A 72,089-nucleotide genomic window follows, 5' to 3' on the forward strand; every position below is an offset into this window, starting at 1 on the left:
ACATGTAAAATAAGTATACATTGCGGACAAAAGTAATATACATGGTAAGTATGCTTCGGTACAGATTTACAAAATAGATATTTCGTGATATGTACGAGGAAGATGGCAATCAATGGTTTGGATGAAAGATTGTAATGCTGCGTCAGTGAAATGATGACGTAGGGCTACGCTCATTATTATAAGAACACTTTCTTCTTTCGTTAAATGGCAGTCCTCATATAAAACTTGTCGGCACTGTAATATTTTTTTAACATTATTAAAAATATTATATGCATAATAGTAATTTTAATTTATTTGTTTATCTGTACGTCATGATTGAGACAACGCTCTCCAACATTAATATTTACATTAACATCTTCAAAATTTTCTTCATCCTGGTCTGATTCGAAATTCTCAGACCCTTCATTGAAATCGTTAACACTTGATTTGTGCTCTTCAACACTATCACAGTCATTATTATCTTGTTGATGTATCATCGCTTAATTCATTACTACTGTCGCTTGTATCGCTTTTCTGGTCACTGTCATCAATCTCTTCAAATGATGAATTACTATCATTGAGATCAGGATCATGATTTGCAGTACATGAATGGTCTACTAATAATTCCTGTTGATTTACACGATCTTCATTTTCATGTAGATCATCAAACTGCAGTCCATTCTGCACATAATATTCATGTGTGTCAGTACAGATATACAAATCGCAAATACTTAACATAAAAAGAAAAATATATGTCAATAAAGTTATAACTTCAAAATTCATGTACATAATTCATGTGAGTAAAGCCAGCTGCACACGGTACGAGTTTTCGAGCGAGCGTCCTTCGCTCTCTCTCGCTCTCGTGCTTACGGGCTAACTCGTATGCGATCTAGTACGAAAAATAGTACCGTGTGCAGCAGGCTTAAATCAGATATCACAATTATATCTTAGAATGCAAATTTATAATTATTTATTATGTATTTACACGTGCATCAGGAAACATAACCTCTTCCTCTTCATCGTATGTCAGTCTGTTGCCCGTACTACATTCACCAACATCAACTCGTCTTTTCTTTCGCGAATAGTCTGTCGATAGAGGAATATCGCCAGTCCTTTTCAAATGTTCCTTATAAGGGCCTCGCTTCATTATACTCAATATTTCGTTTCAAAACCACCGATGTAATGTATACAAAAATACAAAACTCACGTGATGACAAGATGATTGCACAGAATTGTTGCGCCGATTGCGCGTTAAGCATGCGTTGGCTGCGTTCGGGGAGACGCTATTAGCGCTATTTAGCGCTACTAAAATATAATGTACGTCACATACATTATATTATAATAGCGCTATAGCGAGCTCCCCGAACGCAGCCGCTGTCTGTGGAACGCATGTACAACGCGCATAAAGGATAAGGCTAATCAGAAAGAATCATATTAGCGATACTCGTTACGACCGTGCTAACGAAGAATTTGAAAAGTAAATAATTATAAAATTTATCGGATAATGGAAGTGAGTGAAACACAACAGTTCAACGATGAAAAATGTATTCTCGTAGAGTTTCCCAACGAGAACGGTAATATAGCCATTGGATATTTCGCATGGCTAACAACAGTGAAAGAAGAGAGTGTAAATGCTCTTATAAAAAGCGGTGAACATGTAGTTATTCGTTGGCCGGCGAATTGCACCGTTGGTGCACTCAATTCAATTAAAATGAAGAAAAAATTTCTCAATTGCAAGTGGACTCAGCGCATCGTGTCTATTTTAGGATTTGGAGGTTATTATTAATATGAGTATATTTTTTAAATAGAAAACTTTATTAGTATTATTTACTTTACATATGGCAGTGACAAATATTATTTAATTAGGATACTTGTACATTTGTAAAATTATTAATACCTATATTTCTTTATTCAGATTGGACAAGCATGAACATGCAACTTAAAAATTATTTAAAATTTGACGAGCCAAATCCAACGAAGGAGGATAGAAAGAAGTACGCTGCTAAGAGGAAAGGCAGCAGTAGTAGCGAAGAGGATGATAAGAAGAAAGAATTGAAGGTATGGAGAAAAATAAAAATTTCAAGCCATAATTAAGATATAAAAGTAAGACATTAATAAAATCAATTCTTAACGTGATCAAAAGACATCAGAAATTAGATAATTCACAGCGCATACATCTTAATAAGTCTACAGTATTTATGTAATACTGTAGACTTAAAATGTATGCGCTATAAATTCTTTAATTTCTGATGTTTTTTGATCACGTTAAGAATTGATTTTATTAATGTTTTACTTTTATGTCTTATTTACAATTTTACCTATTAATTTTACATATTATACCTTCAATTCCTTCCATTACCCTTATCTTATTACATATATATAACAATTAGTATAAAGACCTGTTTATGTGTTTAAGGACAAATTTAACGAACTTGTTCTTAAACACATAAACACTTTATACTAATTGTTATATATAATAGATAATTCGGTAATACATTTTTAAAAATAATATGTCACTAATGTTTTGTATTTTTATTTGCTAGAATACAAATAAACGTCGAGTCAGTGCTGCAAAAAAAGTGGCTGGAAATATACTGGAAAAAATTAAAAAAAAGAATCAGTCACAATCAGAGGCACAAAGTGTAACAATATATATATATATATATATATATATATATATATATATAATATATTGAAAAAGTTCATTACTTTTATTACTGAGAAATAAAAAATGTTCTCTCTTACTGTAATTCCAACAACGTACTTATAGGTGACTGATGCAGATTGGGATTCGACTTCGTCATTAGATGACGATTGTGCAATATCACCGAGAACTCTATCAACATCACATAAAAATGAAATAAAATTCACAAAAGAAACTGTAGCTTTAAAAAATAAAAATAGAGCGTTGGAAGCCGAAAATCTAAAATTAAAAGAAGAAAATCAAGAAATGAAAATAGCTAGCGCAAAAGGTTTAGATTTATTATTTTTCTTTCAAAAATGTAAAAAGAATAATACAAAATTTTTATTAAAAATTATATAGCAGTATGTATATATTTTTGTGTTTTCAGATTTAAAAGACATAAAAGAGATGACAGCAACAATTTTAAGAGTCTTAAAAGTTAATGAAGAGGCAGCAGTAAAAAAAACAGGTAAATAAGTTTAAAAAAAAGTTTAAAATAAGTTTAATATACATCTGCATTTTCAGCACACTAAACAAAAGAAAATAGAAATAGCTAGATATTTTGTAAAACATTTTTTCTTTTACAGAATGTAAACAATTTAAAGAGAGAGCCGAAGATTCTAATGCCCAGAACATTGTCTTTGACGGCTTTATAGATTCGTCGTTTAATCCGCCAATAAATCAAGACTCATTGAACGACGATTACGCAGTTTTTAGAGTACCTTATAAAAATAAAACGACAGTTGTTCCACAGGATGTCAATAAAATGGTATTCAAATGTTCGATTTACAATATATATATGTAAATAATTAAAAAGAAAGTGTATATTCTGTTTTATAACTAATCAACTTTAAATTCTTTTGTGTATTGAGCTTTTAAAAACAAGATAAATTTAATATTACATGTACAATGTTAAATAATAAACTATCATTAAATGACTCAGTTACAACTCAAAATAACTTATAAATTACATTTTTCACAAAAATCGTGTAGTTAAAACCGTTGAAACAAAACGTGATGAGAAACGACAGCTGGCAATTAGCAATGAGAATAAATTAAAGGTATTAGTATTAGTATAATATAATCTTTTACTCAATAAATTAGACAATAATTTGTAATTTTATAGTATTTTATGGTTATATATTTTTAAAAGAATTCTCTGTTTTATTTACAGGAAAATGGAAAATATTTCGGAGATCGATTTTTAACCAATCAACAATTGGAAAAAATTAATGACAAAGACGGCCTATCAATGATGGCAAACGAATTACTGGGGTTAGTATTCGATCGCGAAGAATTGCGAGAAAGCAGTTTAACAGGAAAGCAGGCTAATGCGAATAAGGGAAAAAACTGCCCGAAAGCATCGACACAACAGCTTGATCCTATGCGTGTAGCAGATGTCGCAGGTAAAATATATAATAATATAAAATAAATGAGAATTATTAAATAATTGTAATCGGTGTTTTCAAGGGGGAGCACCCCGATTGACCACGTTGCAATTGACCACAGCCATTCACAGCTATCGGTGCCTAGAGTTTTTCCACTGGACGGTTGCTGTCAATGGCCTGTGGTCAATTGCAACGTGGTCAATCGGGATGCTCCCTTTTCAAGGTATATATTAAACAGGTATATATGTAATTTTTTTACAGCGTACATATACGAACGGTTCGGAGGAAAGAATCGGGATAATGAGAAATTATTTCGAGCTGTTGTTCGCAGCAAATGTAATAATGCAAAAAAGTATTGCTAACTTTTTTTAAGTTAAAATTTTTTTCTTAAGTTTTGTTCGCAGCAAATGCAAAATGCAAAATGTTGCTGACTGTTTTTTAAGTTTTTTTAAATTTTTTAAATACGTTGTGTTTTTTGTTTGCAGCAAATGCAATAATGCAAGAATATGTTGCTGCTTTTTTAGTTCTTTTTTTCAAATTTCCTGAAATAAGTTGTTTTTTGTTTGCAGCAAATGCAGTAATGCGAAAAATGCTGGTTTTTTAGTTTTTTTTTTCAAATTTTCTAAAATACGTTTTGTTTTCTATTTTCACACTATAATTTCATAATATTATTATATATGTAAATTTATTCTGTATATACAGTTTTCTTATAGTGTATATATTTTTTATAAATATGAGTATAATATATGAAAAATATAACATATATATTTGTAAAATTGTATGCAATAAATAGCTATTATTGTATATATATTCATTTATTATTTGTAACGTGTATATTGAAGTGACATATAAGACATCCTATGGAAGAGAAGCTTTTTGGGATAATTTCAGTAGTTACTAATAAGGCACAATGTTTTTAGTAATATAATTTTCAATTAATTTTAAAACGAAAATTATTGGACACAATCACCATTATATTTACTGTTATTTCAGTGGTGAAAAAATAGCAATAATATATTTTGGTCATTGTGTTTACTAATTTTCTTTTAAAATTAACTGGAAATCATTATTAAAATATTGTTGTCTTATCAGTAACTACTGAAATTATTCCAAAAAGCCTCTTTTATTCAGGCAGTAATATTTTGGCAATAATATATTTTGGCAGTAATATATTTCGGCAGTGGTACGAAATAATTATTGACATTCTATGTAATTGCCAATAATATTTTCTATGATATCCTGTAATATTTCCTGTAATATCCAGTAATATTTTCTGTAGTATCCAATAATATTTCCTGTGATATCCAGTAATATTCCTATGTAATTATTAGTAATATTTATGTGTAATTAGCAATAGTTCTTTTTCGTAAGGGCTACCCTTGGACTATCAGCTCCAGATGGACCGCAGCCTACATACCACGCCATCCGAAGCCTTCGCCAAGGCTAAGGCTATTGCAAAGAGGTAAGAAATGGATAAGCTCCGTTATGGAAGCAACGACCGGCAAGATTCAAGGATCGATAGAATGACTCGCAGACCCGAAGCCTATCCAGTCGCGCGGAGTCCGTCTCGACCGAATATTTACGTCCCACCCCCACGCGCTCGGTACCAAAGCGAGAATCCCTCACAGAATCGAGTTGCGTGGCGAAACGATCGCCCGCTCCCTAACCCCGCGCAGAGACAAGAAGAGCGCACTGGACGTTTTGATAGACGCACACCCCCACCTACGATACGCGCAAGACCCGAACCGAAGGTGTGCCGCTATTGCAAGAACATAGGTCACGACATTAGCAGGAAAAGGGAATATAACAATGCCTTGAGAAATTCGCAAGCGGGAAACGTGACAGGCCCCGAGAATCGGACCGGCGAGCGCCGCCAAGGGGCCCAGAGACCGCTATCTCGCCCAACCAGACCCGTGAATTCGATAGGAGTCGACCTACCGGTGGAAGAGAATACAGAATCGCCTTAAGCCGGCGAGGACGCTCTCGCGCGCCCACAGTCACCCTCTTCACCGATGATCTGATCCAGGAGACAAATTTCATGATTGACACCGGCGCAGCTCCAAACTTGATTAAACAGCGAAGCGTCCGCCTCGGGGTAACTGTGAGAGACGAAAATGTATATCTCAGCGGTATTACGAAGGAGAGAATAAGAACCATCGAAACCTCTTACCATGGGTTACCCAATAGAATTGCAGGTAGTACCGAATAATTTCCCGATAACACAAGAGGGTATACTGGGCTGTGACTTCCTAGAAGACGTCTCTGTGATCGACCTCAAGAATAAGGCAGTCTACTGGCAAAAGATACAGATCCCCTTCTCGCTGCGAGATACCGTGGTCGTACCTGCCCGCTCACGAGCTATATTTTATATCAAGATAAAAAACCCAAGCGTGCAGGTTGGATATATTCCTCGCCTGAAGATATGCAAAGGAATATACTTGGGAGATGCGGTAGTCGAAAACCGAGACGGCATAGCCTATCTACAGGTGATCAATGCTAATGACATAGATCATTAATTGGTAGTACCGACAGTAGAACTACAAGAAATCGAACGAATGTCGATAAATAACTAACAAGACCAAGCCATAACCGTTCATGGAGTTCTAACTATCTCCGCAGAAGATAATAAAGAGACGAAAGATAACGGAGACCGAATCAACGAGATCACAAAGCTGCTCCGTTTGGAACATCTAAACCAAGAAGAATCTGAAAACGTTGCTTCAATCATTGGCGAGCACTGTGATCTATTCCGACTGCCAGGTGACAGGCTGGGCCACACCCCTGTCATAACTCACCAGATCACTACGACTGATGAACAACCAATTCATACCAAACAATACCGCTTTCCCCCTGTCCACAAGGAGGAAATAGATAAACAAGTAAGGGAGCTATTGGATAATGACGTGATACGCCCGTCAGAATCACCATACAACTCCCCGCTATGGATAGTACCCAAGAAGGCAGACTCGAAAGGTAATAAAAGATGGTCATCGACTACCGAGCCTTAAATGAGAAGACTGTCGGAGACGCCTACCCCCTACCTAATATCACAGAAATATTGGATCAGCTGGATAGCGTCAAGTACTTCAGCGTGTTCGATCTCGCATCCGGATTTCACCGGATACCCATGGATGAAGCGCACGCACAAAAAACCGCGTTCTCGACCCCCCACGGGCATTCACCAGCCACGAGTTCACCAGGATGCCCTTCGGATTGAAGAACGCCCCCGCCACGTTCCAAAGACTAATGGATCAAGCATTAACGGGATTACAAGGAACAGAATTGTTCGTGTACTTGGACGATATTGTCCTGTATGCAAGCTCGTTGCGCGAGCATAAAATTAAGTTCGATAAACTAGCCGAGCGACTGCGCACGGCCAATCTTAAGCTACAGCCTGATAAATGCGAGTTCTTGAGGAAGGAGGTTGGCTACCTGGGACATATCATCGGGAGAGACGGTGTGAAACCAGACCCCTCCAAGGTACGTGCGGTAAAAGAATTCCCTCGACCCAGTAATGCAAAGAATATAAAACAGTTCCTGGGACTCGCAGGATACTATCGCAGGTTTATTCCTAATTTTTCAAAAATTGCGCGATCTCTCACCGACCTCCTCAAGGACGAAGAATTCAATTGGAAGGAGGAGCAAGAGCAAGCCTTCGTCCAATTACGGGATGCCCTCTGCACCGAACCGGTCTTACAGTACCCTGATTTTACTAAGCCTTTCATTGTGACAACCGACGCATCAGGCTACGCGATTGGCGGTATACTGAGCCAGGGACCAATCGGTAAAGACGCTCCTATCGCATACACGTCCCGTCTATTAAACGATGCAGAGAAGAACTATTCTTCTATAGAGAAGGAATTGCTGGCAATCGTCTACTGCGCGAATCATTTCCGCCCATACCTCTATGGTAGGAAATTCTCACTCGTCACTGACCATAAACCATTGATATGGTTGCACTCCATCAAATACCCTACGTCTCGGTTAGTACGCTGGCGCCTGAAGCTAGCCGAATATGAATATGAGGTCATGTATAAGGCAGGTAAAACCAACGTCAATGCCGATGCCCTCTCAAAGAACCCTGCGGAAACCAACGCAAAAACAACGCGCGGGGATACGCGAGTTCTGCCGGTAACCCGACGTGCAACACCACCACGTCCCCAACGATCACCATATAATACAAGACAAAGGAAAGCTGAATCAACGTCGAAACGCGCCCCCACTCCTGAGATCACCAACGAAGACACGGAAAATGACGACAGCTCGGATTCAGACAGCTCAGAGGAATCACAGGACGATATCGATGAATCCCCCGAATTCGATCAATCAAAAATCTTCAGGATTATAAATATCCCCGACCGGACAACCTCGTCGTCTTCACTACCCAACAAGAAAAACCGATAAGATCAGGGGCCCAAGCCCTCGCGGAAAAGGAACTACTATCAATTAGAGACGCCCCTCTCGGGAGAGCGCGAGTAACCCCCGAAGGAAATCGCCAAATCATAACCCTGGTAGTGAAAGATAGAGTATCCGCGCTTATTGAGAAGGAAATAATCAAAGAGGCCATCTGATCTCTCCTAGACGTTATCACCGAACTTGGGTTGCGATCCGTCTCGCTCGCCAAGAGTGCTTGTGACAACATCCCCTGGGAAACTATACGTTCCCTTCTCTTGCGAATACTCGAAGACACTCAGGTTCAGGTATTCGCGTGTGCAAACGAAATAGTTATTCCCCCCGAAGGTGACCGACCGCGACTTATTACAGAGACCCACGGTTCGGCTGTAGGCGGACACAAGGGCGTCACCAAGACATATAACCGTTTAAAGAAACGCTATCACTGGGCTAGAATGAAGTCGGACGTTCAGAAATTCGTGCAAAACTGTCGACCTTGCCAATTGAAAACTCGTACGCATAAAAATTAAACAGCCGATGACACTAACTGATACCCCCGACTCTGCCTTCGACAAAATATCCATGGACATTATGGGCCCCCTGCCCACCACGCGATCTGACAACAAATACGTTCTAACTATACAAGACCTCCTGACAAAATATTCACTAGCTATTCCGCTACAGAACGCTGGTGCTATACAAGTAGCACACGCTTTCACCGAGGAATTCGTGTGTGTGTTCGGCGCACCCAAAGCCATCCTCACGGATCAAGGTACACATTTTCTACATAGTCTCATGCGGAGTATAGCCCGCAAATTCAGAATACAACATTACAAAACCACAGCATATAGACCACAAGCAAACGGGTCCATCGAGCGATCACACCAAGTCCTCTGGGAATATTTAAAGCAATACGTGGATAAGAACCATGAATGGGATGAATGCTTAAAATTAGCATCCTTTTCATATAACACCAGCGTTCATGAAGGAACCCGATACACCCCATTCGAATTGGTATTCGGTAAAACCGCTAGAGTACCGAAAATGATAATGTAAATGAACGGAACGAGAGCTACGCGGAATATTTGACTACTCTATTTAATCGAATTAAAGACGCTCAACAAAACGCACGAGAGCACTTAATCGCCGCGAAAATCAGGTCAAAAATGTATTACGATCGAAAGCTCTGTACGCGCAAATTTAAAATAAACGACGAAGTATACCTCCTCAAGGAACCTAAGAAAGGGAAACTCGGCGACCAATACGTAGGCCCGTATAAGATATTGGAAATATTAGGGAACCATAACGTCAAAATAGCCATTAGCGCGCATAAAACTAGGACAGTCCACCAGGACAAACTAAAACGCCTTCGCCACGCCCCAACCATCCCCCTCCACAACTAACCCAGACGAATATAACGACTACCCGGATGGAGGACCGGCCAGTTCAATCCCAACACCGCCATGATGAAGATCGTCGTAGCAACCCTGCTCTTTATAGCAACGCCCACCTTATGTATGGTAGGATACGATTGCGGAGGGCGAGGCCTGAACATAACTTCCCTCTCACTTCTGGACATAGGGGAGTGCCAAATCGACGACATAGAACCACAAAAGGAAGAGGCCTACATACAATTACTTCAACTAAGTGAATTTGATCACACGCACGCCATCAAATGCAAAATCGAAATTGATAGTCATATACTACTGCGGGATGCATTCACACGTATCCGTAGTACACAACAGGAAACGAGACTATATACGCGAAATATCCGCAGAAAGCTGCAAGAAGTTACATGATACCGGAACCATATTCCTGGGGAATAATGCACTTATCACCGGAGTCAAGATCAACTCAACCTCCTCACACGGTCTAACCTACGCAGGAACCATAGGAGTAGACGGCAGCTGTAAGGGTACGCAGTTCAACGACCCCTACAGTACATGGGACGACGTAGTAGTACAAGCCTCCGTAAGGATAACTACACGAGAACTGACTCTCCCTATTAAATACGCCAACAATGAAATCATTCTACCTCTTAGAGCACGATGCCGCGCAACGACCGGGGAATGCAACGACGCGGATGAAACCACGACCTATTGGAATGTGCTACCGCGAGACAACTGCCAGTTCAGTCGGTATGACGTACTCTACGAAGGTCCGGCTTACCGACTAATACCTGCAATCGTAAGAGGCGACTCACCCATAGTATACACGGTAATCACGCAGGACACGACCTTTGCGCTGGCGCGCACACCGCGAGAAGAAAGTATATGCGGATATAAAATCATTCAAACCGAACACCCAAAACTCTACATTCACGACACACAACCAGGACGAGTATTCCGGACCCGTGCCAAAACATCTATCGATAACCTAGATATCTTCTCCTACGTAAATTCTAAGTTCATTTACGTAGAAAAACACCTTGAAACTCAGCTAACTCAGCTATACCGAGACATCATGGAGCAAAAATGCGTGCTGGAGAGGCAGGTACTACAAAACGCACTCACCCTCGCGAGCGTAGCCCCAGACGAAATGGCACATGGGATAATGAAATCACCAGGCTACACCGCCATTATCTCAGGGGAAGTGATTCACCTCATCAAATGCGTTCCCGTGGAATGCCGAATCAGACATACCGAAGCCTGTTACAACGAACTCTCCGTCACATACCAAAACAAGTCCCTGTTCCTACAGCCAAGATCAAAAATACTCACCAAAACAGGAACTCCGAGGGACTGCAACGAACTGCTGCCAGTGATGTATAAAATACTAAACACCTGGTATAAACTCTCGCCAAAGCCATCGGAAACAACTATCCAAACAAATTAGCACATTCCTAGCAAATTTCTTTTCTTTCGACTGCGACAAGTGTACGTCGGCCTATATTAATTTTTATAATAGATTTAAGACGGCAAGGTGTAAATTATTATTCCCTACCCGATCCCATTAAGGTCTTCGTGGACGGCACGATCCCCACCAGCTTTACCGTGCGAGATTTCCCATAATCAGCAAACAATCGGTAAGACTCTCGAATCAACAACCACCATCAGTCGGTAAATAGTTCATCTGTAACATCGCGACTAACCGGTAACTAGCCGACAGGGAAATTTTTACGCGTACGTGCCCATCGGTCCGTCCCGCAGGTAGAAGTCCATGGTCCAGATACCCTAGCCGATGAGTAATCCCTAGGAGCCGAGCTCCTAAAATAACGGCACTGTCCAGCGCATAGTCCGAGCACTCGAAAGAGCCGCGACCCCGCCGGGACGTAACAATATATATATGTAACACAAAGTAATAATTCAAATAAACTTTTGTATGTTAGATTGCTAATAAATACGTCAGATTTTTAATTCGTGGGAAATTAGGGCGTACCGTGCCTGTCATATTAGATATGGAATTAGTTCAATATATTGAACTAATTTTGAAGCATCGAAAGGATGCAAATGTTCCTGAAAAAAATCCATATGTGTTCGGCATACCTAGTAATACTAAACGTTATTTTAAATATTTAAGAGCATGTGTCCTTATGCGATATTTTTCTGAAAAATGTGATGCACAAATACCACATTCATTAAGAGGCACTGAATTACGCAAACATATTGCTACAACATGCATTACGTTGAATTTATCTGAAAATGAAGTGGATGATTTGGCTAACTTTATGGGACATCATGAAAAAATTCATAAACGTCACTACCGGCAGTCAATACCAGCACTAGAGATTATCCGTATGACAAAATTTCTTGAAGCAGCGTTAGGTGAAAATGTGCAACAGCAATCCAATAATAGCGATTCAGGTATTATGTACTATACTACTTTTGTTATTTTATATGATATTTCAAAGTTATATATATATATATTTACATAAGTTTTTTATAACAGATATTAACTATTCTTTTTTAATTTCTAAAATTATCTTTTAATTTCTGTATTTTACTTTTTTATTATATATAGTTAATCAGAAAACAAAATCAAATGCATTTATAAATTAGTTTACAAAAGCTCAATATGCTATAACTATGGATATATATGAAATGGAACAAAATAACAATGAATACAACAATAAAATATTTCAGTCTTAATTTGGATCTTCTTCATTCATCAAAGTATGAATATGTTAAGTATGATATACTGAAGAAAATCTAAATAGAGACTGAGACGTTTCATATTGTTGCATTTATTGCTGCTTCGCTTAATTTTTACGTATCTACATCTATGTAGCACATATTAGTCTTATAATGAATTCGGCATACATGCACTAACTGATCTGATCTAGTGCTGTTTCGACATGGTGCGAGCAGAACTGTGTCCGTGCAGTATCAAACTGCACTGTCAGAAAAGTCAGTGCAACATTTTTTGCTCTCGTACAGTTTTTTTTTCATTTCCGAATATAAATTCGTCATTAAAGCATTTTTCATTTGCTGAATACAACAATATGAATGCATTAGAACTGTGAGCACAAACCGAATATGTGATATTGAAAATATTCATTCGCACTCAGTGAGCACTAGTACACTGTCCGTCATTAATTCAGATATGTTACATATCCTATATAAATTCACTCGGGGAATGGAACGAATTAATGATGAGCAGTGTACAAGCGGTCGAATTCGCTATTAGTTTCATGAATCGATTTATATATATTTATATAACAATTATCGCAGTATTATATTATTATTAATAGAAGAGGAAGGTACAAGAACAGATACATCGAATGAAGCATCGGACAGCGAAACATGTATGATAAATTCACGTGAGCCTCTTTCAGTACAATCTGGAAAAAACAAATTTTCTAAAATTTGCATAACAAATAAACAACAAAAATCTATAAAAAGAAAAATTAAGCATCAAAATCATGCAATTACATATAACGACAATGATGAAAATTATTCTCCAAACATAAAAAAACGTCGCAGTAGTAAGTTTATTTTCTTTTCTATTTTACACAGCTTTCATAATCTATAAAAGATTGTATACTCTTAAATTGTATACTCTTAAATATTATTTAGTTTTACTCTTACATAAACAATGTCAAAGCATATATTATTATAAGTTCTAATGTGTAATGTAGATTGATACAATTTTAATACATTTTAATAAACATATTTTGATATATATATTTTGATATATATAATAAATATATTTTTATAATAAATAAATTTTTTATTTAAAAAATGATAATGAACAATAGTCTATATTAGCTAAATTTAAATTATTTAAATTATTCATATTTTTTATTAATGTATTTGTAACGGGCTTATTTCCGCGGATAACGGCAGTCGTGGTGATCGGGTTCGATTAGGCAGGCGTCGAAATAAGTGTAACGCGGGGTTCGGTTAATAAAATAACAAAAGAAAATATATTTAAAAAAAATAGAGTTTGTACAGGTACAGTTGCGTGCGTGTGCGAGTAATTATCGCAAAAGAAACTCGGCGCGTATATATAATTGCGTTCGTGTTGATATCGCAAGAACTCGACGCGTTCGAGATATGCCGCGGGCGTTCGTTCGTGGGCTCGCGGCTCGTGTTGGAAATGCGCTAATAATTGCAACGTGTTTTAGCGTGGTTGCAATCGGTGCTTATGCTTGATGTTGCACGGTCGGATGCACCACGAGTTCGCGCAGCGGGTTGTGAAGACCGGGTGCTGATGCAATGCAGCGTTCGCGAGTAATAAAGAGTTTAAATCGATCTCAGCTGTTTAATCGTCGGTCGATGGATGCGTGACGTCACGGCGCGTGCCGGCGTTTTTCGACCGCTTTTTTGTACGATGCGATATTGCTCGTAAAACCACGTATTTTCGTGGAAATGAAACGATGGGATTTCCCTTCGGGAAGACCGTGCCAGCGAGAACGTCCCGCCGGGGGTAGCTCTCCTCTCTACCTCCGGATGCACTGGTCGGACAGGTGACGGAAGCTGAATTCGTGCGTCTGCCGGGAACTCCCGGAGAGATCGGGGAACGCCCCAATTTCTGGATGCACTTTTAGAAAGGATTGCGCCTATCTTCGCGAATCCTGAGAATTCCCAGGTGTGGCGGGGTACTCCCCACCGCTGATTTCGCTGCTTTTGGCGTCTTATTTGAGTTTGCTCTGGCGACTTGTGCGCTGGAGAAACTCGGAAAAGAGTCACTTTTCTTCGCTCGTCAGGCCCTTTTTATACGGGACTAATTAGCCCGTGCCGGCGTAAAACAACGTTACCCCCGTCGAGCGGCCGCAAAACGTGACGGCTCCGTTCGTGGCGCGCGGTGAAGCCGGGCGCGAGGGGACTTAACCCGATCGTTTGGGTTTCGTCGGCCGTCTTCGGCGCGCTTCGTTATTTCGAAGCTCAAACGTACGGTTTGTTCGTTAATGTTTAAAAAATGTGGCGCTCAGCGCCCTGCCCTTGCCCGGCGGTTCTTATGCCGGGCGGCAGCTTCCAGCGATCGCCTGCTGGGGATCAGGGGTGCATGGATGCATCGTTATATATTATTTTTTAATTTTTAGGAATATTTTTTAGGAATATTTTAAAGTAAAACATTAGTATATATTATAAATAAATATTTCAAAACATTAGTATATATTATAAATAAATAAAAGTTTATATTATAAATTCGGGTGAACTGTTTCTGTATGTTTAGTAGTATAATCTTATTAATTGTAATATTTAATTTATTTTGTAGCACCCCATATGGTCTAACAAAAAGAAGACGTTAGACAGAAGAAGAACGTACTGCAGTAATTAAAGAATTTTCAGAGGAAATTAATTCTTCACAATTGCCATCTAACAAAAAAATTTCTTATGTAAAGGAAAAAAATAAATACTTAATCAATCGATCTGTTGCGCAAATTAAAACAAAACTTCATAATTATATATCTGGCAAAATTAAACGATATTAAATGCACAAATGTTCACTCAAAAATATTTTAATAATTTATTCAGAAACAATATATGAATTATTTTTGTTTAATGTTTAAGCTGTTAGCAATCACAAAAACATTGTTTTTATTTTCTGCAAAAAAAAGGATTATCTAATTTTAGTTCAACACAATCAACAAAACTTTACGTTTTCTTGCGCGAATCTCATAAAAAAGAAAATGAGAAAATATAGCAAAATACGTAATATAGTACAAAGTCATATATTTTGTTAAATATATATTAAATGCTTATGATTACACGTGCAATGCATATGCCATATATACTATTATATAAGTATTACATACATATATACTTATATGTATACACTGTTATATATAAAAAATATTTTGAATTATTTTAAATGAAAATAAAGAATGATACTGTTTGTGCGACTACACATAAATTGCATATTTTTACAATTCCTATTATACATATATTTATTATTTATCCTTCTGTATTTCTGTTTCTCTATTATTATTATACAAAAAATAATACACCATTACACTTTTCACATATAATATGATCCAATCGACATATAAACGTACATATAAAATAAAATAATTCTTCAATGATGCAGCTTTCCTCAATAAATTTTTAAAGATAAAACTTAGCCAAAATTTTCTTAGACAGATTTCATCAAGCATCTCATGTAAAGCGTAATTGATTGTGTGCGTGCGAGTTGTTCGTCTCGAAAAAGGAACTTAATTCCTCGAAATTGTCGCGGTGTGCGGGTATCGCACGATTCTAAGTAACGAGATCTGAGGTCAGGAAATTCCTGGCAAATATTGCGGCTATCGAAGGAGGCGCGGTGCGGGACTGTCGCCCGGTCTTCCTTATTGCCTTGAGACCGAGAAAATAATTAATCCTTCTCACGCTGTCGAAGGTATCGGGGGTGGCACGACATTGTCGCATCGCCCCGATTGCCAGAAATATTTAAGTTGCGAGCGTCGCAGAACAAGGCGGAAAAAAATCTCCGACCGCCGCCGGCTATCGAACTTCGCCGGTATCGTCCGCCAATCGTATGCGAGATCTCTCCTCGCGGAATTAATATCTTTTCGCTTATTGCGTAACTAATCGGCCGTCTTATTTCTGGGTTGTCGACTTCGAGCACGCTCGGAGGAAATTGCGAGATACGCAGCTAATTAGTAAGATCTCCGCGAGGCTGTCGAAGCTGCGAAGGATAGGCAGGTATTATCGCACTCTCTCTCTCTCGCGTATGATACGACCGTTATCGAGAATTCGAATTATCAAGGTTCTGTATAGAAATTATTGTTCTCAGGAGCTTCGACTTCCGGAAGCTTCCGTAATAGACGCTCTTTGGTAGACCGCCTTAGAATATCGCGCGTTTTCCTAGCGTTCGAGAATTATTGTCAGTTCATGTCCAATACATTATTTCGGTTTCCATTTTGTATCGAACTCTAATTTTTTGTTAATCACTTCTCTTATTATTTTCTCTCTTAATAAATCTGTTATTTATTTTTATTAAATCTCGCGTTCTTTATTTGACTGGCGATCGTCCGTAATTTCTGTGTTCGTCTTTGTCTGTTAATTTAGTAAGCTCGCTCAATCAATTCACTTTTTCTTCCAAACCCCGCCCCTCTACCGTTAGGCGAGCTAGCCAGCCCGTGGCGAAGCGGACTGTCGTATTCTTTCGCGCTTTTCGAAGAATTTGTGAAAACTGGTACGTGAGAGACCGTACCTGGCGCCCAGTTCTGAGGTAACGAGACGGCCTTCGCTCCGCCGCGGCTCGCGCGTGGACACCCTCCATCCCCGTCCCGCCGATCGCGAGTATATAAAACCCTTGTGTTTTTGACGGCGCTTCCGCTCCCCCGCGAGAATAAAAATTTGAATTGAAAAAGCGTCGCAAAAATTTGGTATCAATTATAAAATTAACTACGAAATATTATCAAAAACGAAATATTATTAAAGACTTGCAAATTTGAGCAAATTTTTATGACTATTAAGTGGATTCGAAAAACGGGTTCAAAAATAATTAAAGAATGTATCAATTGCATTTGTGTTATTTATATAAATGTTTAGAGATTTAAGCAATATATTTGCAATATAGTTTTACAATTTATAATTATTTTGATGTAAATATACATCTACGAGGTAGCATATTATAAATATCATTGAAAATTTATTTCTGTACAAATTAAGAATATTGACATTATCAATGATTTTATAAATACTTATAGTGTAATTCATTAAATTATTAAAATAATTAAAAGCATTAATTAATTCCAACAATAATTATGTCACCGTCGGCGCCTCTGTTTAATTCCCGTTGACAAGGACGTCTTTATGCTTGGAGATTTGCATGAATCAACATTTTCAAGTTCCTGAAACAAACAAAGAAGACACAAGCTAAATACCTACATACATTTGAAACATCCGTTATATTGTAAAATTAGACTTGTTAATATTTAGTCATACATTAAAACTAAGCACACAAAATTATTCACGATACATTAAAATCTAACAGAGTCTGTTTAAAATTAACATTAATTAATAATTAATTATTACTAGTTATTAATTGTTCATTAAAAGATTAATAATTGTCATTCTAATTTAATTATTATGATTTCATTATATACCACTGTGCTAATTACAATATATAACATTCCAGTAATGTTAAAATGGGATTATAATATTATAAATTAACATAATTAACTCAAAACAATGAGTAAACGCACATGACAATTTAATTAGAAGCCTTAAGATTAAAAATATTAATTTAGTCTTTAAATGATGATTAAAGAAAATGAAATTTACTATCATATACAAAACACCTTAATATATATTAAACGCAGATATGTATGCAATTAAATTAGAAGTCACATGTATACATTCATTTAAAATTTTCTAATTAGACATAAGTTTGCGTATTTGTACTCATCTGATTATTAGCAATCCCACCAGTAAACATGTATCGAGCCTCAAATCTGACACCTGAAACAAAGCAGCAACTTGTAAATGTAATGACACCAGACAGACAGACATTTAACACACTTCTCAGTAAGAACATCATCTGAAAAACCAGAGAAAGAATTAATAATATATTATAACAATATTGAGTCAATTATAGCAAATTAATATCACATTTATATATATACATATATATTTCTTTTAAACCTGACATATATATACGCATATAGAAGGCTAACTTTATTCCGATTTTATAATTAATCATGACTAATTATTAATAAATAAACATTTCTCTGGATTAAACATAACATTAATACAACATAACATTAATAACAACACATAAAACTGTGCAATTAATAGTAATAATGAATGAACACAGTATACCACATCAATTAAGATTTTAATCTCGCTACATATATTTTCATGCTGTGCAACACTATGTATAAGTGTGACATGATAATATATATATTTTCAAGTGGACTATCAGCCCAGCTAAATAATTAGACACCTGGCTGTCCAATAAAATAAATATTTACAGGTGCTGAAAATTACACCTGAGACAAACATAAAGTCTGGCTTTGCAATTCACATTTTCACATTGTATATCGCAGTATATGGAAATATTACGTTATACCGTACATTTTCAGATATATTATCAGCTCAACTAAGAGATAAAATGCACGATTTTCCAGCAAAACAATTGTTTTCATGAGCTGACAATTGCACCTGAGATTGAAGTGTACATACATGTATATATGAATGTATATATCAATATTATCAAAGAACAATCACTATTCAGAGTTGAAAACAGACTATATTAAACAAGACTATATTAAACAGTAGAATGCACAGGTCAGTCAAAATTACACATTTATGTACATTATTGATATCTGTCACTCACATAATCTCCTAACCTGCCTATACTTTTCCTCGTTTGAAATGCACCGATATGACACAGGATGCGTTCCTTTTGGACGCTTACACGCTTAAAGGTGCCTTTTCATGCTGACGCCCATTTTCAGCGTCAAAAGATATCACGTGACCAAAAATAAAAATACCAATTCATTAATTTTGATCACGTGATCTGTTTTGACGCCTTAAAGCGCTTATAAGTATTGCTTATCATAGACTTATTGTATATAGACCTGATTTGGTAAAAGAGATGTCTCAAAAAATAAAAAGAAATAACATGCTTTGAGACCTCTTCTGTCCTTGTCTCTCAGTACCTCTTCATTCGCTCTATTCCTACTCTTTTTATACTGTATATATTCTACCAATCAACGCGGTTCGTTTTTTTGCTCTTTCTCTTTTAGAAAAGGATAGAACAGTGTTTAAAGCACAGACATCTATACTATACTAGACCGCTAACTCCCACTGTTCTTATACATAAAATTGGTTCCTAAAAACTATGTAATTCGATGGTCGCGCATGCAAAACATTGGTAGAAAATATAATATGGCGGCATGTATATGTGACACACATACTATGACATACACACATTTATGACATACACACACACACACACATAAAAAGTGACAGTGTGTCTACCAACGTACGCATGCGTGAGGGTGCTTTCCCATACAGCGTCCCATGATGCGTACGCGCGTACTGCTGCGTACCTTGCGTATTCTAGTAATATGCCAGAACTTATGCCATTTAAAAAATGCCCTTTCATGAAGCGTATTTCGTTAAATTTTGCGTAAAGTGTAACAAATTTAACCAATAAAGATTAGGACTTTCTGTTATAGAACACAGCAGAAAGACTAAAATCGATTTTCTATTGGTTATTATTATTTAGGCGTATTGCTAAATACGCGCCATGTGAATTAGGTACCTGGTACTTATCGTAAAATATGCGTAATCATACGGTTAGGTTATAGAAATAATGTACGGTGAAGTAAATGGATGAAGTGCAGCATGTATAAATAAAAAGTATGTAAATAATAAATAATAATAAATAAATAAAATAAATAAATAAATAAATAAAAATAATATCTTAACAGGTTTCACACAAATAGTTCCGCGATTAAATACTCAAAAGTGCTAATAATAACAATTATTAATTTTATTGACTAATTAAAAATAAAATATTCTAATTTTTATTACTTTAATCTTTATTAGATAAATATATTTTTAAAGAAAACTCGTTTTTCAGTAGTTCATGGAATGACCCTTGAATATGGATTTCAATCTTGTGTTAGCAATTATTGGTATACAATTGCAAAGATGGAGAAAGTTATATTGTGCAAGCGGTGAATTACACCTAAATTGAATGGATAATTTTTATTTTATATAAAATTTATTACAATTTTTTTTTACACGAATTTGGTTCATTTTAAAATTATGCAAATCGTGTAAATATGTCAATACGCCTATGCGACTTTCGGCAGCTTACGCAAAAAATTAAATTCAGCGTATCGGTATTACTAACTAGGCGGTTAAATAACTAGGCGGATTTGCGTATAATAGCTGAGACGATTTGATTGGTTGACACGGTTTAGCGCAAGTTACGCTTATGCAACTTACGCCGCATGAAAAAGCACCTTGAGAATTTAGTACATAAATTTTAGAGACATGTATTTGACACGAGTTAGCGGTCTAGTAATATACAGGGTGAGGCAAAAGTATGGAAACTCCTGAATAAGTTTTGAGGAAGGCATTTTATGAAAAAATGTTAAATACAAAAGTTTTAGGAAATTTCTCTGGCTTTTCAATGGTGACCTTGGATTTGACCTTGACCATAACCTTGAAGGTCATATGAAGATCAAGTCCATTTTTTTAAATAGGAACCCCCATTTTTCATCGTAGATTCAGAAAGAGCGGAAAATTTTACATCGGAATATGACCTTGACCATGACCTTGAAGGTCATATCGAGGTCACGGCCATTTTTTCAAAAAACGAAGACGTCTATTTATACATTTGGAAAGTTTTAAGGTAAATGTCACGTTAAGCTCCCCCCCCCACAAACGAGAGGGAGATATGTTTTCCTATGTATTTTGACATGCTGATTTCAAATCCGGAGCAATTTTTTGGCACTGTTCAGTAGGGTCCGAGAAAAACGTAAAAAATACCAAAAAAATTGTATGTAAGTGAGTTCGTTAGCCAGGAATGCCTGTTATCACCGGACACCGCGTGAAGGTGAACTCTTGTCCAGCGTGTGTGTGTGTGTGTGTGTGTGTGTGTGTGTGTGTGTGTGTGTGTGTGTGTGTGTGTGTGAAAATGCGATCGTTTCCGGTCTGAAGCTTTCAAACCCACCACGTGGCGTGATCGATGCCTTTAAGGACACTCTTAAGGCAAGTGTTCAAAGTGTCCTCCATCGACTATTTGGCAGCGCCCTAGTCGAATATAAAAATTCTCAATAGCACTGAACACCATTTCAGGCGGTATTTGTGTGCAAACATCTACGATTCGCTGTCTCAATTCTGCTAAATCACGAGGTTGTGAAAACTTTACTTTTTATGTAACCCCAAAGAAAAAAGTCAGGTGGAGCCAGGTCAGGGGACCTTGCTGGCCATTCGATTGTTCCTCTCCGACCTATCCACCGATTCGGGAATGTAACATTCAAGTAATCTCTTACAATATTTCGATAATGCGGTGGTGCACCGTCTTGTTGGAACCAAACCTCATTAAAATCATCGCCAGTTATTTCTTGATTAGCTGGAACGATATCGTTTATGAGCAAATGGAGATATTTTTCCATCCAAATTGCCTTGTATGAAAAAAGGCCCAATTATTCGATCTCTAATTAAGCCTGTCCATACATTCAACTTTTGTGGTGTTTGTGTATGAACTTCAAGTAGCCAATGAGGATTTTCATCGCTCCAATACCTGAAATTATGACGATTAATTTCCCCATTAAGTTGAAATGTGGATTCATCTGTAAAAGCGATAAGGTACAGAAAATTAGGATCCTGATGAATTCTATCCATCATAATTTCACAAAATTGCACCCGACGGTCAAAATTATCTTCATTTAACTCTTGGTGAAGATGAATTTTGTAAGGATGAAAATTTACGTGTTTTAAATTCCTAAGAACTGAACGTTGGCTCAGGTTCCTTGGCATACTAAATTGACATGTAATACAAGGGCCTTCTAGGAATTGAGACAAGTGGTTATCTATTGGTACTTTGGTCATTGGCGAAGTGCGAAGGAGTTCTAAAATTTATTTTCATGATAATTGCATAGTCCTCCGAAAAGCAGAGTAACAGTTCTTGTCAGGGTACCATAGTTAGTGAAGAATACGACACAGTAATTTTTGTAAGGTCCCTTTTGGGTTAATAAAAGATCACTTCAGTGTGACATTTTCTGTTTCCTTACTACTGTCTCTGGTAGTTTACTTTCAAATGGCTTCTCTAACAGAGCAAGAAAGAATTTCTCTTTTAATGATGAGAGGTTGGGGGGACAGGCAGAGATCGTACAACGAAGTTGTGGATTTATTTAATGCGACGTTCCGCGTTGGCGAAGCAGGTATTTCTAAGGGAACTGTTTCTAAAACTATTCGGCGATTTAAAGAAACTGGAAGTAATAAAAGTCGCCCAAAACCTGGACGGCCGAAATCCGAAACAAACGAAGAACATCAATTTGAAGTAGCCCTATCATTCGTTGAAAATCGTAGATTATCTACTAGAAATGGAGCTCAACAGCTTGGAATGAGCCAACGTTCAGTTCTTAGGAATTTAAAACCCGTAAAATTTCATCCTTACAAAATTCATCTTCACCAAGAGTTAAATGAAGATAATTTTGACCGTCGGGTGCAATTTTGTGAAATTATGATGGATAGAATTCATCAGGATCCTAATTTTCTGTACCTTATCGCTTTTACAGATGAATCCACATTTCAACTTAATGGGGAAATTAATCGTCATAATTTCAGGTATTGGAGCGATGAAAATCCTCATTGGCTACTTGAAGTTCATACACAAACACCACAAAAGTTGAATGTATGGACAGGCTTAATTAGAGATCGAATAATTGGGCCTTTTTTCATACAAGGCAATTTGGATGGAAAAATATCTGGATTTGCTCATAAACGACATCATTCCAGCTATACAAGAAATAACTGGCGATGATTTTAATGAGGTTTGGTTCCAACAAGACGGTGCACCACCGCATTATCGAAATATTGTAAGAGATTACTTGAATGTTACATTCCCGAATCGGTGGATAAGTTGTGACCGGACGACGGAGAGATTTGACCTGAATACAGGGTTCGGATCCTACCTTGACCGGTACAATCCTCACGGTCGCCAGTTCGTTTAGCCTCCAACGAACAAGGGTGAGCGGACACGGCAGCCTGTTCCTAGTCCGATGTCCTGGTGTGGAGATGCACTGGTATGCCGGAGCCCTGGGATGAGCGCCACTGCGGGTCACGGCCACCTTAACTACGCACTCGCACTGTTTACGGTAGCGTGAAAAAACCCAGCTACCTCACACCACTGCGCGCTCGCCGCGTACGGCCTTTGACAATAGCCGCGGCGTAACACTACGCGGTGTCGGGTTTCGCGCCGGCGCTCGCGCTCGACGCGTGATCCGTCGAATTCCGTTACCTACGCGCTTCGCTCGCGAATCTGCCTCGCTTTGCTGCGCGCGCTCAATTCACCTTTCGCCTCTTTTGTTTCAGGATATCTCCAGGTACCGGCCGGAACAACCCGCGAAGCCGTCGAGAGACCCACGGGTGAAACTGGACGCCCTGCTCTAGAGAAATCGCGAAGAGGCCTTCGTCGGCGAATCGTCTTCTCCCGGATCTGGAATCTCTGGATCGCCTCGTCCGTTCTCCAACGCTGTAGCGGGATCGGGATCGAGGAAGAGAGTCACACTCGCGAAAAATCGAGACTTTCGATATAAAAAATTATTTATTAAAATAAATAATATATATTAATATATTTATCGTCGATATTCGCTCGGACGCGTGACGCGTTGAATCGACGTACGCACAAGTCACGTCGTTCGACGGTTGTTTAACGTCGCGAGATTTATTCGCGCGCACTACCGCTTGATTAGCGATCGCGAATTACGATACTAATTATCGCGGATCTTCATTAACGCACTCTCTAAAGACACGACGGACTTAGCTTTCCTTTTAGTTCGGTATTCGCTAGCTCGGAGCTATCCCGGGGAAAGAGCCCTGAGCTCTCTCTGCAACGGCTAATATAGCCTTCCCACTCTCGCGCGGCGTTTCGCCCCACCGGGCGCTGGCCCCGCCCATCGCACCGCGCGCTGGAAATTCTAAGTCCCGCCGGGTGCGAAATTTTTCGAAGTCAGTATTTCGAAAAACGCTCTCGGATCTGCGCGTTTCGCGAGGTCCGCCATCGATTACGACGATAAAAATTTTTCGAAAATTTTCGATTTCGAGAAAAATATTTTGCGCGCCGACCTTTCACGTCTGGACACGCCGAAAAACGAAATAAAAATTTTTCGAAAATTTTTGATCAAAATTTTCGATTTCGAAAAAAATATTTTGCGCGCCGACATTTCACGCCTGAACGCGCCGAAAAACGAAATAAAAAATTTTTGGTGAAATTTGACACCACTCGCGAAAGAATCCGATTTCGGAAAAATTACTTCGCGCGCCGACATTTCGCATCTGGACACGCCGAAAAACAAAATAAAAAATTTTGGTGAAATTTGACACCACTCCCGAAAAATTCCGATTTCGGAAAAAATATCTCGCGCGCCGACGTTTCGCGTCTGGACACGCCGAAAAACAAAATAAAATTTTTCGGTGTAATTCGACACCGCTCGCTGCACTCGGTGCACCGTGTGCCCTCGCGCTCGCTACTAACTATACTCTCGCCGGAAAACGTATACATAACGCGTCTCGGCGAATACCTAAATAAAATACACGCTTATCCGCTCGCAGCGGGTCTAACTATGCTTAACTTATTTACATCACCCTACGGGCTATCTGCACTTTCGAGTGCAACAGGCTGGAGTCGCCCGCGCGCATCGCGCTTCGACGGGAAGCCTCCCCGCGCGTTCTCCGGTCGGTTTTTGGGGAAAACCGGAAGTGCACTTTTTCGGAGCAAAATTGCACTTTTTCCGGAAGTGACTGATTTCGACTCCAAGAGGTCCGAAACGGATTTCCCGCTTGGTCCGGGGTCGAAATTCCCACGGGGTCTCGAAACCGGAAGTGAGAATTTTTCCGTCCGAAACGGTCTAGTGACGCGTCGAAACACGTTCCGCGCCAAGTCCGAGTCGTCTGCGATCTCGGGATCGGAAAATGAAAAACAAAAATTATTTCCGCGGGTACCGTCTCTAGGGGCCGCGAAATGGATTTCCCGCCGGGTCCGGTGCCGGTATTCCATCGGCGAGATAAAAAGAAAAAAAAATAATTAATATCGCGGAAAACATCTCCGCGTGCCGCGGGTCGTATCTCCCGCTCGTTCCGAACGCGTCGCTCGCTCGGGAAAAGGCGGAACTAACCGCAAAGTGATTGCGCGTGTGAGCGCTCGTCGCGACTTGTGACGGCCTACTAGCGCGTCAACGCGAAATAATATTATTATCGTCGGGAACGCAGTCCGCGACTCGTCGTGTATCCCGCACTGCTGTGCGATCGCAGGAAATGCTTATATCTAACGATAAAATACACGCGACACCTTATATATACAATGTACGCGCTTTTATTATATACAGAGTCTTTTCTCTTGTTTCCCGGAATTACTTCCAGGATGAGCAGCCTGGTCGAGCGCCGTCGTCCTCGTTCGTCGCCCTCCTCAGCCGCATTACTGGGATTCGGTTGCCCTCCCGGTCGGTTTGGTACGCGACCGTCTCGGTCACCATCCTCGTCGGCGATCCTGGAACCGACGATGTCCTTGAATCGCCTCTCTCGGGGGCCGGTAAGCCCTCCGGTCTCAAGGTCGGAGAGGAACAATCAATTGGCCAGCAAGGTCCCCTCACCTGGCTCCACCTGACTTTTTTCTTTGGGATTACATAAAAAGTAAAGTTTTCATAACCCAACCTCGTGATTTAGCAGAATTGAGACAGCGAATCGTAGATGTTTGCACACAAATACCGCCTGAAATGGTGTTCAGTGCTATTGAGAATTTTTATATTCGACTAGGGCGCTGCCAAATAGTCGATGGAGAACACTTTGAACATTTGCCTTAAGAGTGTCCTTAAAGGCATCGATCACGCCACGTGGTGGGTTTGAAAGCTTCAGACCGGAAACGATCGCATTTTCACACACACACACACACACACACACACACACACACACACACACACACACACACACACACACACACACACACACACACACACGCTGGACAAGAGTTCACCTTTACGCGGTATCCGGTGATAACAGGCATTCCTGGCTAACGAACTCACTTACATACAATTTTTTGGTATTTTTTACGTTTTTCTCGGAACCTACTGAACAGTGTCAAAAAATTGCTCCGGATTTGAAATCAGCATGTCAAAATACATAGGAAAACATATTTCCCTCTCGTTTGTGGAGGGGGAGGGCTTAACGTGACATTTACCTTAAAACTTTCCAAATGTACGATAAAAATAGACGTTCTCGTTTTTTGAAAAAATGGCCGTGACCTCGATATGACCTTCAAGGTCATGGTCAAGGTCATATTCCGATGTAAAATTTTCCGCTCTTTCTGAATCTACGATGAAAAATGGGGGTTCCTGTTTTAAAAAATGGACTTGACCTTCATATGACCTTCAAGGTCACGGTCAAGGTCAAATCCAAGGTCACCATTGAAAAGCCAGAGAAATTTCCTAAAACTTTTGTATTTAACATTTTTTCGTAAAATGCCTTCCTCAAAACTTATTCAGGGGTTTCCATACTTTTGCCTCACCCTGTATAGAAGTCTGTGATTCAAAGCAGTCTATCTCTTTTTATTTCTGAGACGCCGCTACACAAAGGAAAGATAGGGAATCAGCGGTCTATATATAATAAGTTTATGTTGCTGTCTATGTACGCTGTTCTCTTTGGAGTTATAAGCGGTTTATAACTCTAAGGCCTGATTGCATCAACAATATTTTAGCTTTAAACGAACTTAAATATGTCTGTCTTTATTTATTTAGAAAGATAAGATAAAGATAGACATATGTATGTTTAAGTCTTGCTTAAATCTAAAATAACGTTAGTGCAATCAGGTCTAAAGGGAACAGCGTAAGGCCTCCTCCACATCATAAAATCGTAAGCCGTAAGAAATTAACCAATCACAGTTAAATTTAGAGAAGAAGAATCAAATCAGATTGATTAATTTTTACGACTTACGATTTTACGACTCTATTGTACAAGAGACCTAAGTAAGAGACCTAAGTAACTTATAAGCGCTTTATGCGGCGTCTACAATGAGATTTTTAGGCGTAAAACTTAAGAAATTGACCAATCACAATCGAGTATTCTCTTCATACTTGACTGTGATTGGTCAATTTCTTAAGTCTTACGCCTTAAAATCTCATTGTAGACGCCGCATTAAGAACCGTCTACAATACATGTCGTAAGTCGAATGTCGAACGTCGTAAGTAATTTGATTGGATTATTCTTTTCTAAATTTAACTGTGATTGGTCGATTTGTTTACGACTTGCGACATACGACTCTATATAGAACAGGCCTAACCAATGATGTTTGATATTCTTCTCTAAGGTCAACTGTGATTGAATAATTTCTTGCAGCCTACAACTTACAACGCCTATTGTAGACGGCCCTTTAAAGCGTAGTCTACAATGAGACCTTAAGACGTAACACTTAAGAAGTTAATCAATCACAATTGAGTTTAGAAAAGAATCATGAATATGATCGATTAATTTCTTAAGTCTTACGTTTTAAGGTTCCATTATAGACTACACTAAGGTGCGAATTCACGCTGATATATATAGTATTCCTGTATTGCCAGTTCTGTAGGAGGAACGAACGAAAACATTACAGTGCAGACGATAGCCTCTTGCAAGGTTATCCGACGGTAGCATGCCATATATATGCCATATATATATTTGACGCATGCGCAAAGTGCCGTCGGATAACCGTGCGAGAGAGAAGCTATCGTCTGCACCGTAATGTTTTCGCTCATTCCTCCTACAGAACTGGCAATATAGGAGTACTATATATATGATGTCGATACTCGACGCTCATTTCTGGCGTCAAAACAGATCACGTGATCAAAATTAATGAATTGGTATTTTTATTTTTGGTCACGTGATATCTTTTGACGCTGAAAATGGGCGTCAGCATGAAAAGGCACCTTTAAGCGTGTAAGCGTCCAAAAGGAACGCATCCTGTGTCATATCGGTGCATTTCAAACGAGGAAAAGTATAGGCAGGTTAGGAGATTATGTGAGTGACAGATATCAATAATGTACATAAATGTGTAATTTTGACTGACCTGTGCATTCTACTGTTTAATATAGTCTTGTTTAATATAGTCTGTTTTCAACTCTGAATAGTGATTGTTCTTTGATAATATTGATATATACATTCATATATACATGTATGTACACTTCAATCTCAGGTGCAATTGTCAGCTCATGAAAACAATTGTTTTGCTGGAAAATCGTGCATTTTATCTCTTAGTTGAGCTGATAATATATCTGAAAATGTACGGTATAACGTAATATTTCCATATACTGCGATATACAATGTGAAAATGTGAATTGCAAAGCCAGACTTTATGTTTGTCTCAGGTGTAATTTTCAGCACCTGTAAATATTTATTTTATTGGACAGCCAGGTGTCTAATTATTTAGCTGGGCTGATAGTCCACTTGAAAATATATATATTATCATGTCACACTTATACATAGTGTTGCACAGCATGAAAATATATGTAGCGAGATTAAAATCTTAATTGATGTGGTATACTGTGTTCATTCATTATTACTATTAATTGCACAGTTTTATGTGTTGTTATTAATGTTATGTTGTATTAATGTTATGTTTAATCCAGAGAAATGTTTATTTATTAATAATTAGTCATGATTAATTATAAAATCGGAATAAAGTTAGCCTTCTATATGCGTATATATATGTCAGGTTTAAAAGAAATATATATGTATATATATAAATGTGATATTAATTTGCTATAATTGACTCAATATTGTTATAATATATTATTAATTCTTTCTCTGGTTTTTCAGATGATGTTCTTACTGAGAAGTGTGTTAAATGTCTGTCTGTCTGGTGTCATTACATTTACAAGTTGCTGCTTTGTTTCAGGTGTCAGATTTGAGGCTCGATACATGTTTACTGGTGGGATTGCTAATAATCAGATGAGTACAAATACGCAAACTTATGTCTAATTAGAAAATTTTAAATGAATGTATACATGTGACTTCTAATTTAATTGCATACATATCTGCGTTTAATATATATTAAGGTGTTTTGTATATGATAGTAAATTTCATTTTCTTTAATCATCATTTAAAGACTAAATTAATATTTTTAATCTTAAGGCTTCTAATTAAATTGTCATGTGCGTTTACTCATTGTTTTGAGTTAATTATGTTAATTTATAATATTATAATCCCATTTTAACATTACTGGAATGTTATATTGTAATTAGCACAGTGGTATATAATGAAATCATAATAATTAAATTAGAATGACAATTATTAATCTTTTAATGAACAATTAATAACTAGTAATAATTAATTATTAATTAATGTTAATTTTAAACAGACTCTGTTAGATTTTAATGTATCGTGAATAATTTTGTGTGCTTAGTTTTAATGTATGACTAAATATTAACAAATCTAATTTTAGAATATAACGAATGTTTCAAATGTATGTAGATATTTAGCTTGTGTCTTCTCTGTTTGTTTCAAGAACTCGAAAATATTGATTGAAGCAGATACCTCTGGTGTGAGTCATATCATGTGATAGCATAACAACGTCAGATCCTTGTCGACGATGACGAATTTTAAACGGAGGCGTTGGACGTGACAATATTATTAAAAAAATATTTAGAGACAATTGTATATTTGCTACTTTATTTAATTTTTACATGTCGACGTTTACAGTTGTCGCACACATTCGTTTTAACTTATTTAAGATTAAATGTATATAAAAGATATGATAAAGCATTGCATATATGTACAAATTAGAAGTGTTGCAATATGTACCATTTTATCAAAAGTCTAACATTTAATATTATAACTTTTAAAAATTAAAGAGATTTTTTTATTATTAGAATCCTATAACATGTAATTGATGATGTATCTGCCTATAATTAAACTTAGAAACTTAAATTTCCCTCAAGTCAACGAAAGCAACACGCCGTGTGCAAATTGTATGTGTGCCTTCCGTTTATCGATAAAAATAAAACTCCGCGGGCTTTGTGTTTGTCTCTCGCTCATCCACGAGGACAGCATATCGCGAATAGCATGATTTTAGATCTTGTCTCAAATATAGAAAACTTCAAATTATATATCAACCAAAGATGCCATCCGTATCATGTAAATTAGACGTGCTATCCATCCATACAATCCTCGAAAAAATACATATTTTTAATAAATCAATGATCAAAAAGATTCTTATATACTTATGTATTAAATTTATACAATACAAATTTGCATGTTTTAAAAAGTATTTTTTGAAAACGTATTTTAGACAAAAGTTAGAGTTTCAAAAGATCTATTATTTACTGAATTAAAATTTATTTACTGATCTATTATTTACTGATCTATTTAATTATCAGTTTGATCTTGGGTGACGTTGCCAAGGTCAGAACAAGGTAACATTGAATTTTTTAAATTGTCCCCCTATTTTTTATTGCATATTCTAAATATCTATCGTGAGATCTTTCCAATACTATAATTTTATCTATTTTAGTTAATCAGCTTTCGAAGTTATCAAGAATTTTACAAAGATTTTAATTTTATACTACAGTAGTATAAAGTTGAATCTCTGTAAAATCAACTGGTTTTCTCGTATGTAGCTTATAACCTGCTGAATAAAAAAAGTAATAAACTCAAATTAGATAATGAATAGTTTTTATATTAGACTGACTCATAATGGATATCTTATTATAAAATTCTCGATAACTTTAAAATGAATAAAACAGATAAAGTCATAGAATTTTTGGAAGGTCTTGAGATAAGCTTTTAGAATATGCGATAAAAAATAAGAAGTATATAATTTTAAAAACTCAAAATGACCTTGGTCTAACCTTGGCGACGCCATTCAAAGTTAAGCTGGTAAGATTAGTAAATAGAACATTTTAAATCTTACAACTTTTGTCTGAAACATTGTTTTCATAAACCTTATATTTTTCGAGATATTTTAGGGTATACATATTTTTCCCAATATATACTTTTTCCTCACCTGTATATATTTTTTAAATAATGTTAACAATCATTATTCAGTTTCATTTACATTGCAAAATACTCAATATTTATAATTATACTTATTGAAAATAATAATGTTTCCAAAGTTGCCGTTATGTTAAATATAACATTTTTAATTTCATTAAAATTATATTCAATGTCTATGTTAATTATTTACATATTATTCTTACAATTAGCAAATTGTATATTTTAGATCTAAAAGTTTATGCCAATTAGTGGTAGTTCTAAAAAATATTTTATATATGTATGTATATATTATATTCCCATTGCACATTTGCACGTTGTATTCTTTTTACTTTTATAACTAAAATATGATAAATTGAATATATTTACTGTTATAGATAAATTTATCTGTAATATCTTTTTCATAATGTTAACAGTTATTTAAAATAAAAAATTACATTGTTAGAGACTTAAAATTATTTCATATATAGTGATCATTTAATATAAAAAGTTAGTTTATTAAGTAGTAAACAATCTGAAATCTATAAATCTTACTTATTTACAATTATGTATCTAACGGTTAATGTGATATGCTTAATTATATAATTTAAAAATAATCAGTACATGTATATATAATCCATAATTTTAACTTCATGTACCAGCAATGTTTAGTCAATCTGCATATTGACATCGATTGCATTACTGTATAAGAAAAATATCATGGGAACTAAACCTTGTATTTTAAAAGATTACAGGAGATATTATTCCTTAAATAAACAAATATATCCAATAAAAGTTATATACAGTCTTTGATCAATTGGCAGTTTTCAGGTCTATATGTATACACAAATGGCAGTTTTCAAGTCGTTTAACTTTCGATATGAAAGAACCGAGATTGTGAATGATTCTTAAATGGCCACTTTACTGAACGTATTTGTTTATTGAAAGAATAACATTTTGTACAATTTTCTGAAATACAAAATTCTCCTACCTCGAATTTTTTTCTAGTAATGCGATTGATTTTTATCTGCAGATTGACCAAATGCTGATGTCGAAAGTCAAAATTGTGGATTATGTTACACAAGTAGTACAAAATTCTACTAACTAAAAAAAATAAAACCAATATATGCGTGGACATCTACAGAACTGTGATAATTCACAGTTTTAACTTTATTTAATTTTGAGCATTTCCGGAATATAGGTGTGGGGACCGACTTTATGGAAACTCTGTATACCAGCATTAATTGGTAAATCTGCAGATGACATCGATTGCGTTACTGTATAAGAAAAATATCGGGGACTAAATCTTGTATTTTAAGAGATTGCAGAAGATATTATTCCTTAAATAAACAAATACGTTCATTAAAGGTTATATACAGTTTTTAATTAATTGGCATTTTTCAGGTCTATATATACAGGGTGTCTTGTATCATTTTGTACATAAAAGTATTAAGGTAAGATAATCGAAAAATGAATATTTTACTAGATATTTTATGGTTTATGTAAAATTAAGAAATGATTTCAAGCCTTATAACTCAAAAAGTACTTAATAAAAAGGTACTTAATTGTAGTGTTTTGGAAAGCTCTCGAGATAAGCTACAAGAATATGCAATGAAAAATAGGGAGTTCCATTTAAGAAATTGAAGGTAATCTTTATGTAACCTTCAAATGACTATCCAAGGTCAAATTTTTGCCACCCATCTTCTGTCCCTCTCGAAGTCAAGCAACTTTTATTTGAAACATTTTGTTGTACATTCAAATATAAAAAAGTTATTGGGGTGGATCACTTAAAATGGCCCACCCTGTATATACATATACAGGATCGGCTATTTTAATCTTTCCATTGAAATCTCTTAGAATTCATAAGTTTTAGACAAAAATGTTTCAGACAAAAGTTGTATGGTTTCGAGGAGGCCATAAGATGATATCATTGGTTTAACCTTGAAGAGTCATTTAAGGGTCACATGAAGGTCACTTCAATTTTTTTACACCCCCTATTTTTTATTACTTATTTTTATAGATGACCTCGAGAGCTTTCCAAAACACTCCATCCTAGCCTATGACGAGCGTCACCCCGTCCTCCTGCTGAAGGGTTCGCACCTCACTCGGCTAATTGTGGACGACTGCCATAAACGAGCGTTGCACGGCGGAACGCAGCTCATTCTCTCATTAATCCGCCAACAGTATTGGATTCCACGGGGTCGAGCACTTGTCAAGGAGGCTATCCTGCGATGACTTCCTTACGTGCGATGGCGGGCGGCGACCCCACAACAGCTGATGAGCGATTTTCCACGGGAGCGCGTGGTACCAGCGAGGCCCTTCACACTGGGGTCGATTATGCCGGGCCGATTCAACTTCGCACAACCAAGGGGCGCAGGCCGCTCCTACAAGGCCTTCGTAGCGGTCTTCGTCTGCCTTGCTTCCAGAGCCGTACACCTCGAAGTAGTCTCCGACTACACGACCGAGGCCTTCCTTGCGGTCCTCAGGCGGTTCGTCTCTCGCCGAGGCATCTGTCGCAACCTTCGAAGCGACTGCGGGACAACCTTCGTGGGAGCTGATTCCCAGCTGACAGCCCTCTTCACCGCGGGCACGCCAGAAAGCCACCGGATCATCGACAGCCTCGCCTCCGAGAGGATCGAGTGGAGGTTCAACCCTCCCTCAGCGCCGCACTTCGGAGGCATTTGGGAAGCCGCAGTCAAGTCGCTCAAACACCATCTCCGACGAGTGATTGGCGACGCCAAGCTGACGTTCGAGGAGATGAGTACCTTCCTCACTCAGGTAGAAGCGTGCCTTAATTCGCGGCCGCTGCAGGCACTCTCGGACGACCCTGAGGACTTGGCTCCGCTGACGCCTGGACACTTCCTGGTGGGAGCCGCCTTGACTGCAGTGCCCGAGCCATCTTTGCTGGATGAACCAACGTTCCGCTTATCCCGCTGGCAGCAAAAAATGAGACCATTTTTGGGAACGCTGGTCGAAGGAGTACTTCCACTCCCTTACTCACCGTCCTAAGTGGTTGCGCGAAGAGACGGGCTTCAAGGTCGGCCGACTTTGCCTTATCCGGAACGAACTCACACCACCCACGAAATGGCCACTCGTGCGTATCGCGAAAATCCACCCCGGAGAGGATGGTCAAGTTCGCGTAGTTACATTGCGCACCGCAGCCTCCGAGTTGGTACGACCCGTCGTGAAACTCGTCGTGCTACCCATCAACGGTCATGGAGATCACGAGCCTCCATCGCAATAGTTCAGAACGTCCGACGAGATACATATCCTCCGCTAGCCATTTCTTTCGCCAAACGCTCTTGGCGAGGCGGGCGGAAATGTTCAAAACGCCCTCGCTAAAGAGAGCGAGGGTACGAGCGATCATTCGGCGCCCCTGGCAGCCGTTAGCGCGATATCGCTTTGTCAGCGCAATTTAAAAACAGCGCTTGCCCTTCTCGAAAGATCCAAGGAAAATAAATAAATTCTTAACCGTTCGTTTTGAACATTTATATTAGTTCACGAAAAATCGGGATCTTTCGAGAAGGGCTCCACTATAAATTGACGCGCTCGCGGAACACGGCGCTTCTTGGCTGAAAAGTACTCGACGCGCACACTTATCTCTCGATCACGAAAAAACGTTCTTCCGTCGCTCGCGGATTGAATCAGTCGTCTCCGTTGCTCGAGAATTCTGAAATCGCTTTCGCATAATTAATTTAAGACTGTGTAATTAGTGTTATAATTGTTTATAATAAACTGACTATTATTATTAAAAGACTTAGATTTATCGTCGGATTAATTTCTCTTCTTTCTTTTTCCTCGCGGATTCTTATCCTCCGGTTTCGCGCTTGCTTCCCGCGTCAATCTCGCAAAAACTCTATCAGACGTACTAACGTGAATTAAACCCTTTTTTTCAAGATACCATGCGATGATGCGAAGTACTGAACTAAGTAGAAATGAATGCTTTTAATCCGAATCACGTACGCCTATGCGACGTACGAACTTGAATTATACACTTTTTTTCATGATAGCATGCGTTGATGCGAAGTACTGAACTAACCAGAAATGAATGCTTTTAATCCGAATAACGCACGCCTATGCGATGTACTAACGTGAATTAAACGCTTTTTTTCAAGATAGCATGCGATGATGCGAACTACTGAACTAAGTAGAAATGAATGCTTTTAATTCGTATAACGCACGCCTATGCGACTTACTAACGTGAATTAAACGCTTTTTCAAGATAGCATGCGATGATGCGAACTACTGAACTAAGTAGAAATGAATGCTTTTAATCCGAATTACGTACGCCTATGCGACGTACGAACTTGAATTAAACACTTTTTTTCAAGATAGCATGCGTTGATGCGAACTACTGAACTAACCTGAAATGAATGCTTTTAATCCGGATAACTCACGCCTATGCGACGTACTAACGTGAATTAAACGCTTTTTTTCAAGATAGCATGCGATGATGCGAAGTGCTGAACTATGTAGAAATGAATGCTTTTAGTTCGGATAAAGCACGCCTATGCGACGTACTAACGTGAATTAAACGCTTTTTTTCAAGATAGCATACGATGATGCGAAGTACTGAACTATGTAGAAATGAATGCTTTTAGTTCGGATAAAGCACGCCTATGCGACGTACTAACGTGAATTAAACGCTTTTTTTCAAGATAGCATCCAATGACGCGAACTACTGAACTAAGTAGAAATGAATGTTTTTAATCAGAATAACGCATGCCTATGCGACGTACTAATGTGAATTAAACGCTTTTTTTCAAGATAGTGTTACGTTTGAATTCGTTGTTACGTCTCGATCGTAACTTCTCACGTATTTATTTGTTACGCAATTGTAACTTCTCTCTATTTCTTTTTCAGGGCAACCTGCCAAGCCGGCTATACCCTAGGACGCCGAGAGACTAAGAATCTTTTACGCTTCTTTCAGGAGTGGGATTGTCGACGGGAAATAAATTAGGTGCGTTAAACCTGACCCAATTTATCCTTTTGATCTGTTTTCTTTTATTATTTCACATCCTTAAAGCTTTACAAATTTTTTATCATTATTATTATTAATTTTTGACAGTTGTAGGTAATGTATATCGTTATACGTATAGGTACATGTGTATGTAGTTAATGTTTTTCTCTATAGCATTTCTAAGGCGATATCTAGATATGGTTATTATTCGCGGTTATTGAAGAAATTATCTCGCTGTAAATATTCGTAGATCTCGATAAAGTCTTCGTCTGTTAGTCCTGCGAGGGGTTGGATGCTGCTTGGTAAGACCAGGTCCTCCGGTTCTGGGTAGAAATTTGGTTCAGGGTGATCCTGTACCTGACCTGGGTTGGATGGACCAGCCTCAGTTTCTGTTCTTCGTTCTATGGGTCTTCGTTCTTCCGGTATGGAAGGAAGATCTTCCGGTGTCCTGACCGGCGAGTAGCCGGGATTGGATGAATCCTGGATGGGGGAGTAGTTGGGCGATGGCGGCCTGGCTCTGGGCTGTTGTTCCTCTTGAAGAACCGGTGGAGGGTTTCGGGGAAGACGATAAGGGTATGCGCGGGAGGGCGCGAAACTACGTACTGGGGAGTACCTTGTTACTCTGCTTGTTAAGTCGTTCTCGTCGGCAAACAACTGACGAGCTATCGGGAGCCTATGTGAGGCACGCCGGCGGCGTATACCCGCGGCACGGAGGGGAATTTCACGTCCAACGGAAGAAGCAGGGGCTATAAACCTATATGGGTTTCTCGGTACCAGTGTTTGCAGCGCCCTCACTGAATGACAGAGCCAGAATTGGAACTAAGTGATGCCGCCATATTGTTAGTCTGGTCAGTCTGCACAAGTCTGTATCAGCTGTCAGCACGTGTCTCAACGTGTCTATTTATTTTTTTCTTGATTGAGTGATACTGAGCAATATTAAATATAAAAACTAATAACTAAAAAATAAGCAGAATGGTTAGAGCGTGTTGTGTGTTTAACTGCACTTCAACAGGTACTACTCCATCACATACTTTCCCGAAAGATCCACTGATGCGTGAAAAGTGGATGAAAAGTTTAATCTTAAAATCATATCAAGAAAACGAAGTTAATAAACTTCGAGTATGTTATAAACATTTCAAAGAAAGTGATTATAGTGGGAGTAATAAACTTCGGAGATTAATTCGAGCTGCTGTTCCCTCTATGATAGCAATAGAACCTAACCTAAGAACAGAAATATGTAATATTGAACATCATGAACAAATTCTACAGCAAAATGAACAAAGCCTACAACAACATGAACAAAGCCTACAACAACATGAAGAAAATCTACACCAACATGAACAAAGCTTACAACAACACCAAGAAGATATTACAGATTTACAAGATAATGCTGTACAAGTGCAGATAAACATGCAAAACTTGTCTCAAATGCAAATAAAAGATCATGCTCAACTACAAGAAGTAACAAAAAGATTAGAATTTTTTGAAACATTACATCAGAAATCACAAGCAAGAAAATCTAATTTGGCAAAAGTAACACGAAAGAAAAATTTGTCTCCAATAGCACGGAAGTTATATGACAATAATATAAAACTACTAGCACAGAAGAGACGTATGAAAAGATATATAAACAGAATGAAACAACAAAACAAAGTTAAGAAAATAACATTGAGCAGAAAAGAATATAAAGACCAAGAAAATAAGACTGTAAAAGTACGAGAAAATTTTGTAAATATGATAATAAGAAATAATGATGTTGCACCACAGGTAATGTAATTTTTCATTTGTATACACTTTGTACATACATTTACATATTAACATTTGTACATACTTTTACATATTTGTATATATTTTTATTTGTTATAATTTTTGCATAGGCAAGATATTATACAATAGAAGATAAGATATTTTGCTTAGGCATTTATCGTAGATCCCGTTCTTGTTACAATTTTATATCCAAATTTCTATTATTTCCATCCTTTAATACTTTAAATACACAATTAAATCGCATTCCAATTGATACTGGATGTAACCACATTATTTTAAAATATCTAACATTAAGTGCTAGTAAGATGGATTTGAAAGATTTATATGTTGTACTTGCTTGGGACGAAATGGCTATTAAACCTGCACTTACATATGATGTTAAAAACGATAAAATCATTGGATTTGAAGATTGGGGAATGAGACGAACAAGAAAATTTGCAGATCATGCAATTTTATTTCATATAAGATGTTTAGCATCTGGACGGAAAATGCCTATTGGTTATGGCTTTTGTAATAGTACAACTTCGTCTATTCAACTTTCAAGATGTGTAAAAACATGGCTTACATTTCTGCAAAGGTGTGGTTTTAGGCCTAAAGCTACTGTTTGCGACCAGGGAGCAGCAAATATTGCGGCAATTAACTCGTTAATATTGGAAACACGTGCACAGCATTTCAGATATAATAGTAAGTATACATGCACACACACACACACACACACACACACACACACACACATTTAACAATTATAATTTGTAATATTATTATTATGTAATACTAATTACTTATTATGTAATACTAAAATTAATTTTTTTTTAGAGTCGCCCAAAGAAAATATATTTTATGCAGGACAAGAATGTATTGTGCCTTTATATGACTATGTGCATCTTCAAAAAGGTGTGCGTAATAATCTTTTAGATAAAGATTTACTTTTAAATAAAGATGCAAAATTGTCAGAACGTGAAAGTCAATGTGCCTCTTGGGATCATATTAAAGAAGCTTATGAAATAGACCGAAAGTGTTTTCAACATCGACGAAAAATGAAAAAATTGACAGATAATCATATTTTTCCTCATTTAATTCCAAAAATGAAAGTTAAATTTGCAGTACAAATCTTGAGTCATACTGTAGCGGATTTTATAGACATATTACTTTCTTTAAATAAAGACGGTAAAATTATTTTTAATATTATTTTTAATATGTAAACGAGACATTAACTTTTTGTTAAAAAAAACAATATTACTAAAATATTTTATTATTACAGGTATCATACAAACAAGCAATGCAACAATGAATTTGTCTAAAAATGCTACAGTAACAAAAGAAGCTTTATATTTTTTTGATGATTTATTTGACTCTTTCAATGGAAATATTGGGCAAGGTCTTAGCAGTATCATCACACAAGATAGCAAACATTTAACATTTTGGCAAGAAGCATTATGTAAATTAAGGAATATGGAGTTTGTCGAGAAAAAAAGCTACAAATCTTTGAGAAGAAATAAGCCGAAGTGTTTGATTAACTGGAGACAAGCAATACAAGGCGCAAAATGTTTATGGAAAATGCTCCAAGAATATGGATTTACTACACTAAATTTGAAATATCTTAATCAAGATGCTGTAGAAAATTTCTTTAGTCAAATAAGAAATCACGGACATCAGAACAATAATCCTACACCATATTTATTTGGCACATCATTTAAAGCATTATTAACGTGCAATTTGACATCAAAGCACTCGATATCAGCAAATTGTAAGGAAGACAAAGAAGAATTTTCATCATTACTGAATTTGTTGCGCATTGAAGAAATTGAAAGTGAAAAAGATGATACAAAAGATGATACTGTGGAATGTGAAGAAACTGCCATTCCACATACAGATATAGATATAACACATCCACATACAGATATAGATATAACACATTCCTTGTATATAAACAAGGAAAACATAATTAATAATATTAAAAAGAAAATAAAAATAGATTGCGCTCAATGTATGGCTGAAATATTAGAAAAAGAAAATATAACACAAACACTGGAGCATATTATAGAGATAGCTGAAAAGCAATTTCCTGATATTTGTTATCAAATGGAAATAAAAAATAAACTTATTAAAATATTAACCAAAGAAGTAGAATTAGGCACATCATATTTTCATTGTACTGATATGCATAGTATTGTGCTTAAAACTCTTGCACATTATTTTATTTTAGAATGGTGCAATTTAATAAATAAAATTTTGCGAACAGAAATAAAAGATGATTTTAAGGATAATTATATGTATTTCCAAACACATAGAATGTCTTTAAAATATTACAGAAAGAAGACAAAAGGTAAGACAAAAGTATCAATTCATAAATAACTATGCTCATTATATTATAGTATGTTTTATAATATAATTACTATGTATTTTATATGTTTATAATTACTATGTATTTTACTATGTTGCAGTGTTTCCTGAAACGAGTTTATAATATTTTTCATACTGCTACACAGCACACTTATGTATATAGATGTATATATTTTTATAATAAATTGTCATATTAGAAGTAAAACAACATTCTTCTTTTCTTCCTTATTACTTAGATTTAAAAAAATAAATAAATATTATATATATATATATATATATATATATATGCACGTGATGCAGATGTTCTTTCTCACTCATTCGCACATTTACTTTCTCACTCATTTTGAGTACGTAGTTCTTCCACGAACTCTGTCATTTAGTGAGGGCGCTGCAAACATTGGTACAAAAAAAACTATGGAAGTTGATAGCCCCTGGGAAGAAGTTCGGCGGGGGTTAACCATCTACCGAGGGAATATGACTATTTAGTATGTTTGATGCGATTGATTTAACACAAAAGGGGTTTACTTACGATGATGCGTAGAAAGGTACCTGTTAAGATGAATGGTTTTATAAGGTAAATGTAGTCACAGCAAGGTGGTTCATAGAGTTAAGACGAATAATACGGCTTAATGGATTATTGTGAGATAAACGAATGTTGATTATGATAGTATATCTCACTCGTTCTCATATAATGGTTGAAACGTTCGGCTATATACAGTTCATTGGGGTACAACAATTAATGATTTATTTAATATATTTTGAATTTTCAGGGGCATGCGGTTGCACCGAGAGGTCCGGAGATTCAGGGGGGTACAGACAAGGGTACGGGTAAGAGCGGCTGGCTTACTTCAGATAAGTATAAAATTCATGAAATGTTTCGATAGTTAACTTGTAAGCCAGTGCATTAATTCTATTATTTCGACAGATCCTCTAGGAGCGAGTCTTAGATTCTGAGTCTAGTATCGATGTGCAAGACGTCACGTCACAGCGGCACAGGATCCACGGAGAAATTCTTTCAGAGAAGCTCTCCGTGAAAGCGGCAGAGGAGTAGAATTTGCTACTCAATGCACATCGAGTGACTAACTCGAACGACGCTACACTCTAGGATACGCTTTGAGCGTTCTCAGAGGATCGGTTGAAATTTAAATAATTCAACTCGAAAGAAAAATTTAAAGTCTGTATACGGGCAAGTAAGATTCTGGGAAAATTGTCAATATATCTAGAATAAATCAAACTAATATACAAAGTTATTATCAAGGTTGATTAAGAATGATTATTATTCTATTATTTCCTTACCGGATGACGGGATCAGTGGATGAATAAAGGCACCGCTGCTCCTTCCCTGGATTGCTCGACCTCGGTGAGAACCTGAAGAAGTGGCAAGGCAGCGCAGAGAATGGCCAAAGACTCAGAGGTTGCTGGATGGTAGCACTTTATTAAAGTGTTGGTGTTGATACAACTCTCTTAATAGAGATTGAGACTAAGTCCCGAAAGAAAAAAAATCAAAATCGCGACTAAGTTATTTTCGAATAAGTTAAGGTGTCCGGTAGGCTTCTAGGTTTTTCCTCTTCGAGAGCTGGAGATCTAATGGCTTCTAGGTTTTTCCTCTTCGAGAGCTGGAGATCTAGTGGGCGTAGAGGGCTGAGAGTTGGAGATTTTATAGCGTAGAGGGGGGGGGGCCGAGACTTGACGCCCGAGGTGCCTTAAGTCCCTTCCTCTGGTTCGATGTTTAATGGTGGGGAGAAGAGGTGGGCCTCTTCGGTGATTGGTGGGTCGGCTGCTGGAGCTATCCCTTCCTGCTATGAGTTTGCGATGTGGTGGGTGAGAGTTTTGTGGTAGGGATTGCAAGTCTTGAGTCTTAGATTTATTAAATAATTTTAGAATAATTTTTAATAATGATTTTTAACAATCAGAATTTTTTATAATATCATATTTATGTCATTAGAAAATTTGAGTTCGATTTATAGCAATTGTTTAAATTTTAAGTGATATTTTGGTAAATTCTGATGTATTAAACCATTATTATTACAATGATTTTCACAATGGTGCATATATATTTAAAATTAATAATTAGTAATTAATTAATAATTAGTAAATTAATAATTAGTAATAATTAGTAAAGAAAAATTTAGCATTTGGATTGCTATAAGAGGTTTTTCTTTGCAGGTTCTAACGCAACGGATGCGAAGATGGCTTATCTCTTTTTCTAAAAATAGATATGCTGGGTGTCCTTCGAAGAATGCTCATCGCATTCTTTCTCTTTATAAGACACGTTAGTAACAGTAATATTTTTTAAATGAATTACCTTTTAAAATTCGTTTACGTGGCTTAAACTGACATATTACAAGTAATATTTCTAGGTTCAATAATTATCGTAAGACTAATTATCGAGGTTTATCATTTACAAGATATATTTTTATTTATTTAATAAAGGCTTCAACAATTAGAATTTTTTGTGGTTTTATAGGTATATATTTTAAAATTTTCAAAGTCGACTTTTAATGATTACTCAAGTCTATGAATAATATTTTAATAAATTCTAATGCGTTAAGCCATTATTATTACAATAAATTTTACAATAAGAATATATGGAAATTAATTATCGCTTTACTTAATAGTTGTTATATCGCTAAAAGAAATTTCATTCCTACAGTTCTCAGAATTACATATGAAAAAGCGGCTCATTTTACTTCTAAGAATGATTACGACGGATGTGCTCGAAGAATTCATTGCACACTCTACCGTGATCTTTTATTCAAGAGGTCTTTTGATTTTGACAATATTTTATTCTTTGAAGATTTTTGAGTTTGGGCGACTTTTATGTTAGCACATATATATATATATATATATATGTATATGTATAGATATGTATTCGCATATTACTTATGAAAATTGATTTTGGCAAGTTTTTACTGAATCGTATTTAATAATCATTGTATAAGATTAATAATTATTGTATAAGATCTTGGGGTTATTAATATTAATTATTTGTTAACATTCGTAATATATATATATATATATATATATATATATATGTTTTGTGTGCCGATTAATTTTGTCGCGGTAGCAGTCTATTATATCTCTTCCTTTGTTTTATCGTTAAGTTTGTTACAAAGTATATATGCATATAGTATGCATATATATATAGGGATATTTCTGGACATGTTAATATATATATGTGTCAATTTCTATCGCGACGCGTATTTATTGTATTTATACCTTTATTTTATTGAGTTTGGTTATAAAATATATATGCTTATATGTAAATTTATTCAATTTATATGTTACATATAGTATGCATATATATAGGGATATTTCTGGACATGTTAATATATATATGTGTCAATTTCTATCGCGACGCGTGTTTATTGTATTTATACCTTTATTTTAGTTAGTTTTGTTATAAAGTATATATGCGTATATGTAAATTTATTCGATTCATATGCTACATACAGTATGCATATATATAGGGATATTTCTGGACATGTTAATATATATATGTGTCAATTTCTATCGCGACGCGTATTTATTGTATTTATACCTTTATTTTATTGAGTTTTGTTATAAAGTATATATGCGTATATGTAAATTTATTCAATTTATATGTTACATATAGTATGCATATATATGGGGATATTTCTGGACATGTTAATATATATATGTGTCAATTTCTATCGCGACGCGTATTTATTGTATTTATACCTTTATTTTATTGAGTTTGGTTATAAAATATATATGCGTATATGTAAATTTATTCAATTTATATGTTACATATAGTATGCATATATATGGGGATATTTCTGGACATGTTAATATATATATGTGTCAATTTCTATCGCGACGCGTATTTATTGTATTTATACCTTTATTTTATTGAGTTTTGTTATAAAATATATATGCGTATATGCAAATTTATTCAATTTATATGTTACATATAGTATGCATATATATGGGGATATTTCTGGACATGTTAATATATATATGTGTCAATTTCTATCGCGATGCGTATTTATTGTATTTATACCTTTATTTCATTGAGTTTGGTTATAAAATATATATGCGTATATGTAAATTTATTCAATTTATATATTACATATAGTATGCATATATATGGGGATATTTCTGGACATGTTAATATATATATGTGTCAATTTCTATCGCGACGCGTATTTATTGTATTTATACCTTTATTTCATTGAGTTTGGTTATAAAATATATATGCGTATATGTAAATTTATTCAATTTATATATTACATATAGTATGCATATATATGGGGATAATTTTGGACAAGTTAATATATATATTTGTCAATTTCTATCGCGACGCGTATTTATTGTATTTATACCGTTATTTTATTGAGTTTGGTTATAAAATATATATGCATATGTGTAAATTTATTCGATTTATAGGTTATATATAGTATGCATATATATATATAAAGGTGTATATTTTTATATATTAATATATGTTAATTTTTCGTCCTGACGATTGTTTATTACGTTTTTACTTTTTTATTTTATTGGATTTTGTTATAAAATATATATGCATATGTGTACATGTAGTCAGTTCACATGTTACATATAGTATGCATATACTATATATATAAAGGTATATGATACTGGATAATAGTGTGATATTAATAGAAAATACTTTGTTAATGCTTAATTATAAAAGAAAAGTAGATGTATTAATTTGATCTACACTCATGCGAGCGCGAATTTAGATCTTCCCTCTGCCTTTAGGTCGGGAGAGGATGTTTAAAAATTCCAATGGAGATAACGCGACGTGCTGGACTTGGCCTTGCACGTTTATTCGACTTGTAGAGTTATACGCATAATATTCTTCGTACAATATTATCCGTAAGTACACATATTATTTCTTTATTTTTCTCGTGTTTTCACGTTTTATTTCCCTCGACTTAATGGTACATGTATATTGTTACGTTTTGAGATTTCGTTGTTACGTCTCGATCGTAACTTCTCACGTATTTATTTGTTACGCAATTGTAACTTCTCTCTATTTCTTTTTCAGGGCAACCTGCCAAGCCGGCTATACCCTAGGACGCCGAGAGACTAAGAATCTTTTGCGCTTCTTTCAGGAGAGGGATTGACGATGGGAAATAGATTAGGTGCGTTGAACCTGACCCAATTTATCCTTTTTGATCTGTTTTCTTTTATTAGTTTACTTCCTTAGAGCTTTACAAATCCTTTATTATTGTTATTATTGTTATTATTTGACAGTTGTAGATAGTGTATATCGTTATACGTATAGATGTGTGTATATAGTTAATGTTCTTCTCTATAGCATTTCTAAGGCGATATCTAGATATGGTTATTATTCGCGGTTGTTGAAGAAATTATCTCGCTGCAAGTATTCGTAGATCTCGATAAAATCTTCGTCTGTTAGTCCTGCGAGGGGTTGGATACTGCTGGGTAAGACTAGGTCCTCTGGTTCCGGGTAGAAATTTGGTTCAGGGGGATCCAGAACTTGACCTGGGTTGGATGGACCTGCCTCAGTTTCTGTGCTTTGTTCTATGGGTCTTCGTTCTTCCGGTATGGAAGGAAGATCTTCCGGTGTCCTGACCGGCGAGTAGCTGGGATTAGATGAATCCTGGATGGGGGAGTAATTGGGCGATGGCGGCCTGGCTCTGGGCTGTTGTTCCTCTTGAAGAACCGCTGGAGGGTTTCGGGGAGGACGATAAGGGTATGCGCGGGAGGGCGCGAAACTACGCACTGGAGAGTACCTTGTTACTCTGCTTGTTAAGTCGTTCTCGTCGGCAAACAACTGACGAGCTGTAGGGAGCCTAAGTACCGACCGGGAGGCACGCCTGCGGCGTATACCCGCGGCACGGAGGGGAATTTCGCGTCCAACGGAAGAAGTTCGGCGAGGGTTAACCATCTATCGAGGGAATACGACTATTTAGTATGTTTGATGCGATTGATTTAACACAAAAGGGGTTTACTTACGATGATGCGTAGAAAGGTACCTGTTAAGATGAATGGTTTTATAAGGTAAATGTAGTCACAGCAAGGTGGTTCATAGAGTTAAGACGAATAATACGGCTTAACGGATTATTATGAGATAAACGAATGTAGATTATGATAGTATATCTCACTCGTTCTCATATCATGGTTGAAACGTTCGGCTATATACAGTTCATTGGGGTACAGCAATTAATGATTTATTTAATATATTTTGAATTTTTCAGGGGCATGCGGTTGCACCGAGAGGTCCGGAGATTCAGAGGGTACAGACAAGGGTACGGGTAAGAGCGGCTGGCTTACTTCAGATAAGTATAAAATTCATAAAATGTTTTGATAGTTAACTTGTAAGCCAGTGCATTAATTCTATTATTTCGACAGATCCTCTAGGAGCGAGTCTTAGATTCTGAGTCTAGTATCGATGTGCAAGACGTCACGTCACAGCGGCACAGGATCCACGGAGGAATTCTTTCAGAGAAGCTCTCCGTGAAAGCGGCAGAGGAGTAGAATTTGCTACTCAATGCACATCGAGTGACTAACTCGAACGACGCTACACTCTAGGATACGCTTCGAGCGTTCTCAGAGGGTCGGTTGAAATTTAAATCATTCACTCGAAAGAAAAATTTAAAGTCTGTATACGGACAGGTAGGATTCTGGGAAAATTGTCGTACAACGGATGATAATTTATCTAGCATATACTGAATTTCCAAAAGCATGCGGCTGCACCGAGAGGTCTGGAGATTCAAGGATACAGACGAGGATACGGGTGGAAGCGGCTGGCTTACTTCAGATAAGTATAAAATTCATAAAATGTTTTGATAGTTAACTTGTAAGCCAGTGCATAAATTCTATTATTTCGACAGATCCTCTAGGAGCGAGTCTTAGATTCTGAGTCTAGTATCGATGTGCAAGACGTCACGTCACAGCGGCACAGGATCCACGGAGAAATTCTTTCAGAGAAGCTCTCCGTGAAAGCGGCAGAGGAGTAGAATTTGCTACTCAATGCACATCGAGTGACTAACTCGAACGACGCTACACTCTAGGATACGCTTCGAGCGTTCTCAGAGGGCCGGTTGAAATTTAAATTATTCAACTCGAAAGAAAAATTTAAAGTCTGTATACGGACAGGTAGGATTCGGGGAAAATTGTCGTACAACGGATGATAATTTATCTAGCATATACTGAATTTCCAGGAGCATGCGGCTGCACCGAGAGGTCTGGAGATTCAAGGATACAGACGAGGATACGGGTGGAAGCGGCTGGCTTACTTCAGATAAGTATAAAATTCATAAAATGTTTTCGATAGTTAACTTGTAAGCCAGTGCATTAATTCTATTATTTCGACAGATCCTCTAGGAGCGAGTCTTAGATTCTGAGTCTAGTATCGATGTGCAAGACGTCACGTCACAGCGGCACAGGATCCACGGAGAAATTCTTTCAAAGAAGCTCTCCGTGAAAGCGGCAGAGGAGTAGAATTTGCTACTCAATGCACATCGAGTGACTAACTCGAACGACGCTACACTCTAGGATACGCTTCGAGCGTTCTCAGAGGATCGGTTGAAATTTAAATAATTCAACTCGAAAGAAAAATTTAAAGTCTGTATACGGACAGGTAAAATTCTGGGAAAATAGTCAATATATTTAGAATAAATCAACCTAATATACGAAGTTATTATCAAGGTTGATTAAGAATGATTATTATTTTATTATTTCCTTACCGGATGACGGGATCAATGGAAGAATAAAGGCACCGCTGCTCCTTCCCTGGATTGCTCGACCTCGGTGAGAACCTGAAGAAGTGGCAAGGCAGCGCAGAGAATGGCCAAAGACTCAGAGGTTGCTGGATGGTAGCACTTTATTAAAGTGTTAATGTTGATACAGCTCTCTTCATAGAGATTGAGACTAAGTCCCGAAAGAAAAATCAAAATCGCGACTAAGTTATTTTCGAATAAGTTAAGGTGTCCGGTAGGCTTCTAAGTTTTTCCTCTTCGAGAGCTGGAGATCTGATGGGCGTAGAGAGAGCTGAGACACAGGTGAGTTAATGGCGCAGAGAGACACCGGCGGCGGCGGCGGCGGCCTTATATACCTTCCTCTGGTTCGATGTTTAATGGTAGGGAGAAGAGGTGGGCCTTTTTGATGATTGGTGGGTCGGCTGCTGGAGCTATCCCTTCCTGCTATGAGTTTGCGATGTGGTGGGTGAGAGTTTCGTGGTAGGGATTGCAAGTCTTGCGTCTTAGATTTATTAAATAATTTTAGAATAATTTTTAATAATGATTTTTAACAATCAGAATTTTTTTATAATATCGTATTTATGTTATTAGAAAATTTGAGTTCGATTTATAACAATTGTTTAAATTTTAAGTGATATTTTGGTAAATTCTGATGTATTAAACCATTATTATTACAATGATTTTTACAATGGTGCGTATATAGTTAAAATTAATAATTAGTAATTAATTAATATTTAGTAAATTAATAATTAGTAATAATTAGTAAAGAAAAATTTAGCATTTGGATTGCAGATTCTAACGCAACGGATGCGAAGATGGCTTATCTCTTTTTCTAAAAATAGATATGCTGGATGTCCTTCGAAGAATGCTCACTGCATTCTTTCTCTTTATAAGACACATTAGTAACAGTAATATTTTTTAATGAATTACCTTTTAAAATTCGTTTACGTGGTTTAAATTGGCATATTACACGTATTATTTCCAGGTTTAATAATTATCTTAAGACTAATTATTAAGATTTATCATATATTTTTATTTATTTAATAAAGGCTTTAACAATTAGAATTTTTGTGGTTTTATATGTATATATTTTAAAATTTTCAAAGTCGACTTTTAATGATTACTCAAGTCTATGAATAATATTTTAATAAATTCTAATGCGTTAAGCCATTATTATTACAATAAATTTTACAATAAGAATATATGGAAATTAATTATCGCTTCGCTTAATAGTTATTATGTCGCTAAAAGAAATTTTATTCTTACAGTTCTCGGAACAACGTATGAAAAAGCGGCTCGTTTTACTTCTAAGAATGATCACGACGGATGTGCTCGAAGAATTCATTGCACGCTCTACCGTGATCTTTTATTCAAGAGGTCTTTTGATTCTGACAATATTTTATTCTTTGAAGATTTTCATTTGGGCGACTTTTATATTAGCACATATATATATATATATATATATGTATAGATATGTATTCGCATATTGCTTATGAAAATTGATTTCAGCAAGTTTTTACTGAATCGTATTTAATAATCATCGTATAAGATTAATAATTATTGTATAAAATCTTGGGGTTATTAATATTAATTATTTGTTAATATTCGTAATATATATATATATATGTTTTGTGTGCTGATTAATTTTGTCGCGGTAGCAGTCTATTATATCTCCTCCTTTGTTTTATTGTTAAATTTGTTACAAAATGTATATGCATATAGCATGCATATACATATAGGGATATTGTTGGACAAGTTAATATATATATATGTATCAATTTCTATCGCGACGCGTATTTATTGTATTTATACCGTTATTTTATTGAATTTGGTTATAAAATATATATGCGTATATGTAAATTTAGTCAATTTGTATGTTACATATAGTATGCGTATGTATAGGGATAATTTTGGACAAGTTAAGATATATATTTGTAAATTTCCATCGCAACGCTTATTTATTGTATTTATACCTTTATTTTATTGAGTTTTGTTATAAAATATATATGTGTATATGTAAATTTATTCAATTTATATGTTACATATAGTATGCATATATATATAGGGAGATTTCTGGACATGTTAATATATATATGTGTCAATTTCTATCGCGACGCGTATTTATTGTATTTATACCGTTATTTTATTGAGTTTGGTTATAAAATATATGTGCATATATGTAAATTTATTCGATTTATAGGTTACATATAGTATGCATATATATATAAAGGTGTATATTTTTATCTATTAATATTTGTTAATTTTTTGTCCTGACGATTGTTTATTACGTCTCTACTTTTATTTTATTGGATTTTGTTATAAAATATGTATGCATATGTGTATATGTAGTCAGTTCATATGTCACATATAGTATGCATATATATGTATATAGAGGTATATGATACTGGATAATAGTGTGATATTAATAGAAAATGCTTTGTTAATGCTTAATTATAAAAGAGAAGTCGATGTATTAATTTGGTTTGCATTCATGCGAGCGCGAATTTAGATCTTCCCTCTGCCTTTAGGTCGGGAGAGGATGTTTAAAAATTCCAATGGAGATAACGCGACGTGCTGGACTTGGCCTTGCACGCTTGTTCGACTCGTAGAGTTATACGCATAATATTCTTTGTGCAGTATTATTCGTAAGTACACATATTATTTCTCTATTTCTCTCGTGTTTTCACGTTTTATTTCCTTTGACTTAATGATACATGTATATTATGCATGGTAAGAAGTTGCTGTCATTATATTCATTGTTGTAATTTTTTATTTTTATTTAATAAAGTTTTTGAATTTAGATTCTATTTTTCGAGTGTCATTTTGCACATTATGTACCTGGGCTCTATTTATTTCTCGGAAGGTTTTAGTCTTACATTATTAAATTTGCATATGTTCATATGCACGTACATATATATATATATATATATATATATATATATGTATACATACGTATAAGAGTGCTCATATGTAAATGTTCGTGCATTTTACAATTGTGTATATACATTTTATATTCATAGTAGCTATAGGTGTCCATCCTTAATATTATTATTTTATTTATTCAGGCGATACTTTTGCCAGGGGGGTACCCGGTGAGTAGGAACACGAATATAGGGTGTCCATATATTTTCGTCATATGAAGACTTACTAGTAAGTAATATTCTGACATAATTATACTTAATAAGGTTTGGTATTATGAAATTTTGTCATTAAAGTACTTGAAAAAGGGGGATTATTATAGTTGAAAACTTTTTATATGAAGTGTTAATATTTTATAAGGCTTGGTACATGCATTCATATATAGAAGAGTGTGATCGTAAATGTTCATGGTTGATTTTTGATGATGTTCATTGGCCTTATTCTGATTTTTTAATTATTTTAATCTAAATTTTATATTATTTTGTTCATTTATGCTAGTTGGTTTTTCTTTCTTTTCATTGGCTCATGTGTATATGCCTTAAGCATATAGATGCTATCCATTTTGTTATACTTAATGCTTTGCAAATTTTTATAAAATATTGACAGCCTCGTGTTAGAAATTATTATTCTTATGACCAAATATTATTTTACATTAATTTTTCAGGCATCCAGGAGGGGGGTCATGTGACTTCGTCATATAAGGTATTCTTATTTGATTTTCAGGTAAGATCACTTTAAATTATTATTTGTGTTATGGGCCGCTAGTATTTGGTTAAATTTCGTTATTAGCTTATTATAAGTGAATATTTTATTTGTTAAGGTCTTATTATTCATTTATTATTGGTTATAAGAGTGGATGCATATATATATATATACATATATATATATATATATATCATATGTATAATTGTTAGAATTATTTTGTAGAATTTGAAGCTAGATTTTACTACCAAAATTTTGTTTCTGAAATTTTCTTATCGTTAATATTTTTATTAATTTATGGTCTAAGAACATATATTCATTTTTATTTGTTTTTAGGTGTCAACAGGTTTAGCAAGAAAAACAAGCAGTGCTGAATTAAAATGTTGATGGTCAAGGATATATTATTATTTCTAAGGGTAAGTCTTATTAAAATTTATGCAAATTCATTATTGTTATTATTATTGTTATTAGTGTTATTATTATTATTTGCATTTAAGCAATTTCAATTTTAATCATAGAGAATTATTAGTACCATATAATTTATTAGTTTTATCAATTGTTAAATTTTGGTTATTATCTTACGTTTTTATTTATAATTTTGTCTTTACAAGTTTCATAGGATATTTATTAAATATTCATTGTTAGTTGGGGATTAATATATATATATCTTGTAATTATTCAATGGCACTTAAATTATATTATTATAAAATATTTTAACATTTATTATTCTTGTATTTGTTATGTTATCCTTGTGACGATATTAAGTCGGATACTAGTAATTTTGATTTTAATGATATTATTTAGAGGGAGAGTTCGTTTGATATTTATACGATTTTGTTTTGTATTTCGATTATTAGTATCGCGATATTATTTAGTGCATAGCTATTATTTATTTGGTTTTATGATTTATAGGTTATACTGGGAGCAGTATATCGATGGTCAATGGAAAATAAAATATTATCGTCGTGAGGGGTTACATCTATATACCCAATATGTTGGAATTATTATCCCAGAGATGTATACGAGAGCGTTTTCACCCAAGTTTGGACGTCATTTTTTTGATGAATTAGTCGACTAGTGTGGTGATCTACTTGGTCATGGTATCATAATTATATTATTTTTATAATTCTATTGTAAAAGATCTCGAAGTTACAACACTTTTGTTTGGTAAATTTGATTGTTAGCATCATATTTATACTTCTAGTGAGTAGGGACTGTTATTTTAGAACTATATACGGGAGCATATTAGGACGTGTACTTATTTTGATTAATTAATCGATTAGTACGTTGATCTACTTGGTAATGGGATCACAATTATGCCCTTAGTATATCTCTATTGTAAAAGATATCGAAGTTACAAACATTTTAAATTTTTGTTTTTGGGGTTGCCTTTAAAATTTTACTGCTAGAATAATCACCGGGGAAGCTACTAGAAGGTCGTCAGATTTTTATCGTTAATCTTTATTCGTTTAATGAATTATCCTAACAAAGTCTACGCCAAGTATTGGCTTTATTTTGTATTAATTGTTTTATTTCTTTTACAGGTTACCGAATGGGAGCGTACATGTATTTATATACGGGAGGAAGAGGGTTGATGGATCAACATTTCTACGTCGAAAATTATAGGGGTTGTTTCAACGCATAATTTTATAAATATATATATATAAACATATATATATATATATGTTTTTAGTTAAGACATCGGTGTTGTAAGGATTTTTGATTATATAAGTATTTTTAATGGTACTACTATAAGACGTACCTATTAATATTATGTTATTATATTTTTAGCACGTTTTAATTATTATATTTTTTTTTTAATTATTTAAAGACGATTGTGTTGCTTTTATGATTATATAATATGCTTTATGATTATAATAGCCTGTCATGTACTATGCATATTAATTATTTAATCAATTCTGTCAAGTAATTTATCAAGTCTGTCGCTAAAATTTAATTATTAAATTTTATGTTAATATTTGATTCTTCCAATTATATTTTATTATTGATGTTTCATTAAAATTTTGAGATTCGTTAACTAATTAATTTTTCTCTTTCAGGTGCAGGACTACCGTGGCTTTACTTTTAAATGATATTTGGATTTGTCGATGTCGAGGTGGATGATTATTAAAAATCGCTCACATCGCGGGATTTTATATAGATCTTGATTGTTAGTATTAATTTCTTTTTAGAGGAAGTTAAGGAATACAAGGTTTAAAATTATATTATTAATTAACAAGAATGTGTGTACGTATATGTATCAAAATTTTAATATTGGTTTGTATGTCTTAAGATATTAATTTTATAAACGGCATACAATAAGATTTTATAAATGTTGATACTTTTGCTTTATATAAATGAAATATTGAATTATCATTGATCATATAATAATTTTAAATTTTGATTAATGCATTAAGATTTCGATTGTTCATATATCAAAATGATTTTATCTAATTTATTACAATTTGCTTAGGAATACTGTTGCTGGAAATATCTTTATTAAATTCTCATTGGTCAAAGCATTGATTTCTCAAGGGATTATTATTTTGTCTTAGTTTATTCGCGATATCCGTGTAGGGCAAAAATCGTCGTGTTTAATATATGTACATGTATGTGTATTAATTGTATTTTTATTATATATTTTCCTACACGTTATTAGAGAATATATATATATATATATATTCATTGGGAAAAGGGAAGCTTATAAATCATTTCATATTTATGGTTTGATAATCGTGAAGAAATTACATAAGTAAGCGTAAATATTTCCCTTTATTTTATTATTTTACATATTTATAATGTTAACTTATTATTTCTTTTGCTAATTCTTATGCGTTAATTTTCATTGATATTATAAGGGATTGCATATATTAATTATACGAATTAGTTTTCTATAACATGGCGATTGACTATTATTGTTAAGTAATTTGCCTTACGCGTATTTATTTATAATTGGGTTATGTAATATATGCAGTGTCCGATTTAAATATTATTAAAATTTATGTCCTTGGTTATTGGTAGGACATTTGTCATGAAATAATTTAGTATTAATGTACAGCGTTAAATTGAGAAAATTTTATATTTTGATTATATTATCTTGGAGGGTCATTATCCTCTTCAATTACTTTATAGGAAATTGTATATAGACTTTTTATTAATTACGATTTTTCTTTTTCAGGTTTCTAGTGGTGAGAATCTACATTTAAGAGAGTGTTTACGCGGGAGAGAGAGAGAGAGATGTTCAACNAATGCAGTTAGCTCGTGGACTCACCGACATTCCATGAACACTGAAGGAATATCCGTATATAATTTACTAGACGAAGACTCTCTGAATAAAAATTGTCGAGAGTACAGCATTCCCGCATATGGCAGGGATTCATCAATTTTGGTTCGGCAACCGCTGGACTCGTAGGAATCTTCATGATCATCCGTCTTGTCAAATTAATCATTGACATGATCATCCATGGATTACGCCTTACACATGGTTCTATGGATGCAGCCTACACTTATTCGGAGGCACTATGGAGCTCCCTTGCAAATCTAACTATTATCTTGCTCTGTGAACCCGAGAAGAAGAAGAAGAAACTTGAAAATCACTGTGAACCAGTCACTGACGGGGAACCAACAGCACCTCCAGAAGTTATTACTCAACAACCCCACCATCAAAAACCGCCAAGGAAAACGAAACCTTGCCATCCGGATCCAGAAAACGTAAATATTAACTCTCAATATTCTACGTTAAGAGACCGCTTGAGTACTATAGAGGAAACCGATTAAAACTCCCTGACCAAAATCCTTCAAAAATATCGGATTTTGTCTTTTTTTTCGGGGGGAGGTGTTACGTCCCGCTACAAAAATTTATTTTAAATATATAATCAATATATAATCACATTACATTACTACTTATATACTCTCTCGAGTTAGTTTTTTTTGCTATTATATAATCGAATAATAATATAAAATTATAGAAGATCAAAATGCTGTATTATTCATACAAAGAGAATATTTCTAAAAATACTTCATTCACTCTTTATATAAAGAAAACTCAGTTATATTTAATTATTCTATATAATGAACCCACATTACATGTGCAAAAGATTCTTTAAATTCATATTAAAACTCTATAGTAAATAGCACATTGATCTTCTTGCCTTATTTTTCATAAAAATAAATTGCAATAAGCCTGCATGGCTTAAGAGATGAAACGCGCCTATAAAACTTCAACACTATTTACTCTCAATGCGCCTATATAACGTTGATCATATATACATACAGTAAAATTCTATATTAAATACTTTAATACTAATCTTATATTATTTTCAGCTCTTATAAGGGGATCAAAAACGCTATAATACAAATAATTCACTCTAATTACTGCTAATTACAATATTCTTTCGCCTAGAAAAGCATTATAATTCATATTAAATAGCCTTATTGATCTTCCTTCTATTAAGCGCCTGCAAAACCGCAGCCGTTTATACTCTTAAAGCGCCTACAGACTCTATATCGTATATACAAACGCCTAAAAACTTATACCTTTAATACAGTATAAGCAGCGCCTACAGAATAGTAACCTCTTATACTTTTAAAGAGCCTGCAAGACTTCAACCCTTTCTACATGGGATGGTAAAACCAATTCCTACTTTACCGACCAAGGATAAATGATAATATAGGAAATTCCTACCTTACCGACTGATGATAAAACACTTTTCTGCCTCACCTACCTATGGTAACATACCGACTTTTTTGTTACCGACACTTTTCTACCTTACCTACCTATGGTAACATACCCTACTTATTGTTACCGACACCTTACTACCTTACCGACTTATGGTAACTTACCAACCCAACGACTTACCGACCTACCAGTTACCGACGTTCTACCAGGAGCATACCTCTTTTATGAATATGCTACCTGATACTTTAAAATTTTAAAACTTTAATTTTAAAGATATTAACCAACAAACATATATATATTTATATATATTCTTTCACTAGGAGCATGCCTCTTTCATACACATGCTATCCTAATACTTTAATTTTATTTAAATCAGAAGTTACCGACATACTAACTTACCGACTTACCGACGTATACCTCCTATGAGAATATACTATCCTGATACATTATAAATCTTTAAACCCAAATTTTGAGGACCACAGCCGAATATTTACACATGTTTTTACATAATTCCATATATTTTCAACTCCCTAAACTACAGGGAGGTCCAAATGTTAAATTCCATTATTCTTACAAATTTTGAAGTCTTGTTGGTAAAACATATTTCTTATACGTACACATACTATAGATACTTTTATTTAGCCGTCTACATATACTATATATACGTTACTAAATACGCATATTCATATTGTTTATAACAAAGATTCGACCATGAGCTCATCAGTTAAATAATTTATAATAATTTAAAGATAAGCCGATGCGATAATTTGGCGACGCAAATCTATTGTAATCGAAGGACACCTGTCACATAAATTATACGAAAAAATATCGAATGTCACTGATAACCTTCAAGAAAAATATCAAGTATCAGAAGAATTGTTGCCAAAAGTGACTCATCGATGACTCACCGCATCCGGTTGCATCAGAATTTTTTGCTACTTCCTGATTGGCTACTCTACTTCCCCCACCACCTCAAGACCCAAAAACGGGGACGCAATCATCGTTCAAACGCCTACGCAAAATTGCGTACGCATCACCCTTCTACCGATGAAAAGCTGCGCACGCATCCAATTTTAAGAGGGGAACCAATCATCAGAGACTCCGCCCTGCGAAAAGGAACCTGCTCCCACTCTGCGACAATTGCCCAAAAAGTAGGAATCCCGTTATAAAAACCCATGCAGAGCGACTCTCTTCGCATTTGACTCTCAGTTCTTTCAACGTATAACCTTCACGCAGTCACGAGTATTTATTTTTGAGCCGAAAAGGACTTAGTCCGAGAACTGTCAAATCTTTGTACTTGGAACAAAGTATATTAAAGTTTTATTTTATCATCACTTGAGTCTTCTGCCAGTCATTCAGCACCGGCTCCTTCAACTCTCCTACAGCGACGTCACCGAGGTAGACAGTCCTCCCTGGAGATCTTCAACTTTACTCTGCAGTACTCATTGGTAAGTACATATTACTTTTACTTATTACTTACTTCTATTCTCATTCGCTCTCGTGGTATTCTATTAAACTATTCTATTAAACTATTCTAGTAAACTATTATCTTTCATCAACAACCAATCAAATTATTCGGTTGAATTATTGAAGACTCATTAAAAAGCTTCATTATAAAGACGAATTTATAATCGCTTTCAATTTCCGAACAGACCTTCTTAAGTACATTCATGAAAATCACATATAATGGTAGTATGTCTGTCTCTTTTTATCACTAGATTCTCGGCGCGAGATTCAAACGAATATTATTAAAGGAATCATTTTAACTATTTGATTAAAGGCTAAGCTAGCCGACACGATATCTATCCTTCCATCTTCCAGTACCTCTGTATTCCTTCAACATTATAATAAACGAAATAAAAAGCAATCTATTTTCCTACCTACCGAAAGTCCAGAAATTTCTATGAATCTACATATATTTTTTCATGTATAATATATAAGGAGTTGGGGAACCTGCCATTTTATTTTACCATATTTCATGGCAGTCGGCCATTTTGTGAACAACTTTCAATAGTACATCGCATATTCTTATTGAAGCAATTTGCCAATGATTTAATTCACTTTTATTGTCTCTATTATTTTATTTCATTTTAACAAATTAATTAATTTATTTTATTTAAAATTATATTTGTATGACTCATCGTCGTATGACTCATCATATAATTTATTGAAATATTCTGTTAACGAACACCTGCTGTATGACTCATCATCGTATGATTCATCATTGTATGACTCATTTTTATTTTATTTTATATTCGTATGATTCATCATTGTATGACTCATCATAAAATTTATTATAATATAATTAAATTCATTTATTAAATTAAAATCTTTTATTAAATTGAACATTTGGCAATTTGAATTATTTTAATTTGAATTATTTTATTTTATTATATGAAACATTTTATTCAAATCAATTGATTTCTTGTATTTCATGAACTGTTGCCGCATCTGCGCGATACTTTACCGCTGCATCTGCGCAACTCTATTTTAATTATTTGCGATGGTATATAATTAACATGTCTCCTTATATGATCTTCTCTCTCTAATATACTGGACAGCTTCATCTTTCTCTGATCTGCTATATGTACCAACGACCAAGGAGAGAAACCAAAGAATAAATATGTACTAAAGGATATTAAATAAATCTATATAAATTTGTACTTTTCCTCAAATAAAATGAACTTTTATTTCTTAACACGCACGATCCACAAGCATAATCCTTCGGAAAGCAGATAAATCCAGCGATCCAATCAAAGCAGTTAGGTCCAGAGCTCCCGGCGATCCCGAGGTATAGCCGGCATTGCGCAGGTTGCCTCAAAAGATAAATTGGGAGACGCACTTCGCTCATCTGTATGGTAAGCCCAGCAGGTCTGATCCTAGAATCAGAGAGTGAGGGAATAGTTACCGAAAACTGGAGAAGTAAGACGTAACAGCATCTTGAAAAAAAGCGTTTAATTCACGTTAGTACGTCGCATTGGCGTGCGTTATCCGGATTAAAAGCATTCATTTCTACTTAGTTCAGTAGTTCACATCATCGCATGCTATCTTGAAAAAAAGAGCTTAATTCACATTAATACGTCGCATAGGCGTGCGTTATAGGAATTAAAAGCATTCATTTCTAATTAGTTCAGTAGTTCGCATCAACGCATGCTATCTTGAAAAAAAGTGTTTAATTCAAGTTTGTACGTCGCATAGGCGTACGTAATTCGGATTAAAAGCATTCATTTCTACTTAGTTCAGTACTTCGCATCATCGCATGGTATCTTGAAAAAAAGTGATTAATTCAAGTTCGTACGTCGCATAGGCGTACGTAATTCGGATTAAAAGCATTCATTTCTACTTATTGTAGTTCAGTACTTCGCATCATCGCATGGTATCTTGAAAAAAAGCGTTTAATTCACGTTAGTACGTCGCATTGGCGTGCGTTATCCGGATTAAAAGCATTCATTTCTACTTAGTTCAGTAGTTCGCATCATCGCATGCTATCTTGAAAAAAAGCGTTTAATTCACGTTAGTACGTCGCATTGGCGTGCGTTATCCGGATTAAAAGCATTAATTTCTATTATGTTCAGTACTTCGCAACATTGCATGCTATCTTGAAAAAAAGCGTTTAATTCACGTTAGTTCGTCGCATAGGTGTGCGTTATACGAATTAAAAGCATTCATTTCTACTTAGTTCTGTAGTTCGCATCATCGCATTGTATCTTGAAAAAAAGTGTTTAATTCAAGTTCGTACGTCGCATAGCCGTACGTAATTCGGATTAAAAGCATTCATTTCTACTAAGTTCAGTACTTCACATCATCGCATGGTATCTTGAAAAAAAGTGTTTAATTCAAGTTCGTACGTCGCATAGGCGTACGTAATTCGGATTAAAAGCATTCATTTCTACTTAGTTCAGTACTTCGCATCATTGCATGGTATCTTGAAAAAAAGTGATTAATTCAAGTTCGTACGTCGCATAGGCGTACGTAATTCGGATTAAAAGCATTCATTTCTACTTATTGTAGTTCAGTACTTCGCATCATCGCATGGTATCTTGAAAAAAAAGCGTTTAATTCACGTTAGTACGTCGCATTGGCGTGCGTTATCCGGATTAAAAGCATTCATTTCTACTTAGTTCAGTAGTTCGCATCATCGCATGCTATCTTGAAAAAAAGCATTTAATTCACGTTAGTACGTCGCATTGGCGTGCGTTATCCGGATTAAAAGCATTCATTTCTACTTAGTTCAGTAGTTCGCATCATCGCATGCTATCTTGAAAAAAAGCGTTTAATTCACGTTAGTACGTCGCATTGGCGTGCGTTATCCGGATTAAAAGCATTAATTTCTATTATGTTCAGTACTTCGCAACATTGCATGCTATCTTGAAAAAAAGCGTTTAATTCACGTTAGTACGTCGCATAGGTGTGCGTTATACGAATTAAAAGCATTCATTTCTACTTAGTTCAGTAGTTCGCATCATCGCATGGTATCTTGAAAAAAAGTGTTTAATTCAAGTTCGTACGTCGCATAGCCGTACGTAATTCGGATTAAAAGCATTCATTTCTACTAAGTTCAATACTTCACATCATCGCATGGTATCTTGAAAAAAAGTGTTTAATTCAAGTTCGTACGTCGCATAGGCGTACGTAATTCGGATTAAAAGCATTCATTTCTACTTAGTTCAGTACTTCGCATCATTGCATGGTATCTTGAAAAAAAGTGATTAATTCAAGTTCGTACGTCGCATAGGCGTACGTAATTCGGATTAAAAGCATTCATTTCTACTTATTGTAGTTCAGTACTTCGCATCATCGCATGGTATCTTGAAAAAAAGCGTTTAATTCACGTTAGTACGTCGCATTGGCGTGCGTTATCCGGATTAAAAGCATTCATTTCTACTTAGTTCAGTAGTTCGCATCATCGCATGCTATCTTGAAAAAAAGCATTTAATTCACGTTAGTACGTCGCATTGGCGTGCGTTATCCGGATTAAAAGCATTAATTTCTATTATGTTCAGTACTTCGCAACATTGCATGCTATTTTGAAAAAAAGCGTTTAATTCACGTTAGTACGTCGCATAGGTGTGCGTTATACGAATTAAAAGCATTCATTTCTACTTAGTTCAGTAGTTCGCATCATCGCATGCTATCTTGAAAAAAAGCGTTTAATTCACGTTAGTACGTCGCATAGGCGTGCGTTATACGAATTAAAAGCTTTTGTTACGTTTGAATTCGTTGTTACGTCTCGATCGTAACTTCTCACGTATTTATTTGTTACGCAATTGTAACTTCTCTCTATTTCTTTTTCAGGGCAACCTGCCAAGCCGGCTATACCCTAGGACGCCGAGAGACTAAGAATCTTTTGCGCTTCTTTCAGGAGAGGGATTGACGATGGAAAATAAATTAGGTGCGTTGAACCTGACCCAATTTATCCTTTTTGATCTGTTTTCTTTTATTAGTTCACTTCCTTAAAGCTTTACAAATTTTTTATTATTATTATTATTATTATTATTATTTGACAGTTGTAGGTAATGTATATCGTTATACGTATAGATGTGTGTATGTAGTTAATGTTCTTCTCTATAGCATTTCTAAGGCGATATCTATAGGCGATATGGTTATTATTCGCGGTTGTTGAAGAAATTATCTCGCTGCAAGTATTCATAGATCTCGATAAAATCTTCGTCTGTTAGTCCTGCGAGGGGTTGGATACTGCTTGGTAAGACCAGGTCCTCTGGTTCTGGGTAGAAATTTGGTTCAGGGGGATCCTGAACTTGACCTGGGTTGGATGGACCAGCCTCAGTTTCTGTGCTTTGTTCTATGGGTCTTCGTTCTTCCGGTATGGAAGGAAGATCTTCCGGTGTCCTGACCAGCGAGTAGCTGGGATTGGATGAATCCTGGATGGGGGAGTAGTTGGGCGATGGCGACCTGATTCTGGGCTGTTGTTCCTCTTGAAGAACCGCTGGAGGGTTTCGGGGAGGACGATAAGGGTATGCGCGGGAGGGCGCGAAACTACGCACTGGGGAGTACCTTGTTACTCTGCTTGTTAAGTCGTTCTCGTCGGCAAACAACTGACGAGCTATAGGGAGCCTAAGTACCGACCGTGAGGCACGCCTGCGGCGTATACCCGCGGCACGGAGGGGAATTTCACGTCCAACGGAAGAAGTTCGGCGGGGGTTAACCATCTACCGAGGGAATATGACTATTTAGTATATTTGATGCGATTGATTTAACACAAAAGGGGTTTACTTACGATGATGCGTAGAAAGGTACCTGTTAAGATGAATGGTTTTATAAGGTAAATGTAGTCACAGCAAGGTGGTTCATAGAGTTAAGACGAATAATACGGCTTAACGGATTATTGTGAGATAAACGAATGTAGATTATGATAGTATATCTCACTCGTTCTCATATAATGGTTGAAACGTTCGGTTATATACAGTTCATTGGGGTACAACAATTAACGATTTATTTAATATATCTTGAATTTTCAGGGGCATGCGGTTGCACCGAGAGGTCCGGAGATTCAGGGGGGTACAGACAAGGATACGGGTAAGAGCGGCTGGCTTACTTCAGATAAGTATAAAATTCATGAAATGTTTCGGTAGTTAACTTGTAAGCCAGTGCATAAATTCTATTATTTCGACAGATCCTCTAGGAGCGAGTCTTAGATTCTGAGTCTAGTATCGATGTGCAAGACGTCACGTCACAGCGGCACAGGATCCACGGAGAAATTCTTTCAGAGAAGCTCTCCGTGAAAGCGACAGAGGAGTAGAATTTGCTACTCAATGCACATCGAGTGACTAACTCGAACGACGCTGCACTCTAGGATACGCTTCGAGCGTTCTCAGAGGGTCGGTTGAAATTTAAATTATTCAACTCGAAAGAAAAATTTAAAGTCTGTATACGGACAGGTAGGATTCGAGGAAAATTGTCATACAACGAATGATAATTTATTTAGCATATTTTGAATTTCCAGGAGCATGCGGCTGCACCGAGAGGTCTGGAGATTCAAGGATACAGACGAGGGTACGGGTAAGAGCGGCTGGCTTACTTCAGATAAGTATAAAATTCATGAAATGTTTTGATAGTTAACTTGTAAGCCAGTGCATAAATTCTATTATTTCGACAGATCCTCTAGGAGCGAGTCTTAGATTCTGAGTCTAGTATCGATGTGCAAGACGTCACGTCACAGCGGCACAGGATCCACGGAGAAATTCTTTCAGAGAAGCTCTCCGTGAAAGCGGCAGAGGAGTAGAATTTGCTACTCAATGCACATCGAGTGACTAACTCGAACGACGCTACACTCTAGGATACGCTTTGAGCGTTCTCAGAGGATCGGTTGAAATTTAAATTATTCAACTCCAAGAAAAATTTAAAGTCTGTATACGGGCTGGTAGGATTCTGGGAAAATTGTCAATAGGCCTAGAATAAATCGAACTAATATACAAAGTTATTATCAAGGTTGATTAAGAATGATTATTATTTTATTATTTCCTTACCGGATGACGGGATCAGTGGAAGAATAAAGGCACCGCTGCTCCTTCCCTGGATTGCTCGACCTCGGTGAGAACCTGAAGAAGTGGCAAGGCAGCGCAGAAAATGGCCAAAGACTCAGAGGTTGCTGGATGGTAGCACTTTATTAAAGTGTTAATGTTGATACAGCTCTCTTAATAGAGATTGAGACTAAGTCCCGAAAGAAAAAAAGTCAAAATCGCGACTAAGTTATTTTCGAATATGCTAAGGTGTCCGGTAGGCTTCTAGGTTTTTCCTCTTCGAGAGCTGGAGATCTAATGGCGTAGAGAGAGGCTGAGACTTGACGCCCGAGGTGCCTTAAATACCTTCCTCTGGTTCGATGTTTAATGGTAGGGAGAAGAGGTGGGCCTCTTCGGTGATTGGTGGGTCGGCTGCTGGAGCTATCCCTTCCTGCTATGAGTTTGCGATGTGGTGGGTGAGAGTTTTGTGGTAGGGATTGCAAGTCTTGAGTCTTAGATTTATTAAATAATTTTAGAATAATTTTTAATAATGATTTTTAACAATCAGAATTTTTTTATAATATCATATTTATGTCATTAGAAAATTTGAGTTCGATTTATAGCAATTGTTTAAATTTTAAGTGATATTTTGGTAAATTCTGATGTATTAAACCATTATTATTACAATGATTTTCACAATGGTGCATATATAGTTAAAATTAATAATTAGTAATTAATTAATAATTAGTAAATTAATAATTAGTAATAATTAGTAAAAAAAAATTTAGCATTTGGATTGCTATAAGAGGTTTTTCTTTGCAGGTTCTAACGCAACGGATGCGAAGATGGCTTATCTCTTTTCTAAAAATAGATATGCTGGGTGTCCTTCGAAGAATGCTCATCGCATTCTTTCTCTTTATAAGACACGTTAGTAACAGTAATATTTTTTAAATGAATTACCTTTTAAAATTCGTTTACGTGGCTTAAACTGGCATATTACACGTAATATTCCCAGGTTTAATAATTATCTTAAGACTAATTATTGAGATTTATCATTTACAAGATATATTTTTATTTATTTAATAAAGGCTTCAACAATTAGAATTTTTTGTGGTTTTATATGTATATATTTTAAAATTTTCAAAGTCGACTTTTAATGATTACTCAAGTCTATGAATAATATTTTAATAAATTCTAATGCGTTAAGCCATTATTATTACAATAAATTTTACAATAAGAATATATGGAAATTAATTATCGCTTTACTTAATAGTTGTTATATCGCTAAAAGAAATTTCATTCCTACATTTCTCAGAATTACATATGAAAAAGCGGCTCATTTTACTTCTAAGAATGATTACGACGGATGTGCTCAAAGAATTCATTGCACACTCTACCGTGATCTTTTATTCAAGAGGTCTTTTGATTTTGACAATATTTTATTCTTTGAAGATTTTCGTTTGGGCGACTTTTATGTTAGCACATATATATATATGTGTGTATATGTATAGATATGTATTCGCATATTGCTTATGAAAATTGATTTCAGCAAGTTTTTACTGAATCGTATTTAATAATCATTGTATAAGATTAATAATTATTGTATAAAATCTTGGGGTTATTAATATTAATTATTTGTTAATATTCGTAATATATATATATATATATATGTTTTGTGTGCCGATTAATTTTGTCGCGGTAGCAGTCTATTATATCTCTTCCTTTGTTTTATTGTTAAATTTGTTACAAAATATATATATGCATATAGTATGCGTATATATATAGGGATATTTTTGGACATGTTAATATATATATATATGTCAATTTTCATCGCGAAACTCATTTATTATATTTATACTTTTATTTTATTAGATTTTGTTATAAAATATATATGCGTATATGCGAATTTATTCAATTTAAATGTCACATATAGTATGCATATATATGGGGATATTGTTGGACAAGTTAACATATATATGTTAATTTCTATCGCGACGCGTATTTATTGTATTTATACCTTTATTTTATTGAGTTTTGTTGTAAAGTATATATGCGTATATGCAAATTTATTCGATTTATATGTTACATATAGTATGCATATATATGGGGATATTTCTGGACATGTAAATATATATATGTGTCAATTTCTATCGCGACGCGTATTTATCGTATTTATACCGTTATTTTATTGAGTTTGGTTATAAAATATATATGCGTATATGTAAATTTATTCAATTTATATGTTACATATAGTGTGCATATACAGGGTGAGTCATTTTAAGTGACGGACTAAAATTTCTCGAAAACTATAGGAGATACAGAAAAATGTTTCAAACAAAAATTGTAGGGTGTGAAGGGGGACATAAGATGGTAGCATTGGTTTGACCTTGGAAAGTCATTTGAATGTCACATAAAAGTCACCTTCAATTTCTTAAATTGAACCCACTATTTTTCATTACATATTCTTGTAGCTTATCTCGAGAGCTTTCCAAAACACTACAGACAAATGTTTTTTCATTAAATACTTTTTGAGTTATAAGGCTTCAAAGTTTGCAGTACTTCGATATAAAATGCAAAATATCTCGTAAAATATTTAGTTTTCGGTAGTCTTACCCTAATACTTTTATGCACAAGATAATGAGACAAAATTATTGGTGCAAAGAAAACGCATGATTGTTTATAACAAAAAGTGCATTGCAAATTACACATTTTTTATCATAAGCAATCATACGTTTTCTTTGCACCAATAGTTTTGTCTCATTATCCTGTGCATAAAAGTATTAGGGTAAGACTACCGGAAACTAAATATTTTACGAGATATTTTGCATTTTATATCGAAGTACTGCAAACTTTGAAGCCTTATAACTCAAAAAGTATTTAATGAAAAAACATTTGTCTGTAGTGTTTTGGAAAGCTCTCGAGATAAGCTACAAGAATATGTAATGAAAAATAGTGGGTTCAATTTAAGAAATTGAAGGTGACTTTTATGTGACCTTCAAATGACTTTCCAAGGTCAAACCAATGCTACCATCTTATGTCCCCCTTCACACCCTACAATTTTTGTTTGAAACATTTTTCTGTATCTCCTATAGTTTTCGAGAAATTTTAGTCCGTCACTTAAAATGACTCACCCTGTATATAGGGATATTTCTGGACATGTTAATATATATATGTGTCAATTTCTATCGCGACGCGTATTTATTGTATTTATACCTTTATTTTATTGGATTTTGTTATAAAATATATATGCATATGTGTACATGTAGTCAGTTCACATGTTACATATAGTATGCATATATATGTATATAGAGGTGTATGATACTGGATAATAGTGTGATATTAATAGAAAATGCTTTGTTAATGCTTAATTATAAAAGAGAAGTCGATGTATTAATTAGGTTTGCACTCATGTGAGCGCGAATTTAGATCTTCCCTCTGCCTTTAGGTCGGGAGAGGATGTTTAAAAATTCCAATGGAGATAACGCGACGTGCTGGACTTGGCCTTGCACGTTTATTCGACTTGTAGAGTTATACGCATAATATTCTTCGTACAATATTATCCGTAAGTACATATATTATTTCTTTATTTTTCTCGTGTTTTCACGTTTTATTTCCCTTGACTTAATGATACATGTATATTATGCATGGTAGAGCTTGCTGCTATTATACTCATTATTATAAATTTTTCATTTTTATTTAGTAAAGTTTTGAGTTTTGATTCTATGTTTCGAGTGTTATTTCACACGTTATGTAGCTGGGCCTTATTCATTTCTCGGAAGATTTTAGTTTTACATTATTAAATTTGCATATGTTCATATGCACGTATATATATATATATATATATATATATATATATATATATATATATATGTACGTATAAGAGTGCTCATATGTAAATGTTCGTGCATTTTACAATTGTGTATATACATTTTATATTCATAGTAGCTATAGGTGTCCATCCTTAATATTATTACTTTATTTATTCAGGCGATACTTTTGCCAGGGGGGTACCCGGTGAGTAGGAACACGAATATAGGGTGTCCATATATTTTCGTCATATGAAGACTTACTAGTAAGTAATATTCTGACATAATTATACTTGTAAGGTTTGGTATTATGAAATTTTGTCATTAAAGTACTTGAAAAAGGGGGATTATTATAAATGAAAACTTTTTATATGAAGTGTTAATATTTTATAAGGCTTGGTACACGCATTCATATATAGAAGAGCGTGATCGTAAATGTTCGTGGTTGATTTTTGATGGTGTTTATTGGCCTTATTCTGACTTTTAAATTATTTTAATCTAAGTTTTATGTTATTTCGGTTCATTTATGCTAGTTGGTTTTTCTTTCTTTTCATTGGCTCATGTGTATATGCCTTAAGCATATAGATGCTTTTGCAATGGCATCTATATGCCTTAAGCATATAGATGCCATTTTGTTATACTTAATGCTTTGCAATTTTTTATAAAATTTTGGCAGCCCCGTGTTAGAAATTATTATCCTTATGACCGAATATTATTTTATATTAATTTTTCAGGCGTACAGGAGGGGGTCACGTGACTTCGTCATATAAGGTATTCTTATTTGATTTTCAGGTAAGATCAATTTAAATTATTATTTGTGTTGTGGGCCGCTAGTATTTGGTTAAATTTCGTTATTAGCTTATTATAAGTGAATTTTTTATTTGTCAAGGTTTTATTATTCATTTATTATTGGTTATATAAGAGTGGATTCATATATATATATATATATATATATATATATATATATATATGTATAATTATTCGGATTATTTTGTAGAATTGGAAGCTAGATTTTATTACCAAGATTTTGTTTCTGAAATTTTTTAATCATTAATATTTTTATTAATTTATGGTCTAAGAACATATTCATTTTTATTTGTTTTTAGGTATCAACAGGTGTAGCAAGAAAAATAAGCAGTGCTGAATTAAAATGTTGATGGTCAAGGATATATTATTATTTCTAAGGGTAAGTTTTATTAAAATTTATGCGAATTCATTATTGTTATTATTATTGTTATTAGTGTTATTATTATTATTTGCATTTAAACAATTTCAATTTTAATCATAGTGAATTATTAGTACCATGTAATTTATTAGTTTTATCAATTGTTAAATTTTGGTTATTATCTTACGTTTTTATTTATAATTTTGTCTTTACAGGTTTCATAGGATATTCATTAAATATTCATTGTTGGTTGGGGATTAATATATATATATATATATATATCTCTTGTAATTATTCAGTGGCACTTAAATTATATTTTTAACATTTATTATTCTTGTATTTGTTATGTTATCCTTTTGACGATATTAAGTCGGACACTAGTAATTTTGGTTTTAATGATATTATTTAGAGGGAGAGTTCGTTTGATATTTATACGATTTTGTTTTGTATTTCGATTATTAGTATCGCGATATTATTTAGTGCATAGCTATTATTTATTTGGTTTTATGATTTGTAGGTTATACTGGGAGCAGTATATCGACGGTCAATGGAAAATAAAATATTATCGTCGTGAGGGGTTACATCTATATACCCAATATGTTGGAATTATTATTCTAGAGATGTGTACGGGAGCATTTTCACCCAAATTTGGACGTCATTTTTTTGATGAATTAGTCGACTAGTGTGGTGATCTACTTGGTTATGGTATCATGATTATATTATTTTTATAATTCTATTGTAAAAGATCTCGAAGTTACAACACTTTTGTTTGGTAAATTTGATTGTTAGCATCATATTTATACTTCTAGTGAGTAGGGACTGTTATTTTAGAACTATATACGGGAGCATATTAGGACGTGTACTTATTTTGATGAATTAATCGATTAGTGCGTTGATCTACTTGGTAATGGGATCACAATTATGCCCTTAGTATATCTCTATTGCAAAAGATATCGAAGTTACAAACATTTTAAATTTTTGTTCATGGGGTTGCCTTTAAAATTTTACTGCTAGAATAATCACCGGAGAAGTTACTAGAAGGTTATTAAATTTTTATCGTTAACCTTTACTTATTTAATGAATTATTCCAACAAAGTCTACGCTAAGTATTGGCTTTATTTGTATTAATTGTTTTATTTCTTTTACAGGTTACCGAATGGGAGCGTACATATATCTATATACGGGGAAGAAGAGGGTTGATGGATCAACATTTCTACGTCGAAAATTATAGGGGTTATTTCAACGCATAATTTTATATATATATATATATATATATATATACATATATATATATATATATATGTTTTTGGTTAAGACATCGGTGTTGTAAGGATTTTTGATTATATAAGTATTTTTAATGGTACTGTTATAAGACGTACTTATTAATATTATGTTATTATATTTTTAACACGTTTAAAATATTTAATTATTATATTTTTAATTATTTAAAGGCGATTGTGTTGCTTTTGTGATTATATAATTTGCTTTGCCTGTCATGTCCTATGCATATTAATTGTTTAATCAATTTCGTCGAGTAATTTATCAAGTCTGTCGCTAAAATTTAATTATTAAGTTTTATCGTTAATATTTGATTCTTCCAATTATATTTTATTATTGATGTTTCATTAAAATTTTGAGATTCGTTAACTAATTAATTTTCCTCTTTCAGGTGCAGGACTACCGCGGCTTTACTTTTGAATGATATTTGGATTTGTCGATGTCGAGGTGGATGATTATTAAAAATCGCTCACATCGCGGGATTTTATATAGATCTTGATTGTTAGTATTAATTTCTTTTTAGAGGTAGTTAAGGAATACAAGGTTTAAAATTATATTATTAACTAACAAGAATGTGTATACGTATATGTATCAAAATTTTAATATTGGTTTGTATGTCTTAAGATATTAATTTTATAAATGGCATACAATAAGATTTTATAAATGTCGATACTTTTGCTTTATATAAATGTGTTACGTCCCGCTACAAAAATTTATTTTAAATATATAATCAATATATAATCACATTACATTACTACTTATATACTCTCTCGAGTTAGTTTTTTTGCTATTATATAATCGAATAATAATATAAAATTATAGAAGATCAAAATGCTGTATTATTCATACAAAGAGAATATTTCTAAAAATACTTCATTCACTCTTTATATAAAGAAAACTCAGTTATATTTAATTATTCTATATAATGAACCCACATTACATGTGCAAAAGATTCTTTAAATTCATATTAAAACTCTATAGTAAATAGCACATTGATCTTCTTGCCTTATTTTTTATAAAATATAAATTGCAATAAGCCTGCATGGCTTAAGAGATGAAACGCGCCTATAAAACTTCAACACTATTTACTCTCAATGCGCCTATATAACGTTGATCATATATACATACAGTAAAATTCTATATTAAATACTTTAATACTAATCTTATATTATTTTCAGCTCTTATAAGGGGATCAAAAACGCTATAATACAAATAATTCACTCTAATTACTGCAATTACAATATCCTTTCGCCTAGAAAAGCATTATAATTCATATTAAATAGCCTTATTGATCTTCCTTCTATTAAGCGCCTGCAAAACCGCAGCCGTTTATACTCTTAAAGCGCCTACAGACTCTATATCGTATATACAAACGCCTAAAAACTTATACCTTTAATACAGTATAAGCAGCGCCTACAGAATAGTAACCTCTTATACTTTTAAAGAGCCTGCAAGACTTCAACCCTTTCTACATGGGATGGTAAAGTCAATTCCTACTTTACCGACCAAGGATAAATGATAATATAGGAAATTCCTACCTTACCGACTGATGATAAAACAGATTTCTACTTTACCGACTTTTTGTTACCGACACTTTTCTACCTTACCTACCTATGGTAACATACCGACTTTTTGTTACCGACACCTTACTACCTTACCGACTTATGGTAACTTACCAACCCAACGACTTACCGACCCACCAGTTACCGACGTTCTACCAGGAGCATACCTCTTTTATGAATATGCTACCCTGATACTTTAAAATTTTAAAACTTTAATTTTAAAGATATT

General features: G+C 34.9%; 1 protein-coding gene and 1 long non-coding RNA gene across 2 annotated transcripts; one reads left to right on the forward strand and one right to left on the reverse strand.

Annotated features, from left to right (window-relative positions):
* The first annotated feature begins 33,785 nt into the window (after positions 1–33,785).
* LOC112637998 lies at positions 33,786–34,517 on the forward strand. Its single transcript, XM_025408841.1, has one exon. It carries the CDS (start codon positions 33,786–33,788, stop codon positions 34,515–34,517), a length of 732 nt encoding a protein of 243 aa, XP_025264626.1.
* Positions 34,518–46,466: 11,949 nt separating this feature from the next.
* Positions 46,467–48,783, reverse strand: LOC112637999. The gene is made up of 3 exons (XR_003122853.1): positions 48,279–48,783; positions 46,546–46,565; positions 46,467–46,477 (listed from the first exon to the last, which is right to left on the reverse strand). It is a non-coding gene; the product is annotated as an uncharacterized LOC112637999 (long non-coding RNA).
* Positions 48,784–72,089: the final 23,306 nt, after the last annotated feature.

Source organism: Camponotus floridanus, unplaced genomic scaffold (assembly GCF_003227725.1).
Source record: "Camponotus floridanus strain SB8 unplaced genomic scaffold, Cflo_v7.5 scaffold233, whole genome shotgun sequence".
In the NCBI taxonomy this organism is placed as follows: Eukaryota; Metazoa; Arthropoda; class Insecta; order Hymenoptera; family Formicidae; genus Camponotus; species Camponotus floridanus.

Excerpts from the sequence above, each read along its gene's own strand:
- LOC112637998 (XM_025408841.1), top strand. The coding sequence starts at position 33,786 with ATGAGCGATTTTCCACGGGAGCGCGTGGTACCAGCGAGGCCCTTCACA.